The 64215-nt window shown below is 43.3% G+C and overlaps 1 protein-coding gene across 1 annotated transcript; it reads right to left on the bottom strand.

Moving 5' to 3' along the window:
* Nucleotides 1–22438: 22438 nt before the first annotated feature.
* LOC121458360 (charged multivesicular body protein 4c) lies at nt 22439–58162 on the bottom strand. Its single transcript, XM_041667591.1, has 5 exons — nt 57900–58162; nt 29701–29878; nt 27521–27635; nt 24017–24170; nt 22439–23833 (listed from the first exon to the last, which is right to left on the bottom strand). Exons 1-5 carry the CDS (start codon nt 58087–58089, stop codon nt 23772–23774), a joined length of 699 nt encoding a protein of 232 aa, XP_041523525.1. The 5' UTR covers nt 58090–58162; the 3' UTR covers nt 22439–23771.
* Nucleotides 58163–64215: the final 6053 nt, after the last annotated feature.

Below are 64215 nucleotides of genomic sequence, written 5' to 3'. Positions count from 1 at the left end.
ATTTTTGTTAAAGAGGATTAAAAATGTGCTTACTTATCCTTGGAGATAGAAAAGAGAATAATAAGTGAGTCTGCTTATTTGTGTTAGGTTATTGTAAGCGTGGCGAAAAGCTTGAAAAAAACAATCCCTTAAATGACTCGATACCAGTTGAGCACAATGGTCTTTGCGAATGCATTATGTTAAAGTGCTGGTGTTTGCCTCAAAGGGAGTTACAAACTTAGACTCCAACTTCTCAATGACAATGTCTGCGTATTAGGTAAACTAATATTTAGAAGCTGAATATTTTTTATTTTCATAATACATTTTACTCCCAAGTATCCATAAGTGAATTTTCCATTACCAGAGTAGCTGTGTTGTCAGGTGTTGGCTACTTCTCCTCTCCTTTGCTTTCTCTGTGCTCCCTGTCCCTGCAGCTTTCACAAGTCAAACTCCATGGAAGAGCCGTTTCTCATGAATGGAGTGAGCTTAGGGTTCTTTCAAGCTTATACTTGATATTCTTGGTGTTCTGTAAAGTCTTTGTGAATAGGTGTCATGCCCTTTAAAGTAAGCTGGAATGTAACTGAAACAACAGGTACTGTGAATAATCTTTCAACTTCAGCTCAAGAATCCTGCCACTCACTGATTGCAGAAAACTAAATTGCCCTTGCCTTAGCGTTTATTAGTGACTTTGGATAGCACATTCTAAATGCTAGCAATTAGTAGCCTATCAAAGGACAGTGGGTTGACCACAGTCTCAAATGAGACATACATTACCTACCGCTAGCATTTGTCATTTGCGAAGATCTGTGTCATCTCTACACAAAGTAAAAAGCAAACATCCAGATTATGCATGAGAAGTGAAATGGAATGCTTTGTAATAGTGAGGATAAATTAGTCTTAATACAATGTGTGTAGCTGAAGGTAGCCGCACCTCACGTAGTGCTACACACCCCTTTGAAAAAGTGCAGCCAAAGCCCCTCCATGGACTCCTTAGTTGGTCTTCTGCCCAAATTTCTGTTTCTTTAGACAGCAGCCACTGTCCTTGAGCAAAGTCAAAGGGGAACAGAGTTTTTGCAAAGATAGGATTTGGGAAAACTAAGCACTGTGTTTCCCAGCTCCCAGGAGGTAGATCAAGCCCATGCCCTCATTGTGGCTAAAGAGACAAGTAGGAAGCAACTGGTTGACTTTGGGAATGTGTTCCTGTAAGAAGGTAATCAACCACTCAGAGGCCCTTGGTCCTGCCTGAAGGCAAAGTGCTAGACTGTTGACTCTCCATGGGAAGCCTTCCCCTCTGGGGCGGGGAGGGCGGGAGGAGGGGAGGGCTCTTTGTTAAACCACTACAAATTGAGGGTTTTATTATACTGAGAAAATCTTCCTGAAATTTGGAATACAAATTATAAATGGAGGGGAAGCTGTTCAAAAAAAGCTTTTCTGTCTATAATGTATGTCCTCCAAGTGACTGTCCTCCAAGCCAAGCAACTGTCATCTTGGGGAGTACAGTTGTGTTTCCCCTGCTCCTTTGCAAAAGATACCAACTGGGCTGGTCAGCAGTTTACCCCTGCATAGAGAGGTGGAGTAAGGCATGAGATTCTCACTTGAGTACCCAGATGCTCACCACCATCTGGCAACTCTGCACATGGACAGTGGGAGGGTCCTATAGTGTACAGAGACCCAGGGAGCCAGGGAGGTCTTGAACTGGCCTCTACCTGTAGGGCTACTGGAGAAGCACTCATCCCTGCTGGGTAAGTCTTTTCACTTGCTGCTGGTTAGGCTTGAGAAGTGCCCACATTAAGTAACTCCCCAACCCCCCCCCCCCCTACATAGGCTCTGTAAGGAAGTTCTGTAAATTCAGTGGTTCCCCAGAATGAATTTGGGTGGAATCCTGCCTTTGTTGTGAGGACCTCCAGAGGAATTTTAGCAACAAAGGGTACTGTATATTTTGTTAACAAAGCAGAATTAGATGGATAAAATTTGTTTTCTTGAAAATGAAAGGACATTTATTGAAAAATATGAGACTCCTTATAGTAGTTTGAATGAGAATGGCCCCCATAGGCTCATACATTTGCTTAGTCACTAGGTAATGGCACTATCTGAGCCGGATTAGGAAGTGTGTGACCTTGTTGGAAGAAGTGTGTCTCTGTGGGTAGGCTTTGAGTTCAAAGGCCCATGCCAACCCCAGTCTCTCTCCCTCCCTCCCTCCCTCCCTCCCTCCCTCCCTCCCTCCGTCCTCTCTCTCTCTCTCTCTCTCTCTCTCTCTCTTTCCAGACCAAGATGAAACTACTCATGCCTGTCTGCATGCCACTGTGCTCCCTGCCATGAACTAAACTCTGAAAGGTAAGGAAGTCCCTAGTTACATTTGCCTTGGTCTAACACATAGTTGGTACCAGGGACTGGGGTATTACTGTGACAGGCCTGACCATGTTTTTTGTTGAGGAATATGGATGGTTTGGAGACTTTGGACTAGAAAAGCAGCTGCACACGGAAGTGAGCCATCCTAGTAGGAGCACAGAGAAGTGCTAAGGGGGATTTCAACTGTGAAGTCCCAGCTGAAGGGGTTCCAGAGGGGAAGAATACTAGTAAGTAACCTAGAGACTGATCATTCTTGTCGTAGAGATTTCAAGACAACCTAGTATTGACTTAGTTCTGTAGTTATTAGTAATCACTCTTATGCGAATCTATAATGAAAAGGAGCAAGATAGACAAAGAGAAATACAAAATGTATGGTCTGAGGAGAGAAGCAACACCAGGAAGTGTGATTGAGCTAAGTCCAGTGCTCAAGGAGATAAACACATGAAAGAAAAGCCTGATAATAAATGGAATAAAGGGGTGGTGACCTCAGAGCAAGACCCCACCCAGCTAAGCTTCCAGCTTGTGACAAGGAATTGAAGAAATGCCTAAGCAGTGGGGAAACCATCCCCAACAGAAAGCTGATACAAATGCAATCGAAAGAAGGGGTCATGTTCCAGTCTCAGCAAGCAACACAGCTTGGCAGCTTAGCTTTGGCCATGTGAGTCTGGCTTTACAGTAAAGAACACAAGAGGTGGGGGTGGAATCTCCCTCCCCAGCTAATGCCACTGAAGCTAGGTGTGTGTCAGGTGCATGTCTGCATGAAGCATCCAGAGAGGCCTTGGCCTCTGAATTTTGAAGGTAAAGCCTAGATTGTATTACAGATGCTAAGATGCTGGAGATGACAAAATTGTAGAATACTTGCCAAAGAAAGCTTCAGACTGCATTTGGAACCAGCCCAAGAGAAAGAAGTGTGTTCCAGTCAACAAAGCTGAAAGGAGTTGGGGATCAATCAGAAGAACGCTTTGCCATCAGACATGGAGATGTAGAGTTTGGAGTTTGCCCTGCTGGCTTTAGGTCTTACATGGGTCCAGAATTTTCTCACTATGCTGCTTTTCCTCCATTTTAGAATGGAGTATTTAGTCTGTGCTGTGCCAGTTTATGTTGGAAGTAATTGTAATTTCTATTTTATACCATTGTATCCTGGAAGTAATTGTAATGTCTATTCTAGACCATTGTATTCTGCAAGTAATTGTAATGTCTGTTCTATACCATTGTATTCTGGAAGTAATTGTAATATCTATTCTATACCATTGTATTCTGCAAGTAATTGTAATGTCTATTCTATACCATTGTATATTGGAAGTATATGATCTGCTTTCTTATAGAGGAGCCTTTGAACTTTGGATTTTTAAACAGTGCTGAGACTGTTATAGATTATGGCAGCTTTTGAAGTTGGACTGAATGCACTTTTGCATTGTGATAGAGCTACAAGCCTAGGAAAGCCAGGGACTGAAATGTTGTGCTTTGGCTAAGAAGGGCTCCCATAGGCTCATCTATTTGAATGCTTCTTCGCCAGGGAGTGGAGCCATTTGATAGGAATAGAAGGATTTGAGGGCATGGCCTTGTTGGAGGAAGTGTGTCACTGGGATGGGCTTTGTGGTTTCAAAAGCTCCTGCCAGGCCCAGTCTTTCTCTCCTCTCTGCTTATGGATCACACGTACTCTCAGCTATTTCCAACAACATGCTTGCCACTGTGTTCTCTGCCGTGATGGTAATGGATTGACCCTCTGAACTGTGCGCAAGTCCCCAGTTAGATGCTCTCTTTTTTATAAGTTGCCTTGTTCATGGTGTCTCTTCACAGCAATAGAAACCCTAAGTAAGACACTCCTATTTCTGCATAAAGTATGTATGAAATAGAACATACATATATATCAAACTCAGGCTGCTATAGTAAAAGTCACAAATTGGATGGCTTAAACAAAAAATTTATTTTCTCATAGGTCTAGAGGCAAGATGTTGAAGATTGAGGAGCTGGCAAGGTAGGACTCATGTATGTTCACGTCAGCACTTGCTTTGCTCAAAGGTAGTACTCATGATGTTCATGTGATCACTTCCTTTGCTCAAGCACAGACCATGCATCCTGATGCCATTTTTATTTTTTGACAGTTTGTTTTATGATTATATTCATCTCCATTTCCCTCCGTTATCCTTCCGTTGATAGCCCCAACTTGTCAGCTAGTCTCCAGTCTAACATCTACTTTTCTGTCTTTTTTTTTCCTTTTTCTTCAAGTTGCTTGTGGTCACAGTCTTTATCACCAAGATAGAAACCCAACTGTTGCCAACTGTCCTCATGCTGCCTGCCTGCTCCCCAGCCAGTCAGACCCCAGTGCCTTCCCCACCTTGACACATCCCTGGACAATAAATAATAAAGGGCCTAATCCCCTCGCTGGGGTCTCCTTCTCAAGTCTAATCTCGTTATCCACCGAAAGCATCCTCACAGTGCCCCAAATTCTAAGTTTGCTGTCTGCTTTTTAATCGTCTATTTCAACTGTCTTCCTCTGCAGTTGCTCCAGGAAACATTTTCTGTTTCCCTCTATTCTTTCCCCTATATCTTGTACTTAGAAAAAGAGCTATCACACAGTGCATATTCAGTTGTTATGGAGTGACTGACATCATAAAACCTGAAACTGGGTTATTGGAGAAATTAAAAGTCAAAAGCAAGAGATGTTTGAAAAAACATTTTAGTCCGAGGCCTGATACTCTTTGGTGTCACGCTCCTGACTGAGAGGGTGGTGGCGCCTCAGACCCACAATCCTGGCTCAGTGGAGCATGCTAGACACTGTGACGAGAATCCAGCTGAAGCGCTCTAGGAGACGGTAGATACACTTGTCCTAAATGAAGGGGAAGTGCCTGACTTCATGGAACTGAGGTCAGATTATCAGGTACTCTCCTTCTCCTCTGTGTCTCTCACGCATGCCGCCCTGTCTAGAAGGCGGTAGAGGCCCATATGGTAGCAGAACGGAAATGAAGTTCAGAAAGACAAGACTCCATATTGCCACGGTGACAAGTGTCCTGAAAGACAAGACTCCACACGTGCCACAGTGACAAGTGTCCTGGAAATACACCTGCAGGGCCCAGGCGTCTCATCCAGTTCATTTGCTTTTCTTTCCTCAAGTTATTGGTTATCACAGAATATTGTGTTTTCCTTCCAAAGAAATACAAAATAGCACAGTACCACACAGTTTCATTTTTGCTTATTTTAATAAAAGCTTCCTGTGTAAAACAAATGGTAAGAAAAAGACATTCAAACACAGTACATTTGAGCTCATAAGTAGTCAGAAGTGCAAGACAGCCATGGCCGTGGGGTGGGGTGGTTGTGTTTCCACTGTAGTGTATGGACATGAACCCTGCATGGCTGGTGGGACTAACTTGACAAGATCCAACTGTCAAAGATGTTTATAGCAGTCTTTCCATGAGAAAACTGAAAACAAATGCCTGATATATATGGTCTCAAAACGAACAGTGCACTGTTCTCAAACATTCAGCATGACGTTTCCATACGGACGGCTGTCAGGTCACTGCCGACACACAGTGCACTGTTCTCAAACACCACAACACAGTGTTTCCGTGTGGTCGGCTGTCAGGTCACACAGTGCACTGTTCTCAAACACCACAACACAGTGTTTCCGTGTGGTCGGCTGTCAGGTCACACAGTGCACTGTTCTCAAACACCGCAACACAGCGTTTCCGTATGGACAGCTGTCAGGTCACTGCCGACACACAAGTCTCCCACACTGACATTTTTGGAGAAGTGACACAGCCAAAGAGGAGGAGTGGTGTTCATGGAATAGCAAGAAGCAGTCTCAAGCAGCAGGACCTCGCTGGCAGAGGTTGAAAATATTCTGCTGTGTGTCTCTGCACAGCAAGAATAGTGGGATGATGGCTGTACTTTTTCCATGAATTATGAAGGAATCTTTTTCTTCTTTTCACTTGCCCATCTTTTCTCATTTTTCATAAAATAGGTATATATTCTAAAAATTATGCGTATGGATTGTTTTGCCTACATGTATGACAGTGCACATATGCATGCCTGGTCCCTGCAGAAGTCAGAGTCCCTGGAACTGGAGCTACTGACAGCTGTAAGGTGTAAGACACCTTATGACTGGGAACTGAACCCACATACATCCACACAGGGATGGAAGCTGCTAAAACTGGACGCGGACCGCCTGAACTAAATGCAGCAGAAAACATGGCAAAAGATTGATTCCTGAGGACACAAATCACTAAGGACAGCGCTGTCCGGATCTTCTGTGGATCCGCATGGGAAGTCCTCTCAGGTTCTTGCAGAGCACATTGGGTGATGGTATACCAAAGTCACAGGAACCAAGAAACCCCTGGCTCCGACTTTCCTGCTGCAAGTGCTTTAGACCCGGCAAGGCCACTTCAGCCCTGAAGGGCCTGTCTCCTGCCCGTGAACACAGTGCAGCTTTAGACCTGGCAAAGCCGCTAAAGGGCAATCACTAACTCTGGTTTTTATTTGTTTATTGTTTTGAGGAAATACTGTTTAGGATCTTGGAGGGTCGTTTTATAACATGTGAACAGCTTTAGAGCCGAGAAAGGCCTTTATTGTGTGCACTGAAAACCATAAACTAAGACCCTGAGAGCTGTCTGTCTTCTGTCAGCTTGATGGCCGCAACTCACCTGAGGGTTGACCTTACCTACACAGACACGTAAACTATGTAGCCTGGGCTATCTTGGAGACTTAGAAGCTGTGATCAGTCTCCCGCCTCTGCTTCCTGAGTGCTAGGATTACAGGCATGTGCTTCACACCCAGCCTAAAACAGAAAAGGGTTTCTGGGCATAGCTGGCAAAGGAAATGTGAACTTGTGTCTACTTGAATTAGCTAAAAGATGTGCAGTCCGGTAAGGGAAGAAAATGTCACAGCATGTGCACTCATCAACTCAGAGGGCAGAAAGATGGCCAGGGAACAAGGCTGCTAGCGCGAAGGCAGGAGGACAGTCTAGTAGATTCGTCCTTTGACCTCCACCCACTCTGCTCCAAGAGGATAACACCTCATTTGCCAGGGCCCTGGAGGGTGGTTTTGTAATATGTGAACAACTTCCGGGACAAAGCAAGACCTTTGTTAGCTCTACTAAAAGTCATAAACTTGGAACTCCTTCATTTCTCAACTGGATGACAGCTACCCTCCTGAGGCCTGCTCTTACCTACACGAGCACATAAACAGAAGGTTTGCCAAATGCTTGACTTCCCTTTCCAGTGCTTTGTGTCTGCCAAACGTTTCTGAGTTTGCAACAGGTCTTAGAGCCCTAGAGCCTCCCATGCTCAATCCTACCTCCTAATTTCTTCATGTTAAGAACCTATTTCAAATTTGTATAGACCTATGCTTACATTTACGTTCTGCTTCTTATCAAAGAGGCACGTTCATTCACTTTTCTGAGTATCGGTGATCATGTGTAAGGGAGGACTTGGATAGAGTATACAATATGCCCAGCAGAATGTTTAAAATCTTTACAACAGTCAGAGGACCCAGCTTCATTGACCCCGGGAAGCAGGGATGTCCTGTCCATGCTGAGCAGTGTGCTGGTTTCTGTGTCAGGTAACTACGGTATTCTCTTCATTAGACACTTCTGTTTCCCCCAGAGCCTGCTACACTGTGCTCCAAGAAGATAACCGCTCCCCGAGAGTCAGGAGCTAAGCAAAGATGGCACCTGCAGTGTCAAGCCAGTCACGGTCTACCTTCATGGGCCTGTGTGGAGATGCCGGAGCCCCAGACACTGCCGTGAAATATTTTTAAACTCTATTACAGAGCTACAGTATTGAAAACAGCTTGGTATTGGCATAAAAACAGAGAAGTCGACCAATGGAATCGAATAGAAGACCCTGACATTAACCCACAAACCTATGAACACCTGATCTTCGATAAAGGAGCTAAAAGTATACAATGGAAAAAAGAGAGCATCTTCAACAAATGGTGCTGGCAAAACTGGATGTCAATCTGTAGAAGAATGAAAATAGATCCATATCTATCACCATGCACAAAACTCAAATCCAAATGGATTAAAGACCTCAATATCAGTCCAAACACACTGAACCTGATAGAAGAGAAAGTGGGAAGTACTCTACAGCACATGGGCACAGGAGACCACTTCCTATGTATAACCCCAGCAGCACAGACACTACGGGCATCATTGAATAAATGGGACTTCCTGAGGCTGAGAAGCTTCTGTAAAGCAAAGGACACTGTCACTAAGACAAAAAGACAACCCACTGACTGGGAGAAGATCTTCACCAACCCTGCAACTGACAAAGGTTTGATCTCCAAAATATATAAAGAACTCAAGAAACTAGACCGTAAAAGGCTAATCAACCCAATTATAAAGTGGGGCACTGATCTGAACAGAGAATTCTCAACAGAAGAACTTCAAATGGCCAAAAGACACTTAAGGTCATGCTCAACTTCCTTAGCGATTAGGGAAATGCAAATCAAGACAACTTTAAGATACCACCTTACACCTGTCAGAATGGCGAAAATAAAAAACACCAATGATAGCCTTTGCTGGAGAGGTTGTGGAGAAAGGGGTACACTCACCCATTGCTGGTGGGAATGCAAACTTGTGCAACCACTCTGGAAAGCAGTGTTTCGGTTTCTCAGGAAATTCGGGATCAACCTACCCCTGGATCCAGCAATACCACTCTTGGGAATATACCCAAGAGAGGCCCTATCATACAACAAAAGTATATGCTCAACTATGTTCATGGCAGCATTGTTTGTAATAGCCAGAACCTGGAAACAACCTAGATGCCCTTCAACGGAAGAATGGATGAAGAAAGTATGGAATATATACATATTAGAGTATTACTCAGCAGTAAAAAACAAGGACTTCTTGAATTTTGCATACAAATGGATGGAAATAGAAAACACTATCCTGAGTGAGGTAAGCCAGACCCAAAAAGAGGAACATGGGATGTACTCACTCATATTTGGTTTCTAGCCATAAATAAAGGACATTGAGCTTATAATTCATGTTCCTAGAGAAGCTAAATAAGAAGGTGAATCCAAAGACAAACACATAGGCATCCTCAGGAATATTAACCTTCATCAGGCGATGAAAGGAGACAGAGACAGAGACCCACACGGGAGCACCGGACAGAAATCTCAAGGTCCAAATCAGGAGCAGAAGGAGACGGAGCACGAGCAAGGAACTCAGGACCACGAGGGGTGCACCCACACACTAAGACAATGGCGATGTTCTATTGGGATCTCACCAAGGCCAGCTGGCCTAGGTCTGAAAAAGCATGGGATAAATCCGGACTAGCTGAACATAGCGGACAATGAGGAATACTGAGAATTCAAGAACAATTGCAGTGGGTTTTTGATCCTACTGCACGTACTGGCTTTGTGGGAGCCTAGGCAGTTTGGATGCTCACCTTAGGAGACCTGGATAGAGGTGGGCAGTCCTTGGGCTTCCCACAGGTCAGGGAACCCTGATTGCTCTTCGAGCAGATGAGGGAGGGGGACTTGATCGGGGGAGGGGGAGGGAAATGGGAAGCGGCTGTGGGGACGAGGCAGAAATCCTTAATAAATAAATAAATTTAAAAAAAATAAAAATAAAAATAAAAAAAAATAAAAATAAAAAAATAAAAAAAAAATAAAGCACTTAACTAGGCAATAAATGGAAGATTAACCTTTTCAGTCTTGTCTCCCAGTACTTGTTAAATTCACATAGAGAATTCCTGTTTCTCGAATGTTCGGAGCACATCCCTACCTTAAAACCTTGAAGCAATATTTTTCTCCACATTTCTTCTCTACAGAGAAATAATGCCTAGACACAATCCACCTTCATGTGCCATTAAATAATGCTTAAGAATTGTTTTTATAAGCACTGAAAATTAAAACTTTCCACATAAATGTATCAGTTTTACAGAGGTATTAATTATGGCCACAAAGAAATCAAAAAGTAAACGTTGACCTAGTCAGGATCAAGTTTCAGATTCCTCTAAGTTTTTCTTGGAAGCCTTTTTTTCCTTTGGCTTGAGTGTCAACTGTGTCAAGGGAATAGTGGCGATTTTGTTTGCTGTCAAGACAAAGACATTACACACAGGCATTTCTTCATTTCCAAAGTGCAAAATGGTCACATGATAAAAGAGTGCTCACTGGAAGCTGACTGCTCATATGGCACAGGTTTTGATTTAACTTTTAAAAGTGGACATTGTTTGAACCCCTTTTCCACACCTTTCTTCACCAGCTGTCGTCTAAACTTTAGAAAGGTAACTTGATATGAATAAGAACTCCCTCCCGTTCACCCCTCTATCCTGAGATCCCTACCTTCTTCCATGGAGCTCTGGAACAGAGAATAACAGAAACACTCTGTTCACTGGCACGTATCCAGTTCCTGGATGAATATAAGTATGCCTGTACCACACTGCATCTGTGGAGGTCAGAGGACAGCCTCGCCTGTCTATCTTCACCTTCCACCTTGTTTGAGACAGAGTCTCTTTTTTGTACAAGCTGCATTTGCCAGGCCAACCGGTCAACCAGCTTCCGGGAATTCTGTTTCTGCCTCCTGTCTCGCCATAGGAGTGCTGGGCTTACAGGCACACACTCCCACAGCCTGCTTCATGTGGGTTCTATGTATTTTAACACAGGTTCTCATTCTTGTACAGCAAGCACAGCACTTTATCCAGTGAGTCATTTCCCCGGCTCCATAGCCCAATGCAGTTTAATCTCTAATCCACACAGATTTCTGTCTCTCTGCGTGGCAGGATGTGTCTTTGACATGTGCTACAATAAGCAAAGACCTTCATGACACTAATATTTCTCCTGTCTCCTCTGCACAACAGTGATCGCCACCAGCCTTGCGCTAATCCTTCTTTGTTCCATCTGTTATGTGCTGCTCCTCCCAGAGTTCCCAGGAAGTTAGCGCTACCATAGAATGTTTCTCTTGCAGCCTACTTGCCACTCTGAGTTGCATTCCTTCATCTACGTCTATCCACAAGAGTGGACTCTAAGGACCCTCGCTACCTGTCCTAGTAACAGGACAAGACAAACTCTGCAGGGGCTCAATACATACTTCTTGTATTTGAACAGTCCTGAAAAGAGCACTTAGAAATGGACTATTTGGGGGCTGAGAGATGGCTCAGTGGTTAAGAGCACTGGCTGCTCTTCCAGAGGTCCTGAGTTCAATTCCAAGCACCCACATCATAGCTCACAACCATCTGCAACTCCAGGTCCAGTGAGATCTGTCATCCTCACACAGACATATACACACAAGCAAAACACTAACGCACATAAAATAAAAATAAAAAAACAAAAACACAAATAGACTATTTGGAGCCAAATGTGCCTGTATAGTTGACTCAGGAGTCTGGGGGAGAAGGGTCACAAGTTCACGGCCAGGCTAGATTGTATTTTATACTGAGTGTCTGACTCAAAAATAAATAAATAGTATTCATAACTCTTAGGCCCCAGCCAATCAATATTTTATAATCCACACACAAGTAATAGAGCCTAGAAGCTTAATAACCAAAAGTACTTCAGAAAGCAGTTGGACCAACTTACCGCAGCACATTGATCCTTTCCGGAAGCTGCCATATGCACGCATGCCAGGAATTCAGGAAGCTCTTCCACGTTCCCAGCAGGGTAGCAGTTTGCTGACCAACTTCACCTAGCTGACTAGCCCGAAACCTGCATCCCAAGAGAACCTTCCAAGCCTTCACTCCTAGCTGCTCATTTCACAATGAAACCTCAGATCTGGAAGGTGATGTGAGATACAGTGGGCACTGCAGCCTTGTGGAAAACAGCTGCTTGACTGCCTGCCGAGCGATTCCTATCCGTCTCTCCTGCAGAAAGACTGTGTCGCGGCCGGCCGCTTTCATGGCAGCCGGACCCAGCCGGACCAGCACACCTCACAGTGCTCCTCTCTGGACCCCAGGCTAAGCACACCCAAACACAAACACAGACGCAAATTTCTAAGCACAAACCAAACGCAAAGAAATTCATTTCTGTTGTTGCTTTAACTTAATGTTTTTATTGATTATTTGGAAATTTCACATAATGCGCCCTGACCCCATTCACTTTCCAATCCTCCCAGGTCCATTCCACCATTCCACCCTCAAATCAAAAGAAGAAAAAAGATACCAAGTCCAGTTAGGGCTGCCCCTATACTCACTGGAGCATGGTCAAACTCCCAGTAGCCATCCCCTTAAAGAAAACTGGGTGCTCCTCCCTGCCCCCCTTTATTAAGTGAAGCCAAGAGACAAGAAGGCTGAATCTGAATAGGGCAGAAACAGCAGCAAACAGCTTTGCAAGTACTGATTTATGAGGGAAAAGGGGGAGCTGGGTTAGAAGGAGCTAGGATGGGTTAGTGAGTTCTGATTGCGTATTTTAATTAGTTTAGTCAAAATAATAAATTTTGGTTGCTGGACCTTGGTGTTTTGATAGTTGCACCTTGGTGATCAGTCTCAGGAATGAGTCATTGACCAATCAAGGGAATAGGCCTTGGGGGCTGGCTTTAGAAATACAATCTAATGGGTTAGCAAGGGAGAGAAAGGTAAAAGGCAAAATCTATTGGTGCCATGTTTGGCATGCTTGGGCCTCCATTTGCTATGTTTGGGCCTGTGTTTGCCTGCTAGAGTCCTTCAGGTGTGATCTGTGAAACACACGTTCATCAGAGCCAGGGGATGCAGTTCTCCATCTCGTTCCTGACCCCTGCGTTCAAGTCTATTTCATAGGCTAAATTGAGTGTTCTGGATCACATTTTAATGCCACCAACCAAGACAACAACCTCCACCTGAGGTGGCCACAGACACCTGGGCCCCCTACCAACACTACCCCCTGGCCCCACGGACCCTGAGCACCCTACCAACACTATCCCCTAGCCCCACGGACCTTGAGCCCCCTACCAACACTATCCCCTGGCCCACAGACCCTGAGCCCCTGGAGCAAGTGCTAACTCCTCATGTTAGCCCACGGTTCCTGGACTCAGCTAAAGACTAAGAACCCAAGGACCTGGAAGCAAAACAGGACGTCTCTCCTGACAGGAGCTCAAGCAAGACAGGTCAAATCAAACCAAATTAGAAGAAACCCAGGTTTAATGGGTGCCAGTGCTCCCAGGTGGCCCTCTGGGAAAACACACAGAAGGGGAAGGAAAACCAGGAAGACCACATGTTTGTTCTCTGGGGAGCAGTTTAAACAGCCTGTGGGAGTGATCTTGACCCTTCCTGGGGAGGGGTCACTGATGTGGGAGTCTTCTGTTCTGTGTTGATTTCATTGGTTAATAAAGAAACTGCCTTGGCCCTTTAATAGGACAGAAAATTAGGTAGGCAGAGTAAACAGAACAAAATGCTGGGAGGAAGAAGGCAGTGAGGCAGTCACCATGATTCTCCCACCCGACACAGACGCAGGTTAAGATCTTTCCTGGTAAGCCACACCTCGTGGTACTACACAGATTATTAAATATGGGTTAAAGCAAGATGTGAGAATCAGCCAATTAGAGGCTGGAACTAATGGGCCAGGCAGTGTTTAAAAGAATACAATTTCCATGTAATTAATTTGGGTAAAGCTAGCTGGTGCGGGAGCCGGGTGGCGGGTGCAGCCTGCTGCTCCTTCTACGGTCACAGCTGGTGGGCTTTCTCAGAGGTGGGGTTTGGACTGAGGCAGCTCGCGGGGAGGGGACTTTGAAATAGAACTTTCCACCCAACATTCCAAACTGGATGCCAAGAGCTGAGGTGAAGCTCCCAACCAAACAGTCCAGACTCTCTGGATAAAAGGGTGCCAGGGAGCGGAGGTGGCGCTTCCAACCAAACAGAAATCTCAGCCCCTTATAAAGCTGCTCTCCTGCAGTGGCTGGTTTAAGTCAGCTTGACAGGCCAGAGTCACCGGCGAGGTCTACAGTCAATTGAGAAACTGCCTCCATACCACCTGTAAGGCGTTTTCTTAACAACTGAAGGCGGTGGGCCCAGCCATCGTGGGTGGGGACATTCCTGGGACGGCAGTCCTGGGTTCTTCAAGAAGCAGACAGCAAGCCAGCAAGCCACCAAGCAGCACTTGCATGGCTTCCGTATCAGCTCCTGCCGCCAGGTTCCTCCCCTGACTGTCTTCTGTGATGAACAGTGATGCAGAAGCGTAGGCAAAATAAACCCTTTCCTCCCCACGCTGCTTTTGGCCATGGTGTCTCATCCCATCAGTAGTAACTATAACGAAGACATCTGCCCCAATCTCTACTTTCTTCTTCAGAATTCCTTCCATTCCTTTGCAGGTTCCAGGAAGGATGCTGGCCCTTACCTCCTTAGCTTCGACAGCGAAGAGTGAGGTGGACCCTCGCCTTCATTCTCTGCATTCTAGAGGAGGAGTGGGAAGCCCTGCAGACAGGAGGGAACTCACCTGGTGCAGCTTCAGGGAGCCAGAGCCTCGTGAGTCCTGAACATGGAGACAACCAAGATGAATATTTTTACCTGTCAAGTTCAGAGTTTATTTCAGGGCCACCCAGGCCCCTTGCATTCAGAACAGAAGCGTAGCAGCCTACGGCCATGGTAACTTAGTGTGATGCTCTTCGCTCTGAACAGGGTTTACTCTTCCTGGCCACAGAACCCACAGTGAGAAGGGGGAAAGGCACTCGGAGTGCATGGCTGCTTTAGAAATCACAGAACACTGAGTTTAAACTCTCGCCCCTGTCCCTTCCCTGATGCGGTTCTTCCCACACGGCCAGTGTGGCTTAGATACACTAACTTGCTTCTGCAGCTTCCCTCACCCTACTGCCTGGAGAGAAAAGAGCTCGGCTTTTTACCACTGCATGGCTACCACCTAATAGGATGCATTAGTAATACATGCTTAGAGACACTTGGAGATATTTCAATATAGATTGTTGCATGTTTTAATTAATAACAAGGAGCCCCCACATGCATGCCAATTCAAAATACTGAACAGAATTATACATGAACAGACTCCCAAAGCAAGAGCTGTGTCAACTTAACTCCCAAAGGGCCCCATCCTTTCTGAGTGGCCTTGCAGATGGGCTGAGGGGACAGGCCTTGGAATGACGAGACTACCCTTGACTGTCTGGTATCCCTGTGAAGCAGAGCGCCATCTCCTGACTATGATCATAAGTGCAACGAGGTGGCTTTGAAGATTGAGGGAGAGGTAGGAATGAATACCAGTTAGTCCCAGAAGACGACAGCCCTACTACCCACCTTCTTTGTAGCCTTCTGAGACCCTTGAGTGTTTAACTTCCGGCCTATAAGATTTAAGATGGCTCATTGCAAGCCCCGTATCCTGTGACGATCTGTTAGATTTAATAGCAACAGGAAACACGCAGAGCCACAATCCCCGGCCCTTCACAAGCCAGAGCGGATCATTCTGAACCTCTGCTTCCTAGTTAAAGGACGCTCGCCTAGGTGGATTCCCGCGAGGATGAAAGACGAGACTGCGGGACACAGTGCAGTGCCTGGACCCTGCTTGTAAGGAAGGCAATGGTTCCCCCAGCTTCTGTCCCTTCTGCAAAGAGGAGCCCGAGCCCAGGTATCTGAGACTGCTGGTTAGACTAACATCTATTCTGATCAAGGTTACTGAGTCTTCCATAAATTGCTTCCCTAAGCATAGGTATCACGTCCCAGTTTCTACAGTCCCAGTGTCTACAGTGGAAGGTGGGCACGCACTCCCAAGTGTCATAGCCTCCCGTAGCCTGACCCCAGCTGTACTGATGAGAAAAGGAAGAATGCAAACAAACGCCTTCTCAAATACCGTATGCGCTCAGAGATTTCGTTAAACCATATGGTCTGGCCTATTACCTCGTTTTTAAGCAATTATTTTCATTTACAAAGCCCAATTAATAGAATACAAACTGCTGTCAATTTTCTACAACCGCAGTTAGTGCGCCTTCCTCGCATTTAGGACGGGATTAGAGCGCCGCCTCGTGGCGATATGAGTAACAGCACACGATGACATTCTGCAAAGAAAACAACTCCCAAGGGAGAATCAGGCTGGCTGAGGATTGAAAATCCCAAGGTCTCAGACGACTGGCCAGCTCGTATTTCATGGACTTGCCTGACCTAAGGGAGGAGATACATCCCAAGATTTATCTGAGACGGCTGAGCGACTGCCCCAGTTAAGATGGAACCAGCCGAATCTGTGTGTTCCTTCTCTCCATTTACCTCTCAGTCTCAACGGTGGATTTCATTTACTGAGACTTCTTTGGCAAATTCAGAAGAGAACACAGATAGATCCTGTGCGTGTCTGTGACCAAAATACCTGAAGGGAAATTTTAAAGGAAAAGAAATACTTATTTTGGCTTCTGGTCTCGGAGCTTTGGTTCTGTCGATTCAGAGCTAGCAATAAATCAGAATAGCAAGAAAGCAAGAGCCTGTACTAAAGGAGGCAGTTCACCTTGTGATGCACCTTCAAAGGGCTAACCTTCCGCCATCTAATTCCTACAAGTACTCCCTACCTAACGTTTCCAGAACCTTCCTGGGAATCAAGAGTACACTGTATGAACCCATGGGGGATATATCAAATATAAACCATATCTTTTTTTTGCCCTGGATATTTTTATGATAATATTTAACATACACAATTCTGAGTTGTTGTCTCTGTCTTTAATAAATTTTCAATTTACTCATTTCTATTATTTTAACTGTGTATTAGAAACTTTCCTTGTTGAAGTGTCAAGTACCTGACAAAAGTGACTTAGGAAAGGAAGTCCTGATGATGGCTCAGCTTTAGGGTACAGTCCACCACGCGTTGTACCTGCAGTCACGATACAGGAAGGAAGTCTACAGTCAGGATGCAGGAAGGACGGATGCTGTGGTCCACTACAGATGAATGCTGTGGTCCGCCACAGAGAGAAGTCACGGTAGTGGGGTTTGATTTGCTGTTCACGGTCTCCCAGCAGTCACAATGCAGGAAGAATTGCTTCTGGCTCATAGTCTGATGGTCCTGGCCGTCTTGGTGGGGAAGTTCTTGTGTCAGGAGCCTGGGACAGTTGGATGCTGCCGCTCTGGAGACAGGAAGACTACGCTGCCCAGATGACTTCCTTAGTCCCAGCCTCCACAAAACAGCACTGCCCACAATTACAGTGGGTTTCCCGCCTCAGGTTACCTAACCGAGAAACTCTCACACAGACTCAGCCTAAAGGTTTGTTTCACTGCAGCTCCTGACTTCAGGAATCCAAATAAAACCCTGCTGCACAGGAAGGAGGGTGGGAGTATGGGAAAGCAGTGGAGGGCCTTCATAAAGAGCACTGGGAAGGAGACAACACGCAGGATTAGATAGGAACACTACCAACTAACCCACAGCCCTGAATGCAGCGACGGGGAAGAGAAGAATTGTCCCTCCCGGCTCCAGAAGTGAATAGAGCAGAAATACAAGTTTGAAAGCAGAGCCACGTTTCATGAAGCAGATGCTGGGAACCACCAGGCTCCTGCCGGTCTACATCGCTTGTTTTAAGACCCTACAACTCTAATTAAAGCGGTTCTGCAGGAGGCAGCGCCAAGAGACCTGGAAACCCACAGAACCACATGAACACCACACAGGAGTCTGCAGACAGCTCAGGCTCTGGAAACACCAGCGCACCCTGCCAGAAAGGTAAATGCGAGGATGGAGTTGGCCACACAGAGAACCTACACAGTGATACTCACGTGGGGAAAGCTGGTTGTCCAGCGTAGAAAGAAAGTGGATGGAAATTACCTTGAGCTGCGCTCCAGTTGAGGACTAGACAATTGCTAAGGGAGGGCTGACCTACCCCCAGTGACTTCTGGGTAGAAATTCAATCCAACAGAAATAGGGTTACTTGTTTGAACCCCTCCGAGACACTGCCCACAGAAGGAATCTAATCTGGACTTGAGACACCAACAACAGCTCCTCCAATAGCGTTGACTCTGGAATCCCTCTCAAGGGAGCGCCCATCCAGCGCCATCCAGCGCCATCCAGCGCCATCCAGCGCCATCCAGCGCCATCCAGCGCCATCCAGAGCCATCCAGCGCCATCCAGCGCCCGCCCGACCCGGAAAGACTCCTTTGTTTTTATTTTTCATTCTTTGCCCTCGCATAACCACATTTTTTTAAGCTTTGGTTGTTCTGCTTCTGTGCCTGTGCTGCAGTATCTGCTCCACTATTTCTTACCTAAAACCCACAGCGTTTCCTCTCATAGCCATCTGGTCCTTTCTCCTACATTAACCCCTCAAACTCTAGCAACAAGACCACCAACCCAAACCATGGCCAAATTAACTAAAGCAAGCTTTATTCTTGTGAACAGACTGTCTCCCCCTAAGGTGGGATTCATGAAATCAGCGTTGTTGTGGGGAAGTTAAGGGTTTTATAGCTCAGGAGAAGGGGCTTTCCCAATGGGGGATTTGGCAGGAAATAATCAGGGGTCACAGAAGCAGAACACAAGCATAGCAACTTGGTCATAGCAACCTTCTGAAACAAAGGCGTGGTTGCGAGGTGGTCATAACAGGGTATAACTTAGGAGCTGTGGAGGCGATAACGGGGACAGATGGTAATAATGAAATCATGGTGGACACGGTAACTTTGCATTAGTAAGCAAAGAAAAGGGAAGGCAAGAATTAGGGCTAAAGAAACCGAGAAAGTAAGCAGTAAAAGCAAGGAAGAGGTTTTCAAACACAAATATGTCATCTGTGGTTAACACACACACATATCTGCAGGGAATATGGCCCAAGACCTTATCTGAAAATCATGGGCAGACCAAACCATGTACATACATGTATACATGTGCTTAAATACACACACACATATAGCTTATATTAGACACAGTCAGGACTAAATTAAATCATTCCGACAATATAACAGTAAAATTACATGTTCAACTATTCTTACCCTTTGAGTACATTACTAAGTAAAATAAGGATTACTTGATCACAATCACTGTTATACTGTGACAGTCTGATAACCAAGGCCACTAATGTATGTGTCAGGTAACACACACCGTGTGGACACAGAGTGCAAAACCCATGTCACATCCGAGGCCAGATGCACAGGGAGTGTAGGATTTCATCAGCACACACTTACCATTCCACTTTCTGATTTTTTTTTTCCTTTGACATGTTCAGGTTGTAGCTATCCATGGGTAATAGAAACCATGGAAACCAAAACTCAGAGGGTGAGGTGGTGGGCTGGTACTTCTATAGTCAAAATAATGACTGCACACATCTGCATCCCACGGGATGCCCAAATGAAGGGACCGCTATGGCAAGGGACCGCTTACTGTCGAGCACTATAGATGTGTCTCCAGCCCTCTGTGGCGTGTCAGCACAGAAGCAGAATCCATCATCACAGGATACCTGTGCGTGTGGAGGAGACCGTGTGTGTGTGGAGGTGACCGTGTGTGTGTGGAGGTGACCGTGTGTGGAGGTGACCGTGTGTGGAGGTGACCGTGTGTGTGTGGAGGTGACCGTGTGCATGTGGAGGTGACCGTGCGTGTGTGGAGGTGACCGTGTGTGGAGGTGACCGTGTGCATGTGGAGGTGACCGTGTGCGTGTGGAGGTGACCGTGCGTGTGTGGAGGTGACCGTGTGTGGAGGTGACCGTGTGTGGAGGTGACCGTGTGCGTGTGGAGGTGACCGTGCGCGTGTGGAGGTGACCGTGCGCGTGTGGAGGTGACCGTGCGCGTGTGGAGGTGACCGTGCGCGTGTGGAGGTGACCGTGCGCGTGTGGAGGTGACCGTGCGCGTGTGGAGGTGACCGTGCGCGTGTGGAGGTGACCGTGTGCGTGTGGAGGTGACCATGTGCGTGTGGAGGTGACCCTGTGTGTGTGGAGGTGACCGTGCGTGTGTGGAGGTGACCGTGCGTGTGTGGAAGTGACCATGTCTTTTCTGAGTAACACTCGACGGCTTTGTCCTGGCTTCATGTGCTCCGTGTTTCCTAGCTCGAGTGTTCTATAGATAGCGTGGCAGAACTTCTAGTAAGCCAAGAAACAGACGATAGAAAGTGGGTCTGAAGTTGGGGAAGGATTGCAGCTGTTATAAGAAGCATTTTCTCCAACAGAATCATTAATGTTGGTCTTAAATTAAGGAGATGGGAGAAAGGAAGGGGCGAGGAGACGAACATGGACTCACACGTCCTCACTCTATTTCCTGGGGCTGGAACGTAATGGCTCCTGATTAGTCTTAGCATCTTTGTTGCTGTCTGTTTGCTTTTCTCTTGCTAGGTTCACTAGCTTTACCATACAATCCAATTTGTTTACCAAGACAGATGCCGCTGTGGAGCCTAAACTCTTCACTACTTCAGTTTCTGCTGAAGAAGTCGGTTCTCTGACTCCATTTTCCATGGAAGAAATATTAGTTAGGACTGAACAGTTCTCCACTGTTGACTGAACAACCATGGCAGCAGGTGGTGTGTTGAAGTGTTAGGTGGGCAGTGGCAGGTAAGGTCACCTTGATTCCAGCACTGTCACCCCCCAACTTGCTTTCTCATTTGGGGGGTCCAGATGGCTGACTAAGGAGTACGTACAGGAGCCAAGTTTGAGCAGCCGATGTGCTGACCCTGGACCATGACTCCTCAGAACACCTGCCTGAATGATGGCAGTGTGCTGTTCCCTTCCGTTGTCAGCTATGGCTGCCCTCTTTCCGGGCACTCCTTCCATCTGCATTTTAATAATCTCCTTTGATTCTCATCACGAGCTGGGGCTTGTTTTTTAAATTATCTTTTGTTTCTTACACAACAAAAGCCAGAGGTCTACTACTGCAATCCCTGATAAAGGGGGTGGCATATATATATGTATGTATGCATATGTATATATATACATATATATAATATATATGAATATATATTAGCAAACATCCCAGAATGTATAAATTCAGAGTTTTGTTATGCTAAGAATGCTTTACCGTGTGGGACCAGGATGCATCCCTAGGGCTTGAGCTGGCTTTTGGAGCCCACTCCTTATGGAGGGATTTCTTGTTCGGCCTAGATATAGAAGGGAAGACCTTGGTCCTGCCTCAAAGCCACGTGCTAGACTTTGTTGACTCCTCATGGGAACCATGTCCTCTCTGAGGAGTGGATCAGGGTTGTGGGGGTAAGAGGAGGGAGTGAGAGGAGGGGGAGGGAGTGGGAACTGGGATTGGTATGTAAAATGAGAAAAGATTGCCCAATCAGGCCTTTGATTAGGGCAGCCTGCCTTTGTGGCTCACTTGTTCCACTTCACTATTCCCTCCGTGTTGTCAACAGGATTGTCAAGATTCACTTCAAAGTATTCTTGTGTCTTTACAGTGTAATATCATCTCTTTTTTTTGTATTTCAGCATTTTAGTGCCTCAACTCACACATTACCTGTATACTCGGTGACAGAGTGGAGCTGGTCCTGCCCAGAACTAAACAGTGGAAATGTAATGAGACCATAGTTACAGTTTTAAGTTTCTCGGGAACTACATGTTTTAAAAAAATAAAAGACGTAGGAAAGCTAAATTTCAAATACTTATTTATTCAATGCAAAGCATTTAAAATAACATTTCTACATATAATCAAGATGCAATTGCTAATGAGCTATTTTACAGTTTTGTTCACCAGGTCTTTGAAATCCAATGTGTATTTTACACTGAGAGTGCCTCTTAGATCAGCTGTAACTATCGGCCCCGTGCTGGGCACAGCGATGGGAGCCCGTAATTCCAGGGCTTTGGAGGCTAAAGACAGAGGAGTGAAGTTCAATGTCAGCCTGGGGTATAAAGTGAACTCGTGTGCTACATGGTGAGGCTGTGTCTAAAATCTCAGAGAGATGGAAAGAAGCGAGGGAGGCGTAAAGACAGGGCAGATACAAATACTGGCCCTTAAACAGTTTACAAATTTAACTGCTGAAAAGGCAGAGCTAAGGTGCTGAAATACTTCAATGTTTCTAATGAATGCGTTGAGAAATGTTTTTTTAATTAAATTAACTAAAATTAAGCATAATTAAAAGTCACTCGCCTTACAAGTTTCACGAGTCTGGTGGGGGACTTGTGCCTCCCGTCCCCTTCCCTGCAGCTAGCTGCACTCAGCGGGCATGTGGGTGGTGTGCGAGCCAGGACACAGGATGAGCACACTGCATCAGCCTCCCTTGTCTTGGGGATCACTGTCCAGAGCTGTCTCCCCTTCAGTGTCTAACACTGTTGCTGCTCCACAGGCTTGGCCCGATCTCAAGACTGCTTAGGGACAGGGGGCCAATCCGTCGTCTGTCAGCTGCTGGCACCGAGTCAATGCTGAAAGACTTGCCTCGGGTATATGTGAGATTGTGAAGAGACCTGAAAATTCACTATTTAAAGCAGTCTCGTCCTTCACCCTACCACAGTCCAACAGGGGGATGCACTCAGGTTAAGTGTTGAGAGAGAGCATGGACAATGCCACCACAGAAAGCTGAGTGCTATAAAAGCAAGCATATAGTCTGGAAAAAAAAATTTAAAGTTTCCCAAGATGGAATATTTTAGCCAGAATTTAAAGAATGAGGAAGATTTGGTGTGTGTGTTGGGCAGGGCAGGAAAAATGCCAAGAGAAAGAACAAGTGCCAAACACCTGCTGCAGAATGGGACCACTGAGCCGGAACAAGGGCTCAGAGATGCGGCCGCGGCGGTGCTCCTCCTCCGTGCTCCTCCGTGCCACAGCGTTGCTCAAAGGAGTGCAGAGGGCATCAGAAAACCTCGCATGGTGGTGCTTGTCATTTTACCGTCTGATATGGCATGCGAGATACCTAAGTTTATAATTTATCTTCATTTAACCATAATTATGAGCAAAATTTTACTCCAGATATATTTTTAATTGCCAGTATTTTAGTATTTTTATAAGGCGCATGCTGTGAAGCATTGTTTCGTTTTGCTAGTGCACAGGAGAACACACAACAGGAAGCAATGGGCATCCCAGCAGCAGCATGGCGGCCTGTGTTCACTTGGCTTTCTAAGTGGCTGAATCCCACCCCGGAGAGCCCTGGTGAGCAGGCTAAACTGCTTGTGCAGTCAGACATTTGGGGCGACGCATCGCCCCCACTCAAAGCTCAACCTGCATAATAAATGTCAATTCAAGCTCCGCGAAGATTTCCAACCCTGAGACTCAATTGAAACTGTATATATAGACTCACTAAGGACTTCTCTTCAGACCCGTTCTAGAACTGTATTTACATTTACTGTGGGTGACCTGGACCACAGCAGCCTTGTATTTGCATAGACATCGCCCCCAGTTACCCTAGGTATCGCTCGAGGATGACTTACAAGCTGGAATATGTATTAAATCAATAGAATCAGTTTTCTTTCAATACATATACACAAAGAATCAATTTGTACCAGAACTAAAATACAGTAGAGAATAAAGCAGATAGCCCCCACTCCATCAGTCTGGAAGGGTCTTCTATGATGCTACCAGCCCCTTTCCATGCCTGACGTGTCTACACATGACTTAACTGCTTTGTAAAAGACAGCAATTCATAAAACAGGTAACTGCTATCTTCTAAGCTTTGCAAAAGCATTTATGTCTTATGTGTAGTTCAATAATTTAGGTGTCAGAGGTTCCCATTTTAGCTTAAGTAGCCCAAGCTGCCAGCTGCTGGAAGTCGTCATCGTCCTCTGTCCTCCTGGACGACGCTGGAACACAAAAGTGAGGAAACAAGTCATGAGTGTCATTTACACTGCACATGGGAAACGGGTAGGAATGGCATACTAGATGTGTTTATGTATACAGGTCAGGTATAAGGAGGCGCTGAAAGCAACAGCCTGCCTACTGCTCTGAGAACCTACGTGAGCACGGGTTGTGGGGTGTGCACACACCTGTTCGAGATCGGTGTGCACTGGAGGGCATGCTGGGCTTCCTACTGGGCTGTGAGGGGAGGGAAGAGGCCGGCACATTCGGAAGCTGCATCTTTGTCATCTTCTTATTTAATTCTTCCTGCTCCAGTTCCTCAAGTTCTGCCAGTAGCTCATCCTGAACACAGAGGAGAGAATTACGGAGTTAGTGTTACAGGAGGTGGCTTCCCTAAACACAGCGAAGAGAACATCTGCCACCCAACTGATGTGTGCTAACCCAGTGGAACGGAATATTTATTATTTTAAAATTAAGCAACACTGAGCAGTGATTGGAAATGAATGCTTCGGGTTGTACAAATTTGTTGTAGTTAATCTTATAATACTTCAGTAAACAGCCATTCAAGTAATTTGGGCTGAATATATAATCTCCTCTGGTTCTGGAAATTTACACCTTGACTGTCATTTTTTCAGTATGTTCTTTTTCTTTCTCTCCAATTGAGAATCTCTGCAATTTTAATTAGAGGAAATAAATATTTTCAGTTGAGTTAATACTATTGAAACTAAAACTAGCATAGAAAATATATTGCACAGAAAGTAAAAAAAAAAAAAAACATAGATCCTCTATCAGATCATTGAGGGCAATATAAATTGTGTTTAGGTGATTTTGTTCACAGTGCTGGGGATGGAACAGCAGTGTCTGCTCATGCTAGGCAAGTGCCGTGCCACTGTATCACACCCCAGCCCCTGTGTTTGTGTGAGGGAAACTCAAAACTGGTATAATGGATTTTTCCTTTATAGTGGGCTCAGAAAGTCTGGCTTAATCAAACTATCTTCCACCCAACACTTGTAAAAAGAAAAACTCCCATCATCTTGAGGTCTTAAGGACAGCGGTCACCTCCTGCCTAATCTGAGATAGCTCACACCTGCCTGATCTGAGATAGCTCACACCTGCCTGATCTGAGATAGCTCACACCTGCCTAATCTAAAATAGCTCACACCTGCCTAATCTAAGATAGCTCACACCTGCCTAATCTGAGATAGCTCACACCTGCCTGATCTGAGATAGCTCACACCTGCCTAATCTGAGATAACTCACACCTGCCTGATCTGAGATAGCTCACACCTGCCTAATCTGAGATAGCTCACACCTGCCTAATCTGAGATAGCTCACACCTGCCTAATCTGAGATAGCTCACACCTGCCTAATCTGAGATAGCTCACACCTGCCTAATTTGGGAATTCCTCCAGCATGCATCAGCTCCCGCAGAAGTGAGAACTTCAGACGCTGTCATGAGGAGAAATGATTTTAGATGACAGAAGGGGGAGAGCCCGGTCTGACCTTAGGCGGGACCATGTTTACTCACAGCAAACGGGCATCTTGTCACCCACGTGTGTAACAGGAGCAGGGATGACTACCTCCATACACTACATTCCCTCTCGGCATCCACTAGGGAAACTGGGAGGTGCAATCGTTCAGCAGGGAGCTATCAGAGAAGGTCTAGCCTACCTGTGTATTCCTCCAGTTAGACTCTTTATTCACCCATCATTCAACAAGGTTATTGAGAACCCATTACTGGGCAGTGCCGGGGTAAATCAGCACGCCCTACATCCAGGGGCCATGTTGAATCTGTGCACATATAATTGGCTCCATATTTGGTTGTTCCGCTGCTGTTGTTTTAAGACAAGGCCTCCCTATGTATCTCAGGCTGGTTTTGAATTCACCATGTGACCCAAGGTTGACCTTGAACTCACAATCCTCATGTTCTTCTACATAGGGCCAGACAGTAGTATTTTGGACTTTGTAGGCCAGATATCTTCCTGTTGCAGGCTCTTCTTTCTTATTTTCTACAGCTCCAGAGAGTTGAAACCATTCTTGCCTTGAGAGCTACACAAGAACAGGCCATGACTGATCTGACCTACAGGTCAACTCCTTATGTGTATGAGTGTCCTGCCTGCATGTCTATAAGCGTATCACATGCGTGTCTGGTGCCCACGGAGATCAGAAGAGGGCATCAGTCCCACAGAACTGGCAGCATGGATGATTTTGATCCCTGCTGTGAATGCTGGGAGCAGAACCCAAGTCTTCTGCAAAGGCAACAAGTGCTCTTAACCTCTGAGCCATCGCTCCAGCCCCACGCCCACAGCAGTTTGGAACATTGCTAGCAGCAAACCTTCACTCCCTAAAACTCTGTGGGCCACATCGTAGCTTGTGACTCATCATCTGTTGTCAGGAGCCGTTTCCTCCTAGCATTATTGCAGGAACCATCACCCTGGGGAGTCTGCAGAGAACCCCACACCCCCAATTGTGTTAGGAATCATTCTATTGACAGAGCCGACCCCACACCCAAATTGGCTGTTAATGGAGAGCTATCTGTTAGCGGAACCCACCCCACATTCCAAACTATCTAGAGAACTAGGTGTGTCAACCTGACCAAAGGTAACCTCCTGGACCACGTGACCAACGTGAACCACGTGGCAAGAGCCCAGGCCCCTGTGCCCACCCCCCAAATCCTTACCCTATATAAGCTGTACCCCATCTCTAATAAACAGAGGCTTTGACAGAAACCCCCGCTTAGCCTCCTTCTTCTCTCCTAGTCCATTATCTTCCAGATAGTGCCTCTCTGGGACCCTGGAAAAACTGAACTGCCAGGCGGGTTACAAACCCTAGACTAAGTAACCAGCCAAGGCAATCAACAATCTGTCCTATCACATAGAAACAGAAAGCTGTGCTAGCTGGGTGGTGGTGGCGCACGCCTTTAATCCCAGCACTCGGGAGGCAGAGGCAGGTGGATCTCTGGGAGTTCCGGGCCAGCCTGGTCTACAAGAGCTAGTTCCAGGACAGGAACCAAAAAGCTACAGAGAAACCCTGTCTCAAAAATCAAAAAAAAAAAAAAAAAAAGAAAAGAAAAGAAAAAAAAAAAGAAATCTTCAGAAAGCTGTGCTATTCTGTCCCTCGGGAATGTGCCTAAGAATGTCCTCACCCTGGGCACGTGTAACTTGAATGGAACCACTGAAATTTCCACTGTGAGCACCACCACTGTAGCTACAGCCTTCCCGGGCTGTGGGACTGATTGACATGAACAGAACGGGAGTGTAAACAATGCCACTCCACAATGACTTGTTTGATAGGCTGAGGGATGAACGGAGCAGCCTAACTCCTAACTTAGCAGCCACAGAGCAGTCATCCGCTGTTACAGAGCGACAGCGTCTGCTCCATGGGCAGATGTGAGAGCACGTGATCCCTCATAATGAGACTATTTTATACTCCAGCCATTAAACATCTCTAACCCCATATAACCTTGCTGTTTTCTTTTTCCTTAATATCTAAAAACCTAATTAAGAAGCTGTATGCCAAACCATAGTCATCTTTCCTTGAAATCAGCTACTAACACCTCATTTCCCACCTGGAAAATGATACTTCCCACAAATATCATTTATTTGTTAAGCAATAAACATTGTCTGCCATATGTGATAGGAAGTTGCCCTCGAGAGCAGCCACATTGCCACACTCTTTAGGATTGCACCTACCTCATCAAAGCCATCGGCAAACTGAACCCTTTGAGAAAACGCTTCTGAGATTTCCTGGGCAATGTCCTGCTGCTCGGTGATATCCTGCATCAAGTCATCAATTTTGTTCAGATCCCTGGGGAACATTTAGTTGGAATTTTAGAGTTTCATCTTACAATTATGAATTTAGACTTAATTCCATATGAAAACAAGTTTATTTCAGATATACTCTTTAGTTACATCAGCACCATAACAAAAATTCCTGGTTCAACAGTCATCAATTAAGAAAAATAGTAATTGGAGTATCAAAAAATTAGTAACCCTGGACAATCACATGTATTTTCAATACTACCTTCTACCTTCGAGAATCGCTTGACATAGAAGAGTGCAGTACCCCTCTGTGATGCCCCTTAATTCGCTGAGAACCACAGCACAGCAGTTCTCAGCGGCCAATCCTGACGCAGCTCTGTAGAGAAACTAAACTTTGGGACTGGAGAGTCACTTTGTATAACACAGTAGCTCTGAAATGCTGACTCTATGAGGATTTCCCTTGCAGAGACCCAGCACACCCTCAGGGAAGCTCCAACCTCAGCCAGTGGCGCAGAAGCAAGCAGGTCTAAGGACAGCCGCCTCGCAGTTAGTCTCCGGGGTCTCCAGGCCAGGCTCTAGCTTGCTTTTGTAGCCCTGTTTCTGAATCTTTCCTCCAGCTCAGAAAGCAAGCCAAGCTGATTAGACACAAGAGAAGTGAGCATCCTTCATGATGAGGTAGCCTCACCACTGAAAGGCTGAGCCCAGGACTCCCCATCTTTTCAGTTCCTCAGACTCTACTACGACAGAACTGAGAACTTCGGCATGTTTTCATAGGTGATGGAAAGGAATTGTCTTATCATTTTCCTCCCACCCGTTATGCTCAATCCTCATTAGAGCTGTGGCAAATGTGTTTGCTAAAGGGAGTACAGGGCATGTACAACCAAAGTCTGGGGCTGAGACTAAACCTCTCTCCAAAGAGCACGATTGTCTCATGCTGCTAAGGGACTTAGAGGTAAAGCCCAGCTTTGCAATCCACTTCAGCACTCAAGTTTTCCACCGTGGGGTACTGGGAGTCCCACAGTGAGGTACTGGGAGTCCCACCGTGGGTACTGGGAGTCCCATCGTGGGTACTGGGAGTCCCACAGTGGGGTGCTGGGAGTCCCACAGTGGAGTGCTGGGAGTCACACAGTGGGGTGCTGGGAGTCACAAGTGGGGTGCTGGGAGTCCCATCGTGGGGTACTGGGATCCCACCGTGGGGTACTGGGAGTCCCACCGTGGGGTACTGGGAGTCCCACCATGGGGTACTGGGAGTCCCATCGTGCATATAATGGGCTCTGAAGTACCAGGATGGCAGCTGGTTGATGAGTTACTAAGGCAAGAAGATGGCCTCAAAGACCTTTGCCTCTTCTGGCCCTCTGGAACCGAGTCTGTATCTCAGCACTTACTACTCCTTGGCCAGGAGTCTACTGTCACTGTCCCTAATCAGCAGGGGGCCAGGTCCCAGGTCTGCATTGCCCACAGTGAACATAGACCACGGTACCTTCCCACATCTCAGAGACTGACTGCTCAGTGCTTGCTTGCAGCAGGAACTGTGCTATGTCTAGCATCTCACTGAACTTCTCAACAAGCCGAAGTAAGTAAGAAATGACAGGTGAGGAAACTGAGTCAGGGAGACATAGAAAGTCATTTGCCAGGGTACAGTCAACTTTGGGAATGGGATTACAGCCAGAAAACTATAAACCCTGGTCCCAGAAACTAATACTTTGTGTCAGGGGCTTTCAAATAGTAGGTGATGTCCGTCTTGGTCTGGGGAACTCGGTTAAAACAGAAGTTCTATTCTCAGGCTAAATTCAAGGAGGCTGGGTATCTGCATGCTCTTAACAGCTTTTATCTAGATGATTGTCATAGGCACCAAAGAATGGCAACCACTATTCTACAGTTCTAACACCTTCACTGACCTTAGAATCCTAGAATTACTGTTTTTACAGATAGGATTTCATAAAGGAACTGAGAAATGGTGAAAACAAAACTCTATACTTTTATCCTTTTTTTTATTTTGTCACTGGAAATTCAAAACTACTTCTGAGAGAGCATTCCATTCAATACCAGAATCGTCATACGGTTTCACAGGCTCTCCCCAACATTAAGGACAAGGAGTCTGGGTCACTCACATGTTTTCATGAACAGCTTTCATTGCCTTGGCTGCAAAGCCCATGTTCCGTAAGACCTCAGTGTTGGTGTGCGAGTTCTCTAGCGCTTCCCGCTGGAACTCAATGGTGGACAGGGTGCCATCAACCTGCGAGAGCTGCTTCTCAAACCTCTTCTTCCTTTTCAACGCCTGCAAGGCAGCTAAACAAGGAAGAAACCAGTGTTTGTATCAGAAGAAACAGCTACACTCACTTAAGAGGCTCAGACCATGCATGTACCCAGAACTGCTGAAACCTGAGGACCGATATCACATTAAACAGCCCCAAGACATGGGGAACATCTGTCTGTCCGTCTCTACACCAGCTATTCTCTCAAAACACTCGGTTATTCTTTCTTCCGAAGGTCTGGCAAGTGTAAGAGGAGGGAAAGTCAACTTGCATAGTCACAAAATATGCCACAGAAATATGTATGTTCATGTCATATAGGGGGTAAAGGTTAAGTATATTAGGAAAAGCCATACCAAAAAAAAAAATCAATCTTTACAAGAGGCAAAGACCTTAATGGCTGTCAAATCTAGCCTCCTTTCTTGAAGGCAAATTTACTAAAACTCAAAGAAACACAGTGACTTGCTAAAGACAGCCAGTTTAAGGCAGCTAGAACTTAAAGTCCTGAGCTGAGCATATTGATTTGAAGGGAGATGGCCCTTAGGTTGATGTCCCAAAATCAGTGCAGCTGGAGTACTGCTCCGGGGTCAGATGGCACTCTGCTGAGAAGGCAGAATACTGTTTCTGAGAAACAAGATCTGAATAATCCTACCCTGGCCAGTTACTTGCTCCACCTGGAAGCCACAAAACCAAGAGTCCTTTAGACTGTGGCACCCTGTGACATAGCCTCCAAAAGGGCTCAAAACATCCAGGTTGACAAGACATTTGGGGAAAATCCAAGAAGAGAACAGTAGGACTGTGTTAAAATACATACAATGTATAATATACAGACAAAAGATAACTAAACAGATTTGGCAAAGGAAGTCAAGTGGTTTGTGGATTCAGAAGGAAGCAGGCAAATTATCACAACAAATCTCTGGGGAAACCTCCCAGTCTGTGCTGGCCAAGGGCTTCTTTGCAGATCCAGTGGATTCCGCTATTTATTCCATTGTGCCCAGACTCTCACGCAGCCATGGCCTCTTGGTAGTTCTACTAGTGATTGATGGAGCTCTATTCTTCCCAAGTGCATGTCGGGCAGCCACCACCATAAATGACACAGTAACTGCCTGAAGCGGGGACTTGACAGAAAACTAATGTTTATTTAATGAAACCCTCCACCCTGGGAAAACAACAGAATCCAAGGCAGAAATCCAAGAAAATGATAAAGGAGCATGCACACCCCACCCCAAGCCACCTTGGTGTCTGTATTCAGAGTTCACCTTGGTAACACTAAAGTACTGTGGTATGGTTTGTGATTCCTCCGATGGTACAAAGAAATATTAACCCAAATGCAATGGCTGTGATGTATTAGGAGAAGGAACAGTCAAGCGAACCATGGGAAAAAATCTAAGAAGCAAACGAAGAGACTCAGGATTGCAGAAGCCAGCACCCGTGTTGACAGATACGAAGAGACTCAGGACTGCAGAAGCCAGCACCCATGTTGACAGAATACAGAAGAGATTTGCAGTGACTTTATTTGTGGAGATAGGCAACTATTTTGTGAAAGATTCATGGACAGCGAAAATTTTTTGAAAACCCGTATAAAAATACCCTATCCTATTTTTATCCCTTTCCCCTGAAATCCCATTTTACTTTATTTAAAATTAGTATTTTGAAATTCTTTTTATTATAATCTGTCTGCAATAATTTTATGTAAATCTCTATTTCAAACACGGTTTGTTAGCTTGTTTGCTTGTCTTTGAGACAGGATTTCATTATGTAGTTTAGACTGGATTCAAACTCATGAATGCCTTGTCTCACTCAACTTCCAAAGTCCTAGAATTTCAGGCATGCACTACCATGTCTAACTCAAAAATAGGATACTTGGGGTTTTTTTTTTGAATGCTAAAAGATTTTCCACATGGTTATACATGTGAAGTCTATCTCCAGAGTGAATTCTTTAGAACATCATGGCAACAGGAACTGCTGAAGACTTTGAACAATACTTAAATGGATATATGCATTAGAATTCTTTCCAGTATAAATCTGTGCGTGAGTTACAGAAACTGGATGTGCTGAAGACTTTCCCACATTACAGACACTGTGTGAGATCTTTATGCTTGTTAAAAGGACAAGAACAAAGAAATAGTTTATATACCATGTGTACATACAAAAGGTTTCTATCCATTGTGAATGTTTTTACTCTTGGACCAAGTGAATCTAGTAAAGACTTTCTGACAATGGTTACACACATTAGGCTACTGACTAGTGTGAAGAGTTTCACGTCTGTTATGATCACAAGAGCAGCTGAAGGCTTTTTCTACAATTTTTATGTGCATAAGGCTTTACTTTCAAGTGTACTATTTTATGTCTGTCTACAAAATGAAGTTTCCACATCTTTTACACACAAAGAGTTCCTCTCCAGTGTGATTGTTTTTCATGCAAATCAGGACAAATTGTAAGTGTTGAAAGGTTTCCTGTAAAGTTTACATGCAAAAACCTTCTCTCCAATTTGAACCTTTTCATGGATGCTCAGCTGACTGGAGTGGGTAAATGCTTTCCCACAATGCACACATATATAACACTTCTCTTCAGTATGATCTCTTTCATGTTCATGAACCTTACATAAATAGAAATTGGTGAAGGGTTTTACACAATACTTACATGAATAAGGCTTCTCTAAAGTGTGACTTCATTCATGTCTGTTATGACTACTGAGGTCACTGAGGCTTTTCCAAGATGTTTACATGCTCAAGACTTTTCTCCCATGTGAATCTTTTCCTGAACGTCCAGGTGATTGGAGCAGGTAAACACTTTTTCACACTGCTTAAATGTATTAGAATTCTCTTTAATGTGAACTCTTTTCAAGAGTCTTACAAGAACTGAAACTTGTATAGGCTTTTTCACAATGCCTATAGGTTTCTCTGCAGTGTGACTCCTTCCATGTCTGTTACAACTACTGGTGTTGTTGAATGATTTTCCACAATGCTTAGACACATAAGGCTTTTGTCAGTATGAATTATATCATGGATGTTCAGATGCCTACACCAGAAACAGTTTTTCCACAATGCTTGCATGTATAAGTCTTCTGCTTTTCTGTAGTGTGGCTCCTTTCATGTCTGTTACACCTACTGGATTTGTTGAAGGCTTTCCCACAATGCTCAAGCATTAGATTTCTCTGCAGTATGGTTCCTTTCATGTCCGTTACAATTACTGGAGTGGTTGAAGGCTTTTCCACAATGCTGACATGCAGAGGTTTTTTTCCAGTGTGAATTATTTCATGCATATTCAGAATCCTGGGACAGAAAAGGGCTTTTCTACAATGCTTGCATGTATAATTTCTCTCTGCTGTGTGCATTCTTTCATGAATGTTACAAGCACCGGAATTGGTGTATACTTTTCCACAATGCTTACATGCATACGTTTTCTCTCCAGTGTGAATTCTTTCATGAATATTTCAATAAGAAAAACTGGTGACGTTTTTTCCACAATGCTTACATGCATAAGCTTTCTCTGCAGTGTGCCTCCTTTCATGTCTGTTACAACTACTGCAACTATTGAAGGCTTTTCCACAATGCTTACATGCATAAGGCTTTTTTCCAGTGTGGATTATTTCACGGATATTCAGATTACTGGAACAAAAAAAAGGCTTTTCCACAATGCTTACATACATAAGGTTTCTCTGCAGTGTGGCTTCTTGCATGTCTGTAACAACTACAGGGCTGGCTGAAGGTTTTTCCATAATGCTTTCATGTATAAGGTTTCTCTACTGTGTGCCTCCTTTCATGTATGTTATGACTACTGCGATTGTTGAAGGCTTTTCCACAATGCTTACATGCATAAGGTTTCTCTCCAGTGTGGCTCCTTTCATGAATGTTTCGATGAGAAAAATGGGTGAAGTTTTTTCCACAATGCTTGCAAGCATAAGGCTTTTGTTCAATGTAACTGCTTTCGTGACTTTTATGATGATTGAAGGGGTGAAGGCTTTTCCAAAATGTATTGTCTCCTTTGTGAGTTACTTTATGTTTCTCAAAGCATGCTGCATATTTAAATGTTTTGCCACATTGCCTACAAATGTACCTCTTCTCTTCAATATGACTTTTTTCATGGTTGGTAAGCTCACTGGAATCAATGAAGGATTCTTCACAGAGACTACATACATATTGTTTCACATCTTTATGGGTTTGTTCATCATTCTGGCCATGTGTGTATCTCATGAAGACATCCTCATTGAGTTTATCTTCAGTGTGAGTTCTCTCCTGAGGCTGATCAAAACAGAGACTCCTACAGGCTTCATTACATTGTTGTTTTTCCCTGGGTTTCTCTTCAGGAGAAGCTTCAAATACCTGAAGTGATTCAGAATAAATGATATCTTTCCAATGTTTCTGATGTTTCAAAGCTTTTGCCACAGCTCCCTTATACAGTGATGGTTTCCCTCTATCTTTTTCTCTGAGATACCCATGTAAGGATAAATCACCAATAATGTTTGTTACAAGTAATGAGTCTCATGAGCTCTTACTCTGGAAGACATATCTTTATTGATCACATTCTCTGGAATAGGTTGCTGGTTTTTATCACACTCATTATGACATTCATTTACATAATCTTTCTCAGTGCTCTGAATTTCCATATTCCTGCTGAGATCTTTATAGTCCTCTTCAATATTTTCTTCTAGTGCTTTTTCTATGGAGATCAGATTAGAAAATGTTTCCTTCATCACATCTCTGTAGAGATTCTTTTGACTAGAATCCAACATAGACCACTCTTCTAAGGCGAAGTTCACTGCCACATCCTCAGTATTTAATGGCTCCATTTCGTACTTCTGATGTGTCTCAGTTTCTTCCCAAGAGGCCTGTGATACTTATTTTAAGTAGCATATAATTGACAGTTTTTTCAATAGTCACTATTTAATACATATTTTCGTCTTATTTACTGTAATAACTTTTTGGTTTATGGATATATTTTATGCATTTTCTGACTACTATACTGTTTGTCCTCTTTTTCCCTTTATGTGAGACGATAAATACCTTTGTTCATTTTTTACTATGATTACTTGTGTATACTACATTTTTTCCTCAGATGCATATATTTGTATTTACATGTAATATATTTGTGGAGTTTTATAGCCCTTTTGAAAATTAATTAATATCACCACCAGCAAAAATTAAAATCAAAGAAACTAACAATCACTGATCATCAATATCCCTTAATATAAATGGATTCAACTCACCTAAAAAAAAAAAAGACACAGGCTAAAGCCGGGCGGTGGCAGTGTATTCTTTCAATCCCAGCACTCAGGAGGCAGAGGCAGGTGGATCTCTGTGAGTTCAAGGCCAGCCTGGTCTATAAGAGCTAGTGCCAAGACAGGCTCAAAAGCTACAGAAAAACCTTGTCTCGGAAAAAAAAAAAAAAGACACAGGCTAACAGATTGGATACAAAAACAGAATCATCCTTCTGCTGCATACAAGAAACACACCTCAACTTCAAAGACAGATATCACTGCAAAGTAAAGGGCTGGGAAAAGATTTTCCAATCAAATGGACCTAAGAAACAAGCTGGTGTAGCTATCCTAATATCTAACAAAATAGGCTTCAAACTAAAATCAATCAAGAGACAAAGAAGGACATCTCATATTAGTCACAGGAAAAATCTATCAAGAGGAAATCTCAATACTGAACATCTATGCCCCCAAATATGAGGGAACCCTCATATGTAAACAGAAATATTACTAAAGCTTAAACCCTACACACTAATAGTGGGAGACTTCAACACCCCATTCTCACCACTGGACAGGTCTGCCAAATAGAACATTAACAGAGAAATAAGGAAACTAACAGATGTTATGACTCAAGTGAACATAACAGACATCTATATAACATTCAATCCAGACATAAACAAATATACTTTCTTCTCATCACCTCATGAAAACTTCTCAAAAATTGACCACATGCGGCTTTGTTGGAGGAAGTGTGTCACTATAGGGGTGAGCTTTGAGGTTTATTAAGGTCAAAATACTGTCCAATGTCTCAGATCACTTCCTGTTGCCTGAAAGTCAAGAAGTAGGAATCCCAGCTCCTTCTCCAGCACCATGTTTGCCTGCCATGTCCCACCATGATGACAATGGACTAACCCTCTGAACTGTAAGCAGGCCACCCCAATTAAATGTTTTCTTTAAAAAAAAGAAAAATTGACCACATGCTTGGTATCAAAGTAAACCTCAACAGACACACACACAAAAAAAATTGGAATAACTCCATGTATCTTATCAGATCACCATGGCTTAAAATTAGAATTTAACAGCAAAACTAAGTTCAGAAAATCCACGAACACAAGTTTAACAATGCTTACCTGAATCACCATTTGGTCAAGGAAGAAATAAAGGAAAAAATTAAAGACTTCCTAAAATTCAACAAAAATGACCACACAGCATACCTAAACTTATGGGACACACTGAAAGTGGTGTTAAAAGGAAAGTTCATAGCACTAAATGCCTGCATAAAGAAACTAGAAAAATTCCACACCAGTATGCTAACAGAACACCTGAGAGCTCTAGAACAAAAAGAAGCAAACACACCCAGGAGGACTAGAGGCCAGAAAATAATCAGATTGATAGCTGAAATCAACAAAATAAAAACAAAACAATACAAAGAAACAATGAGACAAAGGGGTGATTCTTCGAGAAAAATCAAAAAATAGACAAACCTTTATCCAAAGAAAAACGACTATCCACAACCCTAGAGAACCTAGACAACAAAGAAGACCCTAAGAGAAACAGAGATATACATGGATCTAAATAGGAAGGAAAGACAAGATCTCCTGAGTAAATTGGGAGTGTGGGGGTCATGGGAAAGGGGAGGGAAAAAGATGAATGGAGAAAAATGTATAGCACACTAAAAACAATAAAAAAAGAAAGAAAAAAGAAAATTTATATCTATATGTTGTTTGGAAATTAGATTATCTTATTATCACAGTCTACAATATCTAAATAAAATAATCAAAAATTTTACTTCTATAATCCCATCATTTCAGAGGCTGAGGGTCACAAATTGGAAGAAAGCATAGGGCAGGATAGCCAGTTTCAAAACAGCCTGGTCTATACAATGAGAGCCTTTTGTTCATCAAAATACATTACTATTAATAACAGCAGTATTGTTAGTTGATTATTGCTAATCTTTTTAGCCTTTTAATATTAAAAGACTCTTGTTAATACTTGTATTAAACTTCACAATTTCAGTTATTTACACTAAATTATAGTGTCTATTCTTTCTTATTTTCTTATTATTGCTCCCTCTATCCCACATTGTTCTCATTCTTAGACTTAAAACATTTTTCTGGAGTGAGTCTTCTTTTGTTCACCCTCACACACACACACACACACACACACACACACACACCCCACACAACATATAAAGGTGGACACATAAATTCTCTGAATACCTACACGTCTAAAATGTCTTCCGCACTGGGGACAGTGCTGTGTCGTCTGCTCCTTCCTCTTGCCCAGGAAGTTCCACACCATCCATTCCAGACATGAAGACATGGCTGTAGCTCCTCCAGCATAGTGTCTGGACACTCCTGTGCTGGAGAACCAGTCTTCTTTCAGATTGAGAAAATGGTTTTCTATTGTTTCCTTTGTTACTTCTTCTCTGTTATTTCTATGTACTCTCTTCTGAAATCCTTATTTTTAGCCATATCTTTTTTAATTTTATTAGCTATATTTTATTGGCTATATGTTTGCTCCCTTAATGAACATTCTCTTTTTTGTCTCTGTTTCAAAATCCCTATAAGTCTTAATTAACATCTCTGCATTTTTGTTAGAAGTTCTAGGACTCCTTGACTTTGATTTCTAGATCTCTAATTTATCTTCAGCTACATTCATTTCTGCTATTGTTTTTAAGTATTTTGCTTGTTGTGTTTCAGTTTGGTAACTCTAACACTCAGTTCTCATCCACAATGAGTGTCTATAGATGTTTGGAAATGGCAACAGTAACATAGTTTATCAAAGTCTACAGCTTGCTTGGTGAACTCATCCTTATGAGATTTCCCGGCCAAACACAGACAGACACAACTCCGAACACTCCTTATTCCTCTAGTCTTGGACAGCTGTGTTGAGGCTGGTATCAATGTGCACTTCTGAAGTTCCTATCGCCTTTATGGAAAAGCTGCAGATATCTCTGAGTGCCTGAGAGATACAAATCCTGAGGGCCACTCATAGATGTGCTTTATGAATATTCGTGGTGCACTCTGGTATCACTACCTCCTTGATAGCAGAACATCCCTTCTTTTTCTCAACATGCTTCCTAGCAGGAGACTTTCTGGGCACCCATGTTGGAAAGAAAGTGTTTGAGCTTTTTGAGATATTTTGATGTAGGATTCTCCTCAGTATGCTGTAATTACCATTGATTAATAAAGAATCTGCTTTAGACCTATAGCAGGGCAAAACAAAGCTAAGCAGCTGGTGGGGGGTACGTAGGGGAGGGACACCAGGGATGCTGCGAGAAAGAAGGTGGAGTCAGGAGACGCCATGTAGCTGCCAGAGGGGAAAGATGCAAGTTGCTAGCTGGAACCTTGCCCATAGGCCTCAAACCTCATGATAAAATAAACTACTCAAAGTAGGTTAACCAAAGATATAAGAGTTTGCTAACAATTACGCTTAAGTGATTGACCAAGCAGTGATTTAAATAATAATGTTTCTATGTGATTATTTCGGGAGTCTGGGCAGCTGGGAAATGAACAAGTAGCCTCCCCCAACAAGGGTCTTGTGGGGCCCAAAATGGCCCTGAAATTCTGATCCTCCTGATTCTGCCTCCCAAGTCATAATATTAATATATATTCTTTTACACCTTTTATTCCCAACATTTCTTCTCTCTTGGGCCCATTGCTTGCTTTACTTAAGATACTTTTCATTCATACAGCTGCCTTCTCTCAAGATTCTTATCTTCTTCTACAGGTTCACATTTGTAAACTAAATACTAGCGAATAGTGCACTTTGTGTGTTGTTATAGCTCCCAGAGAAGGCCATGGTCCTGTGAAGGAAGGGTCATGCTCTCCTTCCATGGCAGGACAAAATACACAGCTGGTAGTTCCTGCACTTGCTACTAAAGGCTTGCCTGTGGGTTTGTAAACACTGACATCCCTCCCTACCCTCCCTGATCCCATCCCCACCTGCCCAGCTGGAGGCCGAGATATACTTGGGAACTGCTCTCTCTCTTCCTCTTCAGGTGCAACACCCACAGTTGGCACCTTGATAAAAAGCATCTACAAGCTGGGCGGTGGTGGCGCACGCCTTTAATCCCTGTCTCGACAATATATATATATATATATATATATATATATATATATATATATATATATGATTGGAAGAAAAAAGAATAAAGGAAGTCCTCTAAAAAGAAATATAATAATAAATAAAAGCCACATAAAGATGGAAAATATACAGAGAATATGAATACTGTATGTTATTGTGTTTTCTTTGAATTGTTTGACTGCTGAGGAAGGAGCAACAGCTGCTAAAAGACATTTGATTATAAATGATGCTGGATTAATCCAACATATATATTTTAAAAATACCTTGACTTCAAAATTTAAGTCAGAACATATTCTCTTTGGGAAAGAGGTTCTGTTTTTATTTCCACAGGAAATGAGAGGCTGTGGATTCATTCTGAGTTAGGAGAAATCAGGTTTGATTGAGAAAGATCCCCTGAAAAATCTCTGTAGGAGCGGGTGGCCCAGATGATCCAATCTCAGAGGACCACTGCTGCAGTTTCTTCTGAGTTCTACATCTAGAATGTCTCAAGGTGGCTGGTTGAGGTGGACCAGCCTCACATAATTCTCCAGTCAGGATTTGATCATAATCCTAAATTTTTTCAGTGTACCCCCATTCAACAGGAAGTAGCTTAGAAAACCACACCCACATTCCCCCCAAAAATGGATTAAGGATGTTTGGCTTTTTTTAGAGTGTTGGCTACAAGTTGTTATGGATAAAGACCCGGGAAAAAGCTAAACAAAAAAGATTAGATTCAGAGTTCTTGTTTTGAAAAGGAAAATGCTGTGGGATAAGGCACTGTAAAGATTTGTCACTCATATTGGCTTAATAAAATGTTAATTGGCCAGTACTCATGCAGGAAGTATAGGTGGGGCATAGCACTAGCAGAATTCTGGGAAGAGGAAAAGCAGAGATGCAGTCACCAGCCAGATGCAGAGGAAGCAAGATGAGAATGCCTTACTGAGAGAAGGTACTAAGCCACATAGCTAATCATAGTTAAAAATTATGGATTAATTTAAGTTGTAAAAAGCTACTTAGTAATAAGCCTGAGCAATTTGTCAAACAGTATGTAACTAATATTAAGCATCTGAGTGATTATTTTAAGAGCAGCTGCAGGATCAGGCAAAACGAGAAACTTCCAGTTATAAGAGGAGACAGGAGTTCAGCCTCTGAGAATCGTAAAGCAAGAACTCTCGTGACTGGCTGCTCTGATTCTCTGATCTTTAGGCAAGCTGCACAAATAAAATATCACCACAAGTGAGTATTAATTGTAAAATGCCATAATTTTCTGAACCTGTATAATAGTACAGTGCCGCAGAAAACATACGGCCCTCAAGCCTGGGGTGTGAGTTTTCTATGACTTTTACAAATACCTGCTCTTGGGGAAAGCCACTCCCTTGTTTCAAAGTTCAGTTTGCTAGTCCAGAAATTTATATTAAATGAGACCAGGGAATTCCAAGAATTGGTGATAAATTATGAGACCATCTTATATACTCCTTGTGTTTTATTTAGTAACTAAATAATTAGCTCTCTATATAACATTCTCAATTAATAAGTTTGTACATTTTATTTGTTAATTACCATTGACAAATTGCCAACTGTTTTCAGGATAACTTTCAACATGAACAAATATAATAAAACATCTCCATCTGTCCATTGGCACAACAAACAATGCTATTCAGCAGATAGCCTGAGAAGCTAATTTTCAATTGTACATCTCTACCCAACATCCTGGAAGTAGAAGGCCAGTATATCATCCCTATCCTAGAAGACTGGTTCAGGGTCTGTGCTCATTAAAAACTCACCAGCATATTTTGAACACGAAAGTGTTCTTCCTATTTTAAAGATAATTTTAGTTCTCCATTAATAAATATGACATATTTACTCTTTAAAATATGTATAGATTACTCTTGAAAATCAAGAAACACAATTTGGTCTGTGCCTATGATTGAATACTACCTCAAGCACTTAATAACCTGGATGTATATTGACCTCGATGTGTGACCTTCCCTAGTCCTAGTAATATTCCTCTCCCAGATAGTAAGAGCCACACCCAGAGGACAGTAGGACACTGTGCCCTGGAGCTTGTGCTCCCCAGACTGTTACTTTTAAACAATTATGGATTTGAATGGATAAAAAGCCATCCAGGTTTTTAGGCGTTAGGCCAAATAAACATGGAAAATGTCCATTGAGGTGTCTAGAACATCATGCTCATTTCCTTCACAGGTGGTCAGAATCCCACAGACGGAGCTACAAGACACAACACCCAACCTTACACATGTTATTTATCAGAGACTATTTTATTCCATGTGTGTCCATGTGCACATGTGGAGGGGAGTGCACACTTGCCAACTGCACGCAGGTGGAGGTCAGGACAGCTTTCAAGATTCGGTTTCTGATTTTCCATGTTGAGATAAGGTCTCTCTTTTTATTCCTGCCAGTGTGCAGCAGACTATGCAGGCTGCTGGCTCGCATGACTTTCCAGTGGAGAAGCAGCCATGGTTGTAAATGCCGAAGCCAAGACATTGCTTCTTACATTCAAAACACAAGGGAGGAATAGGAAAAACTCGTCTAGATTTGGGATCTCAACTCTACATTATAATTCCTGATTCTGCAAACTCCAGATATGACAGAGTCCCAGACTCAGAAGTCAACAGGAAATGACAATGGGTGAAGCAGAGAGAGTCACTAAAAAGGCAAGTGTTGCTTTCTCTCCTGTGAGAGAAAAAAAGGATTCCGTAAGATGGCAGTGATAATAATAATAAGGATGATGATAGTGCCGCGATGGTAAGACATGGCACTGGACACAGGCTTTCATCTGAGAACACTAAGGCGGGGCCCTGCGATGTGGGAGTGTAGCCTTGTCTCAGCAGATGTGGCACAGCTGGGTCCCTCCACTGAGGCACTCAACCACGTGTTCCCAAGAGCAACGCATCTAGAGTGCATTCAGAACTGAAAATTGAATTGCTTGTCTTAATCCTGTGCCAATAAAACCAGCAGCTTTTGTATTGTTGAATCTGATCCCAAGACTCTTGAAAACCACAGTGGCTTTTTCCTGGCACATTAAAGCTTCTCTCTCAATCGTTGTGACAAGTTTTAGCTTGTAGCTGTCAGTTCCTAAAAGCCAAGAGGTACAGGTTGCTCTCTCCATGAGCTGCTGCTAAATGGCGTCATGATGCCAGTGACACAGCTAGACTGGCCTTAACTTTGGTTCCCAATTGTCCACAACTGGAGAGAGAAACAGCTGTCTTTTTTTTTTTTTCCAGAGGCAAACAAGAGTGACAAAGCAAGCATTGCTCTGATTTGGCAAAGGACACTTTTGGAACCATGTAATTTAACTCACTTTAAAGGTACAACTCAATCTTTCAACCTCCTGTGTGTGCCCCTGAGCAGCTGGTGAGACCTGGGCAATAGTCTTTCTACAACAATGGCACCTATTGTTTGCTCTTCTGGGTGAGGAACAGCCAGGGCTTTGTCCCCTCCCATAACAGTAAAGTGCCCTCAGCTCAAGAGCTGCAGAACCTGCATCGCTAGCAGGACACCTGCCGGAACATTTCACTCGCTGGGGACTACGGCCAATGTAAGAATTATCCGTGCAATCGAAAATTAAACCAGACCTATATAATTCCAGTCTACCATGTCACCAAGGGAGGAAGGATTTCAGGAGTCGGTGTCACATAATCCAAGGCAGCAGGAAGAGTCGACACTTCACTGATTACATTATAAGTAAGACAATCTTTCTGGGCCCGGGCAGCTGCGGTTTCTGTTGATATCTGTGGCTCCTAACACCACCAAGGTTGAGAGGATAGGGCTGTACAGAGTTGGCCCTGATGATCACTGGCTGCAACACTAAGAAGAACTGGTCCGGCCCCTCACTGGCTGAAGCACTCTGAGGGCCCTCCACTCACCTGGGCAGCACAACAGAGCTGACCCTGTTCACAGGGGCATTGGGTGAGCCGGCCCTGAGGGTGTGAGAAAGGGAGAGCAGATTGAACCTCTCTCATATGTCATGTGGTGGCATGAACACGGGAAAATGACCCCTCCCCTCAGCCTCTCACCACCTCTAGCAGCCTATAGTACTTGACCCAGCCCTCACCAGCTGTACCTTGCCTGGGCAGCACAGCAAAGTTGACCCTGGAGACAGGGGCGTGGGAGATCCTGACCTAAGGGCATAAGAAGGGCATAGCTGGTACCACCTCCCTCATCATGGTGGTAGGAGTGAGAGAAAGATGCCCTCCCCCTCACCAGCTGCAGCACTCGGAAGAGTGGGCCTGGACCTCCCCTGGGCAGCACAGCAGAGTCCAGGTGTGGGAGAGCCAACCCTGAGGGTGTGAACGCAGCAGAACTGGCCCCACCCCTTGGTCATCGCTGTAAAGTGTGAACTAGCTGGGGCAATTCTGGAGAGCTCACCCTGGTGGTGAGAATGGGGGAAAGCTGGTGGGCTGACCAACCCTGCAACTACCCAAGGCCAGAACTCCAACATCCACCCGGTCTATGACCTGTGAGAGCACATGAAGGTACCAGTCCTACAGACCCAAAGCTGCAGGATTTCCATGACACAGGGCAACAGCGGGAAAACCAGTGAGGGCCCAGCATCCACCGGCGAATAGAAACCAGAGGCCTCTAACTAGACAGATGACCCTGCCATGAACACTTGCAAGTAAAAATATATGGATAAACGGGTTACTGCATGACTCATTGTTCACACTACAGCTTCCATGATGAAATTTTTCTTTCTTTTCTTTTTTCCTTTTTTTCTCTTAAATTTTATTTTATTTTCATGGGGGTGGTTGGGGTGATGCAAGAGCAGAGGATAGATATGAAGGGATGGAGAAAGAAATGAGATCGAGATGCATGATGTTAAAGACATGAGAAATAAATAAAAAGAAAGTTAAAAATAAAAATAAATCTTAAAAAAAGACGACATCTTGACTTTAAAGTCTATTCCCCTTCATCCAGGGTGTATAAATAGGACCACTATTAAGCCATAAGAACCTTTGAGGAGCCAAACAATGCAGTGAGTAGATATGGAGCTGTTTGTGAACTTGACACCTGGATACCATTGCCCTTCTCTTGCCCAGGAGTGGATGATGAACTCTAGGGAAGAGCTAAATAACGAGGCTCCAGAAACTCGGCCAAGTCATGAGAGTGCTTGAGAGACAGATGTCATACATAATTGGTTATGTCATCTTCTGTTTTTTACTGGAAAGTCTCATGATCGTGTTTTATTGGAGAATTTTAGAATAAGCCCTGTTATTACACATACATATTTTATCCATTAGGAAATACCTCCATTAGCAGCACATGGCTTTAGTTCCCACAATATCAATTTAAACAGTACTGTTCAAAGTTATGGATTAAATTCAAAACATCTGAGGAAACAATATAAAATTTTAAGACTTTTGCCCAAGACCATCTTATTATGAATTTTCCTGCACTTTTATACTTATAATAAATGTTCTTGTTTAATTCATTTCAATCTCTTAAGTATGTACTGAGTATCTACCATATGCCTGGCACTGTTAGGACATAGAAATAAGGTGACAATTTCAGTAAGGCAAGGCATGAAATGGGCACTTTATGACCTATTCCTCATTCCATAAGCCATACACATCTATTATGGATGGAGTGGGGCTCAGTGACAGAGGATTTGTGAAGTGCTTTGGAAGTCCTATGGAAAACCAAGAGAGGTAGTGTTTATTACCACAGTGTAATGGGCCCATGGATACTAACATGCATAAATTACACTTGGTCTCTAGTGATAGAGAAAACGTAGAGGAAAACAGGAGAGATCTGCAAGGTACAGTGGGCACACAGATATTTCAAAGCTCTCTACACATGTATTTAACATGCTGATCAATAAAATGCATGACTTTTATCCTACTGCAAATCTCAGACCAACGTGAACTTCCTGACTTGAATGTATGAGAAACCAGGAACTTCTACCTTGAAAATAACAGCAAATCACACCAGCTGGTTCCTAGGCATAACCTAAGCATTTTCAGAGGTATCCCCAATAGTAAATTTCATAAAGACGATAAATAGCAAGCTTAGGGGCAGAGCTAGGCCACAGCAGTGATGTAATGGCAAAGTAGATGCAGGACGGCAAGAGAATGAAGCTGGAAAAACAAGTGAACATATTCTGAGGCAGGAGCACTTGGCAGTGGTGTATTCCGTAAGCAGAGCACTGATTCTGAACCAATCAGTGCATTTTAAAATATATGTGATGGATTAATATCACAGTGTAAACAATGAGAAAGCCAGGCTGACCAGGGCACTCTTCCTCCTGCAGAGAGAGAAAAGGACAGAGAGCGTGCAAATGGACCAAGAAAATTGAAATTATTTTCTGATAAAGATGAAGCTTCTGTCCTCATTCTAGAGACAACACCAGAGTATCATGGAGAGAATATTAAAGGAGGTAAATCTAAGAGAGCAAACTCATGATTCAAAAACTGTTACTGTCCTAGAGTTGTCAGTAGCATAAGCATGAAGACGAACGTCAAATGCCCGGTACAGCTCTCATCCCTTATCTTCTTCTCAGAGACCAGTTGCCAAGCAGGTGAAGTACTCAGTTACTGCAGCAGCATACAAATAAATTCATTACAATCTACTTGATATTCTTTGTATAAAAGCCAATTAAATTGTTTGATTCCAGGCAGAATACATAACTAGCTGGAAGTGTTTGTTTTTATTTGCCACTGGTGTTATTCATAACCTCACAAATTAGCAAGCTTTATGGAACATGTTTGATTTAAAATGTAGGGAAAATGTATGGGTATGAAACTAGTGACTATTAACAGAAAATGTCAGGAATAGCAACTTCACAGGGGAGATGTGCTTAGGGATGTATGTGGCAATATATAACATGCTTATATAATTACTGTATACATATTCACCATGGTTCTATATTGTAATTATTAAAATTATCACAAGAAATTAGAGTTTTAAAGTTTAAATGTTTAACAAGTACTTAATTAACCTTATCAGTAGGGACTGGAGAGATGGCTCAGTGGTTAAGAGCACTGGCTGCTCTTCCAGAAGGCTGAGTTCAATTCCCAGCACCCACAATGCCTTGCAACTGTCTGTTAAGTTCAGACCCAGAGCCTCCAATGCCATCTTCTGGCTTCTGCAGACACAGAGCATGTGCCATCCGTACGGATAAAACAGAAATGTTATAATAATCATAATAATTTTATTATTCTAAATTTCTATTCTAGCCTAGCGTAAATATTTAAACTATTTCATTTAAGGTAGATAATAAATTTTAATTTTTTTAGACAGGAATTTAACTTCTAATGTAAGATTTCCTTCTTTAACAGAGAATGATTCCTTTTTCTTGCCTATAACTAAAAACCACTGCTCATGCTTGCTTGAGTGTTTTCTCTCCCAGATAGCAATCAACTGTGTTGGTATTGTGAGTTAATAGCAGGCTGAGGAAATGACAAGGGAGGCTCCACAGAGCTGTAGGAATAAGGTCTTCTCCCATCCTAAAGCATGCCCAGCTGCTCACTGGAAATGCCTACAAGTCAGTGCTTAGCAGTGATGGGCAGAGTCAGAGGTGCAGATGTCCAAGCTCCTATCACGTTAAACAATGACCTCATAGCTTTAGAATGGGTCCTCAATATTTCCTCTCATGTAATTAAATTCCCTGTGCACACCAGCCATCTAAGGAAAACAGCCAAAGTCTGCAGTGCAAGAGAACTAATCAGAAAATGGCTTATTATGTATGATGCTTGCTTCCCCTCTTTCGTCTCCTTTTTTAAACTTTGAAACCAATGGTGTGTTTATTGGTTTCAAATACCTACACCAGACTCAGTCTTGCCCTCTCTGAGTCCTGCCTGTGGATCAGTGCTATGTTTGCCTGCCTGCCACCATGCTCCTCACCATGACACCTCTGAAACTGTAAGCAAGCTCTCAATTAAACTGTTTCTTCTCTAAGTTACCTTGGCCATGGTGTCACTTCACAGCGATGGAACAGTAACTAAGACATATACCAAAATAGATCACTCATGCCCACTTCAAAACTGACCTACAAAGCAAGAATCATAAACTCAAAAAACCTGAGTATTAGGTAGTTTGTCTTATAGGTCATTGACTAGAACATACTTTTCTATTATGAAACTATCTGAAATACGTAGTTCTGAATACCAACAAACATAATGGTAACGCTAAGGACACCCATGAGAAGCTCACATCCTCTGCCACAGCTTCTCAGAAATGTTTAAGGCTTATGATTATGGTACAACCACATCAATAAAATGCAAAATAATATAAATCAAAGAAAACTAGAAAAATTCAGCCACACATATTTGAAGAAGGATTCAAAAGTCTACTCTCCGAGAGGATGGAAAAAGAGCACAGCAATTACTAGGATCCAGTAGGACTTCCCAAAGATGTTCTAATCCAACAATGGCTTCTTTTCTCAGCAGTTGTACTGGTGCAAGAGAAAGCCACAGGCTACCCACGGGCACAACAGAATCATCCAGAAATAACTGAGCACCTCAATCCTGTCACTCATTCTCAATCTCTTGGAACAGTCTTCTGGTATGTTACTGAAAAAGCCCTCTAGTGGATCTGATGAACTAACACATTATCAGTCCATAAAACATCATCTATGAACCACAGATATATGCTGATATTTTAGGTTTGGAAACATAATTGACAAGGAAGAAAAGAAAATACCAGAAATAAGATGACAATGACTAGAATTATGGATCAGTTGTTCCATATCTTGATGAATAAATTCTCTCGCCAAGTGTGCATCTGTCAAAGTCCATCACAGGCTTGGCCGGTCCTTCGGTGAAAGACACTGCTATTCTGCAGCAGCAATCTTGGAATGAAGTCTCTGGCAGCAGCCACAGGGCCTTGTCCTTGCATCTTACCAAGACACTTTAATAAATATTTATGCAACAACAAAAAAGTCTGATTGTAACTGGTTCAACTAAATGAACTAGTACACATAAATTGGAATTAATTTTTTAATTATACGACAACTGGAGATATTGTTTATAAATATAAAATACTAGACATAAGCTTAATATACTTATTTGAGCAAGGAAAGAGGATGTTTGTAAGCATGAGAATTGTGGTAGTTTGAGTGAAAATGGCACATAGAATGTGGCTTTGTTGGAGGAAGTACATCACTGAAGGGTGGGCTTTAAAGTTTTAGATACTCCATTCAGGCCTAGTGTCACTCTCTCTTCTGACTGCTTGCCAATCCAGATGTAAAACTTTTGGCTACCTCTCCAGCATCAAGTCTGTCTGTGTTGCCAAGCATCCTGCCACGATGAAAATGGACTAAACTTCTGAACTGTAAGCAGCTCCAATTAAATGCTTTCCTTTATAAGAGTAGCCATGGTCATAGTGTTTCTTCACAGCCATAGAAACCCTAACTAAGACAAGAATCTTATGTTGTGATAGGAGTGGCGGGCTACGTTCCTGGCACCCGGCCGCCCGCACGGCTAGCTTTATACCCGAAATAATTACACAGAAACTGTATTCTTTTAAACACTGCCTGGCCCATTAGTTCCAGCCTCTTATTGGCTAGCTCTTACATATTGATCTAACCCATTTCTAACAATTTGTGTAGCCCACGAGGTAGCTTACCAGAGAAGATCTTAACGTGCATCTGTCTGGAGTGGGAGAATCATGGCGACTCCCACTGATTCAGCTTCTTTCTCCCAGCATTCTGTTCTGTTTACTCCACCCACCTAAGGGTTGGCCTATCAAATAGGCCTAGGCAGTTTTTTTATTAATTAACCAATGAAAGCAACATATCAGAAAGAAATCACTCCCACATCATTTCCCCTTTTTTCTGTTTAAACAAAAAAGAAGGCTTTCATTTTATCATAGTAAAATTACATATAGCAAAACAGTTATCAAGCAAGAATTACAGTTACAATATTTATATTTATTTTATCTTTTATCATAACTAAGGAAAACTATAACTATCCATTCTTCAACTCCATCAAAGACTCCAGAAGGATATAATATTACCTAAGCAAATAAGAAATAAACGACAGAGACATCTCGCTGCCTGGACAGTCACCCAAAGTTCCTCTGTACCTTTGGGGCATTCATCTTTGGCTTACAGGCCCATAGTATTCAGCAGACACCTCCACAAAGCAGGAAATTTCAAAGACAGTTCAGTCACTTTCTTCTGTATCCTGCAGAATGTCTCACAGACTCTTTCATGAATCAGGAACCCCGAAAGACCATCTCACCTTTAGGCAAGTTCAACAGTCCTCTTTCTGCGGGTTCTTTGTGTCCAGTTTATGCATCAGTCCAGGCAAGAGCAGTTTCTTGCCCAAATGGCTAACCAACTCCATAAGGAGCCTCTTTGATGCCCATCTTCCTTTTGAAGTAGATTGGTGCTGCCAAGAGCAGACGTGTCTCATTGTCATGAAAAGCCCTAAGTTATTAAAATATTTTAAATGCCATATTCTGCAGTCTTTGAAAGATATGAAGAATGCCTATCTAACTGAAGTATATCTCTATATATCTAGAAAATCTAACTCATATGACACAAGCTTTACTATTATCAATGATTATCCATTAACAACCTATATTTCCTAATTATACATTACATTTTAAAAATGAACTACACAATCACAATACCTTAATCAAGAACAGAAATACATATACATATAACAAAATTGATCTTAAAATCCATACCAATGCAAATTATTCATATCTACATCATATCCCCCTTTAAATGTAAAAGAACATTTATAAACAATATTTGGGAACATGGGCACAGTTAAAAAAAAAAGAAGGGGATTAACTGGTTTGATGGGATGATTGTTATTTGTGGTTTACTGTTTTTAGAAAATTGTATTGGTACTGTTTCTTGTATATTGATATATTAAATATTAAATGTGAATGTTCCTACCTCTATTTTTGTATAAGACTATGCTTATAACTTTGTCTATATTGTATTGATACATCTACCATATTACAATGTACATTTATACCTCTGATATTATTTATATAATAACATTGTTTACATTTGATATGTAATAACATTGTTTACAGTTGAAGATCATTGTCTTCAAATATTCCACAGTTGTTTATTCTCTTAGTCTTCAAGTTAGATAGGTATTGAAAATTAATCAGGTCTTTTAGATACATAAATATTATATTTAGTATAGATAGTATAATCTTCAGCCTCTTCAAAGAGCTGTAGAAAATGACCTTTAATCTAACCTACAATTCTGTGCCAACGAGACACAATCACTCCTGGTGACACCACTCTACCCCCGAGAGAACATTGAGCACCAAAGACACTCCACTGGGAGCTTGTCTTCTTGGCAAAACTGGCCTTTGAGTTAAGAAAAGCCCATACCTCAACTACTGACAAAAATACAAAATATTCATAAGTGGATGAAACAGGATTGTCTTATCTTCCCAAGACAGGGTAGGATAATTCTAAGAAAGTTCCTTGCCTTTAATAATGGTATGTCAGTTATGTTAGGCCTTAGCCAATGTTGGTTGACTCAACATTGCAAACGAGACTTTGGGTGATTGCCCAGGTAGTCAGTTGTCTCTGTCATTTGTTGCACATTTTGGATATCTCTCATTTGTTAAGTAATATTAATTCCCTTCTCAGATCTTTGACGGAGTTAAAGATTAGATAATTGTAGTTACTCTCTACCTTATTTAAACTCCTTGAGATAGAATGTTTAGCAAAACTTTTGTTATATGTTTTTGCTCAATATTGATTGTTATATTTATTTGTTGCTATTGTATATAGTTGTATTTGGTTTATTTCTGTCTTATTTAGACAAAAAGGGGCGATGTAGGGGAAACTCCGCCCAATGGGGGGCATGTTCGCCTTGAGTTAAGGTTTACATATAAATCTGGCGGCGTGAGCCCTTCTGCTCTCTCTCTTTTTTGTATCTCCTGCTCATCGCTGGATCCCTGGTGTTGTAAGCTATTCCTTCATTAAAGTTTGCTGTTTCATATTAAGCTAGCCTGGTTATTACGCCGCCTACAATTTTACACTTTTATTTATTATTTTTTTCTCTCTCTGCACATGTGTGTGAGGAAGCGTGTTGGTGTGATACATGAACATGAACACACATGCTATGGTGCATGTGTGGAGGTCAGACAACAACTTTTGCAAGTCGTTTTTCTCCCTTACAGCCATGTGAAGCCCTCTATTTAATCTAGAAACAAAAAAATTAAAAAACAACCAAGAAAATGAAAAACCTGTTTCACTCCATGCTGTACAGTCCCCAAGCATGTGGCTGAGAGTATAAGCTTTATAAGTCCTTTCCGGGGGGGGAGGGGGGATAGGGACACAGATAGAGGGGAAAGTTAGAGATTTCTCAATAACAGCTTATGTGGGTGGGGTTCACGTAACACTTTGCAGAATACTGATTAGTGTTCTAATCATACACCTCAGTTTCCTTCAAGAGCTACCATACTGAGAGTAGCACAAACCAATCAGATTCCAGAAAGTCAAGAAAGCAACATGTGGTAGTGGCTGGTTGTATGAGAAAACAGAACTTCCATATCTGAAGGAGTCCTGAAACCAGGAGAACCAGACACTGCTCACACAAGCCAAGCCTGGAGACAACCGAGACGCCCAACAGCAGATGAACAGAGAGTGAACCTGTGGCGTGCCTACTGTGCCAGTCTGCACACCATCACTCACTCGTGATGAGAATACCCGAGAAAACCAACCTAACGGAGGCAAAAACTCTTCAGCTCCGTTTCAGACTATGGTCCACAGTCTCCATTACTCAGGACCTACGGCCAGGCTGGACGTTATGCCAGAGGGGCGTGAGACCTAGAGTCTGATCACTTCATGACAACCCAAGACAAAACTCCCAAGTGTGCATCCATACTATTCAACAATGACTCACCTACTGAGTTCTTATCCTCTTCCAACAGCCAATCAAATGAGCTCCATCAGTGGACAAATCCACAGAGAAGGTCAGAGAACTAATTTTCCCAAAATCCCAAAGCCCACTTTGCACATTGCTAAGCTGGGAACCAAACCTTTATTTACCATGTTGCATTTGGGGAATATCTAAATATACAACATATACACCAGAGAGTGTTGCCATGCAGAAGGAAAGTCTCTCAAATGCAAGCATATGGGTTGAAGTGAAAGATTTCATATTAAGCAAAATAAGCTACACAGAGAAAAATATTATCTCATGCTTTTACTGATATGGAAACAAAACAAATGCATTGAAAGTAGAGATGGAGCTATGGGGTAGGGAGAGAAACTGGGGAGAAGACACGGAAAAGAGGATGCACTCACCAAAATTGAATTTGTATATAAATGTATATTGAAATATGACAGTGTAACATACTAATTTGCATAATTAATATGCATCATTTTATCAGTAATAAAAATCATAAGCCTAGTTCTTAAGAAGCTAACTCAGGGTGCTAATGGAGGCCCGTGAGGAGCCCCTCAAACATTTCTTCTGGAGTAAACAGAGGGAATAGGGAGTAGAGATTTCTCATCCAGGTTTCTGAATGACAGCAGAAGGAGAAACGATGGGAAGAAAACAATAGCAGTTAGGCCCTCCAGTTTAGTGGCTCCAGAAATAACAAGGCATAGCTTCTTAAGTGTAGTGGCTATCAGAATCATAGAGTGTGCTCCAAGTTCAGAGTGTGGAACCTAACAAGGGGCTCCTAAATTAGAATCCCCTGTGGGCACCTGGGAGTGGGCATTTTAATAATCCAGAAAGAACACCAACACATGGTCCAAGAGCCGCATCCTTTCTCTCCAGAAAGGAGGTCATGAGCTAAGCTGCCTCTCCCGGGAGACTTTCTCCCCAGTCCTGCATTCTGTGGCTGTCTAGCCTTACCCGAGCCTGAGTGCATTTGCCCTCACCGTCCCTCAGCCAGCGGACTCCGCAGTAGCTCTCTTCACACCAAAGTCCCCAGGTCTTTGACGGGAGAATTTAGTAAAGACAACTACCTAAAAAGTTAAATCAACAGTACAAAGGGCTCCTCACACTGAGATTAGAGCGGCCTGTGTCCACAGCCCCACTCCAAAAGGACACCAGCCCAGTGAACTAGTCTGCATCCAGACTCCAAAAGGAAATTCAGCCTTGCCCATTCACAGCCCAAGCCCCGAAGTAAACTAGCTCGTTTCCATAGAGGATTCTGCTTGCAGGTTCACATCCTCAAACAGACCCTTGAGAAGGATGGTCAATGGCCCCAGCAGCGTGTTTCACTGGACACCTGTAAAATGCCACCGAGGGTTTTTTTTTGCCCAAATCTGCTCTCCCTATCTTGCCCATTTCTATCAACACGCTCAATGCCTACGACCTCCAGATGACCCTCAACTGGATCACACCTTCTCACATAATTACATACTTGGAGCTCCTGCTCCATGTGTGTGATTTGGGGCCCGGGCCAGATAAGCAGCAGGGCCAGGACCAGACAGGATAAGGAGCCACAGGTCTGTAAGCCAGGACAACACTCACTCCAAGGGTCACCGTATCCTGTCCCAGGCATTGCAACAGCCTCTTTCTAAGCCCAGCATAGCAAGCCAGTCTTAGCACAAGAAAGGTCTTCAAGGGAAGAGAACGGGGCATTTGAGGAAAGGGAGACGTGACCACTGTACTCAAATATATGAAATGAAATGGAGATTTACTCAGCGCTGTGACAAAATTTAGGCCAATTTCAACTAATATTGTTTCAGATTGGGGCTGATATTTACTAAGCACCGAATGCTTCATAGAGTGATGTCGCTCATCCACACAGCTCTGGGTGTCTGTGTTGTCACTGCCACACGAGAAGTAACTAGACAGGCCAGCTGGCTGGTGTGAGGACTGTGGTGGTTTAGATAAAACGGGACCCGAGGGGCAGCTGGGTCCCAGCACCCGAGGCCTCTGTGGCTCCCAGGCGGGTGAGAGACAGAGACAGACAGGCATGCCATGCAGAGTGGGTTTGGATAGTTTATTCAGTAAAAGGGAGGGGCAGAGAGGGAGAAAGAAACAGAGAATAAAGGGAGAGGAAAGGAGGGAAGGGACAGGGAGGGGAGGGGAGGGAAGAGGCAGAAAGGGGAGGGAAGGGAAGGGGAGGGACCATGGCAGCAGCCACCTCTCCCAGAGAGACAGGGCAGGGAGCAGGGCTGGGAGCTGAATTGAAAATCTCCTAGCCTGGGGTGAGGGGTGGGAGGAGTGGTGGGGGGAGTAGGTAGGGCTTGACTCTTAAAGGGACAGGACAACCCATTACAAGGACTTTAACAAAGCAGGGCTGACAGCTCTAAAGCCCAAGCTTTGAGCTCCAACAACAAACACTCTGTGTCAAATTATAAGAGTTACATTAGAATGTTATAGTTAAGCACAATCCCCAGCCATCTGTCTGGGATGTTATAAAAGAGACCTTAAGAAGAAATAAGAACAGACACCTCCAAAGGGTCTTGCCAAGTCAACGTGCCAGCTAGTTTGAAGTATGCTAAGATACCACCAGCCTGGGACACCAAGAGTTAAATACTTCCTTATCTAAAGGAAGTAAACAAATACTCAAGGCCTGTGACAAGAAAGTCAGAAACCTGGGGAGAGGAGGAGAGCTGGTTCTTCCATCTCATTAACTTTAGAAAATTCCACCCAGAACTGGGCAACAGGGAGGAATCATCTGGAAACCTTTGTTGAAAACTTGATACCTGACTCCCATTCCAAGCAGTTAGCTCTGAATCCCTGGGAGCAGGACTCTAGGGCTCGTGTGGCTCCAATAGGCAGGCAAAACACTGATCTGGGGGATGTGGCAAAGAAGTAAGGAAAGAATTAAATGATGTTTTAATCCCAGCACTCGTGAGGCAGAGGCAGGTGGATCTCCGTGAGTTCGAGACCAGCCTAGAACCACACTGATGCCCACTAAACTTGAGAAGTTAATGATTTGATATTTAAAGAGCTGGTAAATTGGAGGGACTGTTTTCTTCCTTTTTTTCCTTCTGTTGTTATCCATAAACTTGAATGAGAAATCTCTACTTCCCACGTCCTCTATTTTACTCCAGAAGAAACATTTGAGGAGCTTCTCATGGGACCTCATAAGTACCCTGAGCTAGTTTCTTAAGGAAGTTCATACGGTTATTATTATACAGATTATTTGGCATGTAGTTCCGAGCTTGGGCTTCAGAGAAGTCCACCCTTTTTGACTTATTGTCTTCACTGTTATGCAGAGAATTCCAAGTCTCAAAAAAAAATTTAAAAAAATAAAAGCTACTCATTTTACCAGTAACACCAAGCTGTCTTTGGGTATTCAAAATGCTGCCCAAGCTTCTGATGTTGTAGAGACATTCCTCACTGAAGAACTTGTAGTTTCTGATGTATGCTACCTGGCCATTCAGCTGGGATGCTGACACATTCGGTGGCTAGCTAAAGAGGTAAAGCTTCCACTGAAAATACACTGCATCTCTCTGATTACAGTGTAAATGACAGCTACTGTGTAGCCCAGGGAACTTTAGTGCTCGGTATTATAGGGTCTTATTTTCCAATCTTTCTGAAAGTATTCTTAGTGGCTAAAGGATGGGAATGACCATGTATCTAAGGAGTTATCTGGTTTATTTGGGAGACACAATACTTTGGATGGTGCTCCTAATGCATAGGCTATGACTGAATTCATTCCATAGCTTAGATAAAAGATGGTCTCATAGAAGCCAGTCCCTACTTATTCCCAGGGCCACTGGAGCCCAAGCCTGGGCTAACATCAGTGAACTCAGAAATCTAAATGATGATGAATCAATATTTACTCCAATTAATTACTTGCTCACAAGTGCATCTGTAACTTCCTCGATTTAAGGAAGCTGGATTGGTACTTGGCATTCCCTTCAGATGTCCTGTCCTTGTTTATAAGCTTGTGATACACTTTAGTGCACTGTCACCTAGAAAACACTGTGGAAGCCAATATAATCCATATTATGTTACACTTCATTCTCTGAAAGCAAATTCACAATTTTATAAATTCCTAGAAGTAGATGTCCAATTTCTCATATTATTAAACAAATATTCATTGAGTTGCCACTGGAAACAAAGGTAAACACAGTTCCAAAGAAACGACAAGGTGTCTGCACTTTGGGGGACATTAAGCAAGTCTTAAGAGGGCACAACCAACTGAAGAGGAAGGGTGTTGTCATCGTGAATACTGACTCTAGCCAACCATAATGGCATGGTCTCTGTTTAGAAAATGCTGCCGAATAAGTTCCCAAAATACTTTTCAACATGGAATAAAATAGAAACCAGCCCTTAGCTCTAAGCAGCACTGTATTGTGGCAAAAGTTAGAGACAATTACAGAGAAGAATGAAACTTGGTCTCTCTGTAGTGAATAACAAGAGCCTGTGTCAGGCCGACTTCAGAGGTGGAGCTCTCAAGATCAGCTCCAGGAGACGTCCTGCTCCCCCTGCACTGAACAAAAGAAGCTTCACAAGGATGAGCTAATTCTTCCCAAGGCTTCCATGTAACCAACCTGGACTGAGGGTGTGGCCCAAGAGTAGAGCACTTGCCTGGTATGCATGAGGTTCTGGGTTCTGTCCTCAGTATCCTCAAGACCATAGAAGATGAAAACCAAAGATGGAGAGAAGAGGATGGGCAAGAGGAGGAGGAGCAGGAGGAAGCTTCTTTCCTCCCCCAAATCATTGACACGGTAAATGTAAGCCCCCAGTCTCTGGCCTCCATCTTTGGAGGCCCCCGTCCCTGTGCCCTCCAAAATCTTGACCACTCCCCCAGTCTATTTAAACTGCTTCCCTGAACCGTTTTCTCCTGGTTTCTTTTCCTTCCCCCTGGTGGTTGCATTAGTGCCCTATGCTTCCCCCTCGGGGCCACCCAAGAGTGCAGGAATCCCATTAAACCTGGATATTTTTTAATTTGTCTTGTTGTGATTTGGCTTGATTGGGATTTTTGAGTTGGCAGAGAGCTCGCGTTAGGAAAAACTCCTAACAGTAGAGAAGCCAGACACAGGGTCACAAGTGTTCAGTTTATCCATGAGCACCATTCATTGCCGTTTCTAGTGCAGGATCCTCCACTGCACACCTCACGTGCTCTTGAGGCCGACTCCTACACAGAGAGGACAATGCCGAACAAACCAATGGACTCTGACATGGAGCAAAAGGTTCAAGGTGTGACAGGCTCTCAAGGGCCATTATTGACTCAAAGTCCTTTGTGTGTACTAAAAGCCAGTTAAGGAAACTTAATATTTAGTGCTTTGATTCTTCTTTAAGACTGCAACTGTACAACAGGCAACTGAAGTTTTCAATAGCAGAGGAACAAAATAAACCAGAGCATATTAGAACACACTTCACCATGTGCGGCTAGAATACAAACATACAGGAGAAAACTGGTATGTTCAGCAGTAGAGTCAACAGACCTGGGCTAGAAAGTGGTGAGCAAGGGATAAAACCCAAGGGGGATCCAGAAAATGCAGTCACAAGCTAAATGTCCTTTGAATGCAATATTCTTAAAACTCAAAAATAATATACAAAATGACAATGAGCAAAATATCACATGAAAATAAGTTTAATAAGGAAGTACCACTAAAACCCAAGACAAGAGAAAATGATCAGTGATATTCATCCTAACTTTAAAGTTTTAATCGATTTGAGTCATTTAAGTATTACATACAAATGGTGCTCAGGGCGATTACTGGAATTTTTGGCGCTGAACCTATTGCTTGCCTGGCGGGTGCCTGGCTCAGCTCCTCTCAATCACCAGGCCCTGGGGGTCAGGTCAGTTCCTAGAAAGGCAAACTAGATGGCCTGGGGGGACTCGCACATCTAGCTTCAGATTGTCCCTGGGGAAGGGCTGGGAGTGGGTGAGCGAGGCCTGGCCTGGGGCGGGCGCAGCCTACCTCGTTTGTTCTGGGAGCCGTGCTTCTTGGCTAGGGCGAGCTCCCTCTGGATTCGGCTCTCCAGGTACTCCTGCTTCTTGGCCAGCATCTCCTCGGTCTCCCTGAGGCGGGCCAGAGCCTCCTGGGGGCTGGGAGCCGCGCGAGCCCGAGAGGAGCGGGTCCCTCGAAATAACTTGCCCAACTTGCTCATGGCTGGGCAGTGGGGGGCGAGCGGCCCTGTGCGCTGGAGACAGGTGAGCCACACACCCAGCCGGCCGCGCTCCCGGGAGTCAACAAGTTGTTTAGGCAGGTGACACCCACTCTCGGGCATTTCCTGGCCAGGCTCGGCCCCGCCCTCGGATGGCCACCCCGGAGGAGGCTGGGCGCCGGCGCCACAGCCCTCTGGGAATCAGGGAGCCGAGAAAAGTTGGCCAGAAGTGAGGGACTGTTTTATTCACAGTAGGGACACATCCCGGAGCGACTTCTGAGAAAAATAACCTGAGAAAAGCAAACCCACGTTGCAAGGGCCTCTGACTGGCTCTGAAAGACTGTGGGCGTGAGTGCAGGTGGCCCACCTAGATATGCAAACTGCTTTTTTCAGAGTATGAGAGAGCTCACAGTATTTCCGACTCCACTCTCTGTCTTAAGAAGAACATTCTGTCTTCTTAAGCGTGTGTCATGTCCAGGACACTGACTTGTCCCATCGTGAAGGTGTGGGCACAGAAGAGGCTGGGCTTGCTTAAATGGCCTCTGCATTTCTGTGATCCTGCAGGCTGATGTGCACTTGACTACCCTTTGGGATTAGATGATCTCCATAAGTCTTCAAGAGAGCCGAAGATGGCAGTCACCACTTTTCTTAACTGCAAGACTTTTGTATGTGCTTGGTGGTCACATCACTTCTGTAATTAGGAATACCAAGCTTGCAGTGTGATTGTTGTGTATCTGAACCTTAAATGGGACTTCTCTTGTGTTTGGATCTTTGTCTACCACCTTTCCATAAATATCCTAGTAACAGGAGGTAGAAGATACCCTGAAAAAAATAAATCATCTTAACTCCACGGTTGTGTGGTCAGCCCCATCTCTTGGAGGGGCAAGGGTCAGCTGCTAGGATACAGCTGAAAACCTGTTTGAAGTACGCCGCCAAAAAAAGGTCCGCTGCATTTAGACTAAGTTCTGGGTCCTGTATTTGAGCAGCTTCATCAGAATCTGTAAGTGATCATAAACAGACTACTCGAAAGACGGCATCCGTGGGTGACGAATTCACCTTGGTACCCGAGAACAGTAGCTGATGCTGCACGCTATTTTGGCAAATTAATCCATTTTTATCCAACAGTGGTGTATGTAGCAGAAATTTTGTGAAAAATTGAACATTGAGATGTACTAGTATCACACACACACACACACACACACACACACACACAGGAACTCACTGTAACAGCCACAAGTTCCTATCATTTCCTACTGTCCATCTAAAGCATTATGGTCTGCTCTAATTTGGTATGTATCCAAATGTAAGCAGTTTCTTTGATAATTATCTAAAAGCCCCTAGAACATGTTTGCATACTTCTTGGGTGTCTTCTATGGCTAAACTGCTGGGAAGTCAAGCTGGTTAGGAAACTCCCTTCTAAGGTTAGTAGTAACCAAGGCAAATCTCTCAAGCACCACCATGTGTTTACACACACCATACACATATCAGTCCTCTGCAGACAACTTGACAAAATAGTTATTTCCACACATTTATTGTAAACAACTTAAAAAAACTGCTAACTCATTTGTAATTACACAGAAGTTCTTTTGTGAAGCTGCCTCAAGACCACACACTTGAGGATGAAAATAGTTGATTTTTCTCCAGCAGATGAAGTGCCTTAGATTCAATTCGTAACTAGACCAGATTCACACAGGCAATCAAAATGGAAGAGATGGTTCAGGCTTAAATCTTCACTCTTTGCTCTTCCCGGTGAAGTCCAGCGGTGTGCTCCTGTATTCCAAGTAAGCCAGCCTAGGCTACACAGTAAGAGTATATTCTTTTTATTGATTATATAGCCCCCCAGTTGGTTCAGAAGAGAAATTCACTAAATGTTTGTTTAATTATGATGTGAAATGAAGGGACAGGTTGTTAGGAGGCTTTGAAAGTCATAGATCCTATGACTATGAACTTCCCTTGGAAGTTCACCAAGGGAAAGGTTGATCCTTCTCTTAGCAGCTATTGTTAGCCTGTAGCACTTCATCTGGGGGTAAGGATTATCCAGTCCTAATCAGCCATCTCTAAAAACATATGCATACAAACAACACTAAAGGCCATGCATATGTATACATACATACACACATATATGCATATATACATATATATATATACATATATATATATATATATATATAATCATGAACTTGAGAGGGAGTTGGGATAAGGGAGAAGTTAGGGCTACAAATGATGAAAATACAGTGCTCATATATGAAAATCTCAAAATTTTGTAATTAAAAAAGTAATGGATACCATAAACATTATTGCATTCATGTATGCTTAAATAGAAATGTATCCAGTGTATTAAAACATTGTCTGGTGGTTACCAATTACACATTTTTGTTGTTGTTGTTGGTAGTGGTGCTGCGAGAACTGTCAGGAGCCGGTTCCTCCTAAAATCATTACAGGAACCATCACCCTGGGGAGTCTGGAGAGAACCCCACACCCCCAATTGTGTAAGGAATCGTTCTATTGACAGAGCCGACCCCACACCCAAATTGGCTGTTAATGGAGAGCTATCTGTTAGCGGAACCCGCCCCACATTCCAAACTATCTAGAGAACTAGGTGTGTCAACCTGACCAAAGGTAACCTCCTGGACCACGTGACCAACGTAAACCATGCGGCAAGAGCCCAGGCCCCTGTGCCCACCCCCCAACTCCTTACCCTATATAAGCTGTACCCCATCTCTAATAAACGGAGGCTCTGACAAACCTAGCATGGCCTTCTTCCTCTCTCTCAGCACATATCTTACAGATAGTGCCTCTCCGGGACCCTGGAATAACTGAACTGCCAGGCGGGTTACAACTAGACTAACTGACCCGCCAAGGCAATCAACAGAGAACAATGAACGGTCAGAACATGGGAACCAAAGGGTGATGTAGCCAGCTCCCATCCATCCACACTTCATCTATCAGATGCACACGGACCATCTCTACATCCTCTACTGTGGGAGAGATATTAGGAGATATAGTTAAGAACAAATAGAAATGTTTTCTTCTGTCACAGAACATACAGCTTAAGGGAGAACCCAGAAGCTAAACAAATTGTCTCACAAATGATAGACTTGGTGAAGGAAAGTTCTAAGAATTTCTGAGGAGAAAACTGGGGCTTATAATAACAAATAATAAAGAAAACAGATCTTGTCATGAAATCAAAGAAGAAGAGGTTGGGAGAAAAAGTGAAAATTAAGCTGTAATTTGAAAAATGAATAGGAACTGGAGAGATGGCTCAGAGGTTAAGAGCACTGGCTGCTCTTCCAGAGTCCTGAGTTCGGTTCCCAGCACCTGCGTGTTTGCTCACAACCATCTGTAATGTGTTCCAGTGCCCCTTTCTTTCAGTGCAGGAATGCATGCAGGCAGAATGCTGCATATACAATAAATAAATAAATCGCCGGGCGATGGTGGCGCACGCCTTTAATCCCAGCACTCGGGAGGCAGGCAGGCGGATCTCTGTGAGTTTGAGACCAGCCTGGTCTACAGAGCTAGTTCCAGGACAGGCTCCAAAGCCACAGAGAAACACTGTCTCGAAAAAAAACAAAAAATAAATAAATAAATAGATAGATAGATAAATAAATAAATAAATAAATCTTAAAAAAGAAAAATGAATAGAAGTCCCCAAAACTTGCACAAGGAAATTATTGCCCCAATAAAAAAAATTCCTTTATCATTTAGCTATCATTTTCTTGAGTGAATTTTTAAAAAATTTATCTGTATTGTTATTATCTCTGAGTGTATATGCAGGTATGCATGTTGAGAGTATCCTCAGGGGCCAGAAGACAGTCAGAGCCTTTGGAGCTGGAGTTACAGTTGTTTGAAACCACCCAATATGGGTGCTGGGATCCTAACTCTGATCTTCATGATGGAACTGTATGCTGCCTAGTTCCATGTTAACCTGACACAAGCTAGGGTCATCTGAGAGAAAGAAACCTCAGTTGAGGAAATGGCCTCCATAAGACTGGGCTGGAGGTGGGCCTGTAGGGCATTTTTCTTATTATATGATTAATGGAGGACAGCTCAGCCTATTGTGGATGGTGCCGTCCTGGGCTGTGGTCCTGGGTTCAGTAAGAAAGTAGGCTGAGCAAGCCATGATAAACAAGTCAGTAAGCTGCACTACCTTATTTGAGTTCCTGCCCTGACTTCCCTCAATTAGTTGTGACTCAAGGTATATAAACCAAATCTTTTCCTTCCCAAGTTGTGTTTGGTCATGTGGTGGTTTGAATAAGAATGACTCTCATAGGCTCATAGATGTGGATGCTTGCTCATTAGGGTGTGGTGCTATTTGACAGGGCGTAGAAGGTGTGGCCTTGGAGTAGGTGTGCCCTTGCTGGAGAATGGATTGGATATTTTAATGTTCAGCCAGGCCCAGTGTCTCCCTCTCTCTTCCTGCTGCCTGCAGATCCTGATATAGATTACCTCTCCATTACCATGTCTGCCTGTGTTTCCCATGCTTCCTGCCATCTTAATAGTGAAGTAAACCTCTGAACGGTAAGACAGCCCCAACTAGATGCTTTCTTTATAAGAATTACAGTGGTCATGGTGTTTCCACAGTGATAGTAAACCTGACAAGATAACCATGTTCTTTCATCACACATCATGAACCCTAACTTAGGCAAGCACTAAATATTTTTAACCATTAAACAAGCCCTTGAGTGTGTCTTTGGAGCTTACAGTCTTGTTAAGGTAAGACAGACAATTAATAAAGTAGTATATTGTATTAAAATAGGGAAGAATGTCAGCAAAATTATAATAGAATATACATTACACACAATATGTGTAAATATTTCCAGTCCATAGTATTAGAGTTTGAAAAAAGTCTATAGTAAAGAATTGGTGAGATTTCCTTCAAAGGCACCCAGAGTTCAGATCACACAGGGTTTATACATACACTAAAGGTCCAGCATTTTATCCAAATAGATACAATCAATCAATAGTTAAAATTAAGAATCTAGTCAATGATTTGTAATTCAATAGAAAACTGTTTCACCCAGTATAATATGAGGCACTTTTAAAATCGCATGTAGTATGCAAAGCAAAGCACATTTGAAATTAAAAATCATTCCCTTCCATAACTATATAAGTTCAGCGGGAGAAAGATAATGCTTGCCAGCAAGTAAACCATCCACACATACATTAGTGTTTAATCCAGCAGTGAAATGTAGAAAAGAAATTTGTAAATCAATGATTTAGAAGCTGAAAATAACGCATTAATCTTCATTCAATATTCATCCTACAAATGTGGTTTCATACAGAGTTCTCGGAGTCTGGAGTATTTTTCATTTTCTAATCTCAATTGATCTCAGCTAATAAGAAGGCTGTTGTTCAAAAGAATGATCTTGTTCAAGATGATTTACCATGGTTAAGATGGCAAAGGAAATTGGAAATTTATAGATCTGCTAAAGAGACCTAGATGTCAGGATAATTGATACATTTTCGCTACCCTTTGAAACTGCATCAGTTTTGAGAATGTCAGATGAGCTCTCAGAGCAGCAGAGAAGAATCAGCCTTTAACCACACTGCAGAGCCGCATCGATAGCTGCACATTAGGCAGCTCAACAAGCGTGTACACATTCTTTTCATTAGGAGTTGCTGTTTCTCAGAGCCAAACACACACCCACAATAATGAGCGCAAAGATAATGATAATGAAAAGTAGCAATTTTGTAAAACTAAACGTTTGGTTGCCCTAATTCAAAAGGAAAGCATATAGTGCCTGTTACTAGTCGTGACAAACAGCTCTTTATCCCTCCCTGCTTAGAAAGATGTTAAGGAATCCAAAGGTTCTTAGATTTGACTGTAAACCTGCTTGTCTCCACTGAAATACTGTGCCAGGGGCTATAGTCACCTCTTACCGAAAGTGTACCAGTAGACTTATAACAGAACACCCTCTGAACACATGATCTCGCCATAGTCCTCCTATACAGAGACAGAGAAAACCTGAGTCAGAACCTACAGTAATTTCCTACCTTACTATAACGCCAAGGTCCTCAACAAATACCTTTAATCCAGACAGACGGTGATACCAAGCCCTGTTATTCACAGCAATCTCTGTGCTACTCCAGTTCTTAGTGTCAGGTCCTGGTGTAATGGTCTGCTCTGTC

The sequence above is a fragment of the Microtus oregoni genome, unplaced genomic scaffold (genome assembly GCF_018167655.1).
Source record: "Microtus oregoni isolate MIOR12 unplaced genomic scaffold, Mior012 000017F_ref0000208, whole genome shotgun sequence".
Lineage (NCBI taxonomy): Eukaryota > Metazoa > Chordata > Mammalia > Rodentia > Cricetidae > Microtus > Microtus oregoni.
This window is presented reverse-complemented; position numbering and strand designations above follow the sequence as displayed.

Coding starts and splice junctions, on each gene's coding strand:
- LOC121458360 (XM_041667591.1), bottom strand. CDS start 58,089: ATGAGCAAGTTGGGCAAGTTATTTCGAGGGACCCGCTCCTCTCGGGCT. Junction 27,636..29,700: donor AAAGCTGTTCATGAAAACAT/GTGAGTGACCCA, acceptor AATGTTCCCCAG/GGATCTGAACAAAATTGATG. Junction 23,834..24,016: donor TGCACACCGATCTCGAACAG/GTGTGTGCACAC, acceptor TTTGTGTTCCAG/CGTCGTCCAGGAGGACAGAG.